At 32.3% G+C, this 72,089-nt stretch overlaps 4 protein-coding genes and 1 pseudogene across 5 annotated transcripts; 4 read left to right on the top strand and 1 right to left on the bottom strand.

Annotated features, from left to right (window-relative positions):
• The first annotated feature begins 6,922 nt into the window (after window positions 1-6,922).
• On the top strand, window positions 6,923-16,695 carry LOC114195047 (uncharacterized; annotated as a pseudogene).
• Window positions 16,696-24,888: 8,193 nt separating this feature from the next.
• LOC114195620 (glucose-6-phosphate isomerase 1, chloroplastic-like) lies at window positions 24,889-30,703 on the top strand. Its single transcript, XM_028086149.2, has 14 exons — window positions 24,889-25,618; window positions 25,716-25,838; window positions 26,298-26,396; window positions 26,492-26,575; window positions 27,115-27,258; window positions 27,339-27,404; window positions 28,395-28,463; window positions 28,569-28,676; window positions 29,015-29,067; window positions 29,146-29,284; window positions 29,415-29,571; window positions 29,758-29,836; window positions 30,281-30,347; window positions 30,447-30,703. The coding sequence occupies exons 1-14, from the start codon at window positions 25,112-25,114 to the stop codon at window positions 30,579-30,581; spliced, it is 1,830 nt and encodes a 609-aa protein (XP_027941950.1). The 5' UTR covers window positions 24,889-25,111; the 3' UTR covers window positions 30,582-30,703.
• Window positions 30,704-33,531: 2,828 nt separating this feature from the next.
• On the top strand, window positions 33,532-44,156 carry LOC114194307 (pesticidal crystal cry8Ba protein). Its single transcript, XM_028084437.2, has 22 exons — window positions 33,532-33,969; window positions 34,208-34,813; window positions 35,155-35,366; window positions 35,480-35,551; window positions 35,626-35,760; window positions 36,680-36,798; window positions 36,889-37,194; window positions 38,157-38,244; window positions 38,327-38,432; window positions 38,522-38,635; window positions 39,424-39,587; window positions 39,701-39,821; window positions 39,991-40,215; window positions 40,304-40,494; window positions 41,286-41,453; window positions 41,560-41,665; window positions 41,880-42,017; window positions 42,273-42,434; window positions 42,507-42,707; window positions 43,017-43,211; window positions 43,315-43,386; window positions 43,759-44,156. Exons 1-22 carry the CDS (start codon window positions 33,922-33,924, stop codon window positions 43,909-43,911), a joined length of 3,702 nt encoding a protein of 1,233 aa, XP_027940238.2. The 5' UTR covers window positions 33,532-33,921; the 3' UTR covers window positions 43,912-44,156.
• Window positions 44,157-45,113: 957 nt separating this feature from the next.
• Window positions 45,114-48,447, bottom strand: LOC114193178 (uncharacterized). 2 transcript variants are annotated; one of them, XM_028082892.2, is made up of 6 exons: window positions 48,016-48,443; window positions 47,114-47,204; window positions 46,873-47,033; window positions 46,111-46,138; window positions 45,783-45,891; window positions 45,114-45,496 (listed from the first exon to the last, which is right to left on the bottom strand). In XM_028082892.2, exons 1-6 carry the CDS (start codon window positions 48,217-48,219, stop codon window positions 45,415-45,417), a joined length of 675 nt encoding a protein of 224 aa, XP_027938693.1. In that variant the 5' UTR covers window positions 48,220-48,443; the 3' UTR covers window positions 45,114-45,414. The 2 variants fall into 2 exon arrangements, with proteins under 2 accessions (XP_027938693.1, XP_027938692.1); XM_028082891.2 differs by lacking the exon at window positions 45,783-45,891 and having other exon boundaries at window positions 48,016-48,447.
• Window positions 48,448-66,512: 18,065 nt separating this feature from the next.
• Window positions 66,513-68,364, top strand: LOC114193984 (aspartyl protease AED3-like). Its single transcript, XM_028083999.2, has 2 exons — window positions 66,513-67,160; window positions 67,425-68,364. Exons 1-2 carry the CDS (start codon window positions 66,593-66,595, stop codon window positions 68,201-68,203), a joined length of 1,347 nt encoding a protein of 448 aa, XP_027939800.2. The 5' UTR covers window positions 66,513-66,592; the 3' UTR covers window positions 68,204-68,364.
• The last annotated feature ends 3,725 nt before the right edge of the window (window positions 68,365-72,089 follow it).

The following is a 72,089-nucleotide window of genomic DNA, read 5'->3' on the forward strand; positions in this document are numbered from 1 at the left end:
CAAGAAAGTTAAGATCAATAACAAATATATAATTTTTAAAATATATAAAAAAATAAGATATGTAAAAAGAAAATTTAAATGATGATTTAAGACAAAAGAGATTTGTAGAAAAATGATTAAAAGTAAATTATTTATAAAATAATTAATTTTTAAAATAACTAAGGGTAAAACGGGTATTATGAAATGTGGACACAAAAAGAGGAATCCCCTTTATTGTTAGAAAAATGACTAAAAGTAAATTATTTATAAAATAATTAATTTTTAAAATAACTAAGGGTAAAACGGGTATTATGAAATGTGGACACAAAAAGAGGAATCTCCTAGAAAATTGATTAAAAGTAAATTATTTATAAAATAATTAATTTTTAAAATAACTAAGGGTAAAACGGGTATTATGAAATGTGGACACAAAAAGAGGAATCCCCTTTATTGTTATAGAACACATAGGCGCGACGTGTATTTGCATTTTTTAATTTTCAAGAAAGTTAAGATCAATAACAAATATATAATTTTTAAAATATATAAAAAAATAAGATATGTAAAAAGAAAATTTAAATGATGATTTAAGACAAAAGAGATTTGTAGAAAAATGATTAAAAGTAAATTATTTATAAAATAATTAATTTTTAAAATAACTAAGGGTAAAACGGGTATTATGAAATGTGGACACAAAAAGAGGAATCCCCTTTATTGTTAGAAAATTGATTAAAAGTAAATTATTTATAAAATAATTAATTTTTAAAATAACTAAGGGTAAAACGGGTATTATGAAATGTGGATACAAAAAGAGGAATCCCCTAGAAAAATGATTAAAAGTAAATTATTTATAAAATAATTAATTTTTAAAATAACTAAGAGTAAAACGGGTATTATGAAATGTGGACACAAAAAGAGGAATCCCCTAGAAAAATGATTAAAAGTAAATTATTTATAAAATAATTAATTTTTAAAATAACTAAGGGTAAAACGGATATTATGAAATGTGGACACAAAAAGAGGAATCCCCTTTATTGTTATAGATATAGATATAGATATAGATATAGATATAGATAGATTTTTTATTTTCAAGAAAGTTAAGATCAATAACAAATATATAATTTTTAAAATATATAAAAAAATAAGATATGTAAAAAGAAAATTTAAATGATGATTTAAGACAAAAGAGATTTGTAGAAAAATGATTAAAAGTAAATTATTTATAAAATAATTAATTTTTAAAATAACTAAGGGTAAAACGGGTATTATGAAATGTGGACACAAAAAGAGGAATCCCCTTTATTGTTAGAAAAATGATTAAAAGTAAATTATTTATAAAATAATTAATTTTTAAAATAACTAAGGGTAAAACGGGTATTATGAAATGTGGACACAAAAAGAGGAATCCCCTAGAAAAAATGATTAAAAGTAAATTATTTATAAAATAATTAATTTTTAAAATAACTAAGGGTAAAACGGGTATTATGAAATGTGGACACAAAAAGAGGAATCCCCTTTATTGTTATATATATATATATATTGTTATAGATATAGATAGATTTTTTATTTTCAAGAAAGTTAAGATCAATAACAAATATATAATTTTTAAAATATATAAAAAAATAAGATATGTAAAAAGAAAATTTAAATGATGATTTAAGACAAAAGAGATTTGTAGAAAAATGATTAAAAGTAAATTATTTATAAAATAATTAATTTTTAAAATAACTAAGGGTAAAACGGGTATTATGAAATGTGGACACAAAAAGAGGAATCCCCTTTATTGTTAGAAAAATGATTAAAAATAAATTATTTATAAAATAATTAATTTTTAAAATAACTAAGGGTAAAACGGGTATTATGAAATGTGGACACAAAAAGAGGAATCCCCTAGAAAAATGATTAAAAGTAAATTATTTATAAAATAATTAATTTTTAAAATAACTAAGGGTAAAACGGGTATTATGAAATGTGGACACGAAAAGAGGAATCCCCTAAAAAAATGATTAAAAGTAAATTATTTATAAAATAATTAATTTTTAAAATAACTAAGGATAAAACGGGTATTATGAAATGTGGACACAAAAAGAGGAATCCCCTTTATTGTTAATAGATTATTAATAATATTAATATATAATATATCAATATTTTTATTGATATGGGGAATAAAAAAAAATTATTGTTAGTATTATTAACTATAATATAGAAAAAATATTCTTATTTCATTATATTTTCATTAATATTATAATACTTATAATTATTATTATTCTTACTATTATTATTACTCATATTATTAACATTATTAATAATATATTACGTTTATAATTATTATTATATTATTATAGTGGTATTATTATTGTAGTATTATTATTGTATTATTTACATACATATTTTACTTTTATTTATTATAAAATTATATTCTAATTACTTACATTTTAATTTGTTTTGTTGTTGATTTATCTTTACATATAAGTAATTGATTGATTTCAAAAAATAGTTACTAAAATTAAAAAATAATTTTGTTTATTATAAATAATCATTTAAATTTAAAAAATAATAATTAGTATTAATCTATAACTCTATATAAAGAGGATTCCCTCTTTTGTGTCCACATTTCATAATTCCAATTTTACCCTTTACAATTTAATTATTTATTAAATTTTTAAAAATTAACGGTTACTTTTACTAGTTTTTATAAAACTATTTATTTATCTCCTTTTTCTTTTTTCTCATACTATTCATCAACAATTATTTTTTTCATATTTTCTCCATACATTTCACTTTAATTTTTATAAATACACTTTTATTTTGTTCATTAACTTAATAACATTACAATATCATCAATTATAAATATAATTCGAAAAATGCGTACACACAGGCGCTATCGCGCCTGTGTTTACACTAGTACAATTAATAACGATTCAATCGCTAACTACAACTAGTATAAACTATATATTATTAGTATATATAATAATGAAATAAAAATAATATAAAATGATAATGCCACGTAAATACTCCATAGTGCACCAAGAGCAGGATGTGAACAAAAAACAAACAAAACGGTTTCATTCTACTTCAAAAATCAAAAGTCACCTGGAAACTCTCTCTTATTGTTATTCTTCCTTCTATTGAGACGAATAATGCGTACGTGGACACGTCAAAAGCGGAGAAAGCGGCGTGGCTGATGAAGTGTCCTCCCCTCATCTCTCGCTGCCTCCGCGCCCCTCCCTCCGACCCCTCTCGCCTCGTTGCAAGGTCGTTGTCTCCATCGACCCTCTCAACTCCAACGACGACGTTTCTCCTACTAAAGTTCTTCTCCTTTCCTCTATCAACAGATAATGAATGTGTGGATGTCATGTTGTAATCCACATTGGGTGAGTGCAAATGGTGAGACCTGAAAATCAAGGACTCTGTTATGGTTGGATCAATTGGGTATTATATTCTTTTTTAGTTGTTTAGATTAACCAAAGTGAGTTGAGCTAGAACTGTTAGAATTAATTGACAAATTAATTCTATTAGTGACTCATTTGAAATATGATGATGACCCAATTGTGATTTAATAAAATATAAAGATTTATTGGTTATTATTATAGAAAGTGATAATAAAATAAAATAAAGATAAAGATAAAATAAAAACCAACTTGATGGACGTTGGTTTATAAAAGGAATTGGGATTTTGTATCTGGCCATAAGGTTCTTTTCACAGTAACCCATCAAGATCGTGTGAGAAGAGAAAGAAAGATAAAGAGATAGATTGGGAAACGGTGATTGAAGAGCACACAAGATTACAAATTTGAAGAACGCATATTCACAGGATTTTCATATCAATACTAATATTAATTATTATTTTTAAATTTAAATGATTATTTATAATAATAAAAATTAATTTTTAGTTTCATTGTTTTACTAATATTATTATTATATTTATTGTTTTACTAATAAAAAAAATTAGTAAAATAGTAAAATTTAAAAAATAATTATTATAAACAATCATTTAAATTTAAAAAATAATAATTAGTATTAGTATTGATATTAATAAAATAATAATAATTATTTTTTTCGTATTTTTGTTTTAAATAATATTATTATTATTAGTATTATTTATTAATTTTATTATTATACATATTATTAGAAGTATTGGTTATAGTAATAATAATATTATTATTATTATTAACATTATCATTATTACGATTATTATTAGTAGTACTATTCTTATCATAAATAATATTAATGTTATTACTATTGTTTTAATTTTGATATGAAGATAAAATAATGGGAGTATATTTTAGTTATTTGCATTTTTATTATTTGAATTGTAGTGTTTAGATATACATTTTACTTTCATATACTACATAATTATATTTAATTACTTGCATTTTTATTTGCTTTGTTGCTGATTTATGTTTAATTAGTTGAATTAAAAAAATAGATACTTAAATTAGTAAAATAATAAAACTAAAAAGTAATTTTTTTATTGTGAATAATCATTTAAATTTTAAAAAAATAATTAAGAAGATAAAATTATAAAAACAAAATAGGACACATGCATCTCTTTATATATGTAATTTATGTATTAATATTATTAATATTATTATTATCACTATATTTTTTATTTGTTTTATTGTTGATTTATATATGTAATTTATGTATTAATAATATTAATATTATTATTATCACTACACTTTTTATTTGTTTTATTGTTGATTTATCATTACATCTGAGTAAAAATAATATTACAATTATTATTATAATTAGATATTATTATTATAATAATAATAATTATTATTATTATATGTACTATTAGTGGTAAAAATATTAATGTTACTATTATTATTATTAAATTTATTAATATTAGTAGTAAAAGTATTAATAATATTATTATTAGAATGATTATTAAAATTAATGTATAATATATTAATATTTTTTTATTATTTATTTTTATTAATATTAAATTTATTAATATTATTAACAGTAATAACATTATTAGTACCAGTGAACACAGGCATTGTCGCGCCTGTGTATTCGCATTTTTTAATTTTCAAGAAAGTTAAGATCAATAACAAATATATAATTTTTAAAATATATAAAAAAATAAGATATGTAAAAAGAAAATTTAAATGATGATTTAAGACAAAAGAGATTTGTAGAAAAATGATTAAAAGTAAATTATTTATAAAATAATTAATTTTTAAAATAACTAAGGGTAAAACGGGTATTATGAAATGTGGACACAAAAAGAGGAATCCCCTTTATTGTTAGAAAAATGACTAAAAGTAAATTATTTATAAAATAATTAATTTTTAAAATAACTAAGGGTAAAACGGGTATTATGAAATGTGGACACAAAAAGAGGAATCTCCTAGAAAATTGATTAAAAGTAAATTATTTATAAAATAATTAATTTTTAAAATAACTAAGGGTAAAACGGGTATTATGAAATGTGGACACAAAAAGAGGAATCCCCTTTATTGTTATAGAACACATAGGCGCGACGTGTATTCGCATTTTTTAATTTTCAAGAAAGTTAAGATCAATAACAAATATATAATTTTTAAAATATATAAAAAAATAAGATATGTAAAAAGAAAATTTAAATGATGATTTAAGACAAAAGAGATTTGTAGAAAAATGATTAAAAGTAAATTATTTATAAAATAATTAATTTTTAAAATAACTAAGGGTAAAACGGGTATTATGAAATGTGGACACAAAAAGAGGAATCCCCTTTATTGTTAGAAAAATGATTAAAAATAAATTATTTATAAAATAATTAATTTTTAAAATAACTAAGGGTAAAACGGGTATTATGAAATGTGGACACAAAAAGAGGAATCCCCTAGAAAAATGATTAAAAGTAAATTATTTATAAAATAATTAATTTTTAAAATAACTAAGGGTAAAACGGGTATTATGAAATGTGGACACGAAAAGAGGAATCCCCTAAAAAAATGATTAAAAGTAAATTATTTATAAAATAATTAATTTTTAAAATAACTAAGGATAAAACGGGTATTATGAAATGTGGACACAAAAAGAGGAATCCCCTTTATTGTTAATAGATTATTAATAATATTAATATATAATATATCAATATTTTTATTGATATGGGGAATAAAAAAAAATTATTGTTAGTATTATTAACTATAATATAGAAAAAATATTCTTATTTCATTATATTTTCATTAATATTATAATACTTATAATTATTATTATTCTTACTATTATTATTACTCATATTATTAACATTATTAATAATATATTACGTTTATAATTATTATTATATTATTATAGTGGTATTATTATTGTAGTATTATTATTGTATTATTTACATACATATTTTACTTTTATTTATTATAAAATTATATTCTAATTACTTACATTTTAATTTGTTTTGTTGTTGATTTATCTTTACATATAAGTAATTGATTGATTTCAAAAAATAGTTACTAAAATTAAAAAATAATTTTGTTTATTATAAATAATCATTTAAATTTAAAAAATAATAATTAGTATTAATCTATAACTCTATATAAAGAGGATTCCCTCTTTTGTGTCCACATTTCATAATTCCAATTTTACCCTTTACAATTTAATTATTTATTAAATTTTTAAAAATTAACGGTTACTTTTACTAGTTTTTATAAAACTATTTATTTATCTCCTTTTTCTTTTTTCTCATACTATTCATCAACAATTATTTTTTTCATATTTTCTCCATACATTTCACTTTAATTTTTATAAATACACTTTTATTTTGTTCATTAACTTAATAACATTACAATATCATCAATTATAAATATAATTCGAAAAATGCGTACACACAGGCGCTATCGCGCCTGTGTTTATACTAGTACAATTAATAACGATTCAATCGCTAACTACAACTAGTATAAACTATATATTATTAGTATATATAATAATGAAATAAAAATAATATAAAATGATAATGCCACGTAAATACTCCATAGTGCACCAAGAGCAGGATGTGAACAAAAAACAAACAAAACGGTTTCATTCTACTTCAAAAATCAAAAGTCACCTGGAAACTCTCTCTTATTGTTATTCTTCCTTCTATTGAGACGAATAATGCGTACGTGGACACGTCAAAAGCGGAGAAAGCGGCGTGGCTGATGAAGTGTCCTCCCCTCATCTCTCGCTGCCTCCGCGCCCCTCCCTCCGACCCCTCTCGCCTCGTTGCAAGGTCGTTGTCTCCATCGACCCTCTCAACTCCAACGACGACGTTTCTCCTACTAAAGTTCTTCTCCTTTCCTCTATCAACAGATAATGAATGTGTGGATGTCATGTTGTAATCCACATTGGGTGAGTGCAAATGGTGAGACCTGAAAATCAAGGACTCTGTTATGGTTGGATCAATTGGGTATTATATTCTTTTTTAGTTGTTTAGATTAACCAAAGTGAGTTGAGCTAGAACTGTTAGAATTAATTGACAAATTAATTCTATTAGTGACTCATTTGAAATATGATGATGACCCAATTGTGATTTAATAAAATATAAAGATTTATTGGTTATTATTATAGAAAGTGATAATAAAATAAAATAAAGATAAAGATAAAATAAAAACCAACTTGATGGACGTTGGTTTATAAAAGGAATTGGGATTTTGTATCTGGCCATAAGGTTCTTTTCACAGTAACCTATCAAGATCGTGTGAGAAGAGAAAGAAAGATAAAGAGATAGATTGGGAAACGGTGATTGAAGAGCACACAAGATTACAAATTTGAAGAACGCATATTCACAGGATTTTCATGGATCAAGGTTAGTGCTCTATTATGTTTTATCGTGAGAATTATAAATCTTAAAGATTCTTAATTAGTTTTACATGTGATATCAGAGCATGTGTTCTAAGATTTATGATTCTCCAATTAAGTGGTTTTCATTATGATGTTTTTCGTTGCATGCATATATATATGTAAAGGTATAATTGCTTTTCATGATTATTTTTTGGTCTGCAAGCCGCGTGTTAAAAACCTTGTCCATGGCATGAATTAGTTTTTGTGAAATCTGTTCATGTGTGATTTGTTTCAAATTAGAAAGCCTCTGCAAAAAAGAATGTGTGCCTAATTGAATTCTTGTTTTCCACTATTACGTTTTCTGGATCAAGTGCATGCATGATGAAGGTCACATCCGTTTTATGTGAATGCATGAGCCTTTAAATTTGGAGTGAAAACCGTTACGTGAGTGAACGTGTGAAAATTGGAAGTTTTCCAATTTCATAACGTGTGAACCGTGTAATTACGTGGTTTGTTAAAATTAAAGTTTAATATTTTTATTGGGTTATGTTACCAATAAAATTAATATTAATTATTTTATTTATATAAATAATTAATAATTTTATTTTAATTTGTAATAATATTTATGTTTGTTATTGTTAAATTAAAATTAATGAGGATGCTATATAAAGTTTATAGCAATTAAATGTATATTTATTTATTTGAAATCAAGTATGATAAATTTTGTTAGTCACCAAAGTGATCAAAATTTTAAAGTTTTTGTGATTTCAAATTATTAATGTTTTATTTTAATTACCCATAGTATGGATGCTAAATTATGAATAATTAAATTTATGGGTTAATTAAAATTCATTAATTATAAGGCATTTAAGGATCGCCTAAAGGTTGATTAATTGTTCTCATAATTAATGAACATGATTGTAGATAATTTTGTATGCGTCACTAGTTTTATTTATATACCCAAAGGTAGTAGGTGATTCTAATTGATGCATATTTTAATTATCAATAATGTTATAATATGATTAGCATCATTATGTTTATGTTTGTATATTGTTGGATCTCCCAAAGGAGAACATTAGTATGCATAGAATGATTGTTTATATCTGAATATGTTTTTACGTTTAGTTTTATGACTCAAAGCATTAATGTTAGGCATGTGTTAATTGCAGTCTCTGTTCCGGTATCTTTACACTTGCATGCTTCGTTTGTTTTAGTCTTTAATGGGTTGAATTTCCCTTACTGGAGTGAGCAAGTCCAATTTCCCTTAGGTGTGTTGGATCTTGATCTAGCTTTTCAAGTTGAAAAGTCGGCTGCTATCACGGATGCTAGTAGCAATGAAGAGAAAGCCCATTACAAAGCTTGGGCAAGATCAAATAGACTTAGCTTAATGTTTATGAGAATGAGCATAGCAAGCAATATAAAGTCAGCTCTTCCTAAAACTAATGACGCAAAAGAATTTATGAAATTTGTGGAAGAGCGCTCCCAAACTGCTGATAAGTATCTCGCTGGGACACTGATGGGTACGTTGACCACCATGAAGTTTGATGGCTCACGTACCATGCATGAGCATGTGATCGAGATGACAAATATCGCAGCAAGACTTAAGTCTTTAAGAATGGTAGTGGATGAAAGTTTTCTCGTGTAGTTCATTCTGAACTCATTACCGTCTGAGTATGGTCCGCTCCAGATGAACTACAACACCATGAAAGACAAGTGGAATGTGCATGAATTGCACATTATGCTAGTTCAGGAGGAGACCCGACTAAAGAACTTAGGAAGCCACTCTATTCAATATGTGAAGAATCAAGGAGCTGTTGGAAAGAAAGTTGCTAAGAAACATGGAAAGGGTAAAGGACCACTAAAGATTGACGAGTCCTCAACCAAAATCCAGAAGAAAAATGACAAATGTCATTTCTGCGGGAAGTCTGGACATTTCCAGAAGGACTGCATAAAGCGTAGAGCTTGGTTCGAAAAGAAAGGTGAGCATAATGCTTACGTATGTTTTGAATCAAACTTAACTGAAGTTCCCCATAATACGTGGTGGATTGATTTTGGATGTACGACTCATGTTTCTAATGTGATGCAGAGATTTCTTACAACCCGAACCATAAACCCAAATGAGAAGTTTGTCTTCATGGGCAATAAAGAGAAAGTTCCAGTGGAAGCGGTCGGGACTTATCGTCTAATCCCCGACACTGGATATCACTTAGACCTTATGGATACTTTTTATGTACCTAGTATCACTAGGAATTTAATCTCTTTGTCTAAGCTTGATATTACTGGATATTCTTTTAAGTTTGGGAATGGTTGTTTCAGTTTGTTTAAGCATACTTTTATGATTGAAATTGATACACTTTATGATGATTTATATAAATTGAATTTGGATAATTTCTATGCTGAAACTCTTATGACTTTGCATCACAATGTTGGCACTAAACGTAGTTTAGTGGATGAACGATCTGCTTACTTGTGGCATAAACGTTTGGGACATATTTCCAAAGAAAGAATGCAAAGATTAGTAAAGAATGAAATCCTTCCGGATTTAGATTTTATTGATTTGAATGTGTGTGTGAATTGTATTAAAGACAAACAAACTAAACACACAAAGAAAGGAGCCACGAGAAGCACTCAGCTTCTTGAAATCATACACACCGATATATGTGGTCCGTTTGATGTAAATTCTTTCAATAAAGAGAAGTACTTCATCACCTTTATTGATGATTTTTCGCGTTATGGACATGTCTATTTACTACATGAGAAATCTTAGTCAGTAAATGCCTTGGAAGTTTATATAAATGAAATGGAAAGGCAATTAGACAAAAAGGTGAAAATCGTAAGGTTTGATAAAGGTGGTGAGTATTATGGAAGATATGATGAAAGTGGACAACACCCTGGTCCGTTCGCTAAGTTCCTTGAGAAATGTGGTATTTGTGCTCAATACATAATGTCAGGCACACCACAATAAAATGGTGTATCAGAAAAGCGTAATCGAACCTTAATGGATATGGTTAGGAGTATGTTAAGTAATTCATGTTTACCCATATCATTGTGGATGTATGCTTTAAAGACTGCCATGTATTTGTTGAACAGGGTTCCTAGTAAAGCTGTTCAAAAGACTCCTTTTGAGTTATGGACGAATAGGAAACCCAATTTGAGACACCTGCATGTTTGGGGTTGTCAATCAGAAGTAAGAATATACAATCCACAAGAAAATAAATTGGATGAAAGAACAATCGATGGATTTTTCATTGGTTATCCAGAAAAATCAAAAGGGTATATGTTTTACTGTCCTACCCATAGTACACGAATCATTGAAACTAGAAATGCTCGATTCATTGAGAATGGTGAAACCAGTGGGAGTGAAGCTTCACGAAATGTGGAGATTAAGGAAGTTAGAGTACAAGTTCCTATAGATAGTACTTCTTTATCAAGATTTGTTATTCCACATGTTGTAGAAACTCACAATAATCAAGAAGAATAACAAATTAATGATCCCGAGGTTAATAATGAACCGATAGTAGAACAACCACAAGAAATAGTATTAAGAAGATCTCACAGAGATAGAAAGTCTGCTATTTCGAATGACTATGTGGTTTATCTACAAGAGTCAGAAAATGACTTAAGTATTGATAATGATCCAATTTCTTTTTCAGAAGCCATTAATGGTGATAATTCTGATAAGTGGTTAGATGCCATGAAAGATGAGCTTAAATCAATGGCACATAATGACGTACGAGACCTTGTGGAATTGCCAGAAGGATGTAAGAGAGTTAGGTGTAAATGGGTCTTTAAGACTAAGCGTGACTCTCAAGGCAATATTGAACGTTACAAGGTTCGTCTTGTTGCCAAAGGTTTTACTCAGAAAGATGGCATTGACTATAAGGAAACATTTTCGCCTGTTTCTAAGAAAGATTCTTTTAGAATTATCATGGCATTAATAGCTCATTATGATCTTGAGTTGCATCAAATGGATGTTAAAACTGCTTTTCTGAATGGGGATTTAGAACAGGATGTCTATATGGACCAACCGGTGGGGTTCGCTGAAGAAGGAAAGGAGCACATGGTGTGTAAACTTAAGAGATCAATATATGGACTTAAGCAAGCTTCTCGGCAATGGTATCTTAAGTTCAATGATACTATTGTGGCTTTTGGATTTAAAGAAAACATCGTTGATCGGTGTATATATCTGAAGGTCAGTGGGAGTAAGTTTATATTTTTGATTCTATATGTTGATGATATCTTGCTTGCGACTAATGATCTTGGTCTATTAAGTGAGACTAAAAGGTTTCTCTCTAATAACTTTGAAATGAAAGATATAGGTGAGGCATACTATGTGATAGGAATAGAAATATTTCGTGACAAATCACAAGGACTGTTAGGTTTGTCTCATAATGCATATATTAATAAAGTTTTAGAGAGATTCAGAATGGATAAATGTTCAGCATCTCCCGTTCCAATACAGAAAGGAGACAAGTTTAGTCTCATGCAATGTCCAAAGAATGATTTGGAATGGAAACAGATGGAAAATATCCCTTATGCATCTGTTGCTGGGAGTTTGATGTATGCTCAAACATGTACGAGGCCAGATATTAGCTTTGGAGTTGGTATGCTTGGTAGATACCAAAGTAATCCAGGTCTGAAGCATTGGAAAGCTGCAAAGAAAGTTTTAAGATACCTACAAGGAACAAAGAATCACATGCTTACTTATAGAAAATCTGATCACCTTGAGGTGATAGGTTATACAGATTCAGACTTTGTCGGCTGTATGGATACAAGAAAGTCTACATTTAGTTATGTGTAGCTTTTAGCCGAATGAGCGATTTCATGGAAAAGTGCGAAGCAGTTTGTCATTGCTGCATCCACCATGGAAGCTGAATTTGTGGCATGCTTTGAGGCCATAGTTCAGGCTAATTGGTTGCGAAACTTTATTTCAGGACTTGGAGTAGTCGACAGTATTTCCAAGCCGCTGAAAATTTATTGTGATAATTCCGCAGCAGTCTTCTTTTCTAAAAACGACAAGTATTCTAAAGGTGCTAAGCATATGGAGGTGAAATACTTTGCCGTTAAAGTAGAAGTTCAAAAACGTAAAATGTCAATAGAACATATTAGCACAGATCTTATGATTGCTGACCCTTTAACAAAAGGGTTACCGCCCAAATTGTATGCTGGTCATGTACAGAATATGGACATTATGTCTACTAGTGAATGTTAAATGTTGAATGTTAATGTTTTTTAATGTTTATGTGACACTCTGAGCTCCCTAATGTATAAATTTCTGAAATCTGTGTTTTCTTCTTTATGTTTATGCATGCAAATTATGATGAATAAAATAAATTATGTTATGTTATTGCTTTGTAAAATGACATTATGTTTAAACCCATTATGAACTTCTCGTTTTTAAGGTCATATTAAGGAGAAATGGATGATATAGTAGTACATGGAAGGGATCATGTCGACCAAATGATGTGTGACCGCCATGACTCTTATTATTTCTGTATCTTTAATTATGAATAATGATGGAACCAATTTATGCAAGGTCTTTTAATGCGCATTATATTTATGTATTAAATCACATAATGTTATGACATCATATGAGTCAAGTGGGAGAATGTTAGAATTAATTGACGAATTAATTCTATTAGTGACTCATTTGAAATATTATGATGGGCTCAATTGTGATTTAATAAAATATAAAGACTTATTGGTTATTATTATGGGAAGTGATAATAAAATAAAATAAAGATAAAGATAAAATAAAAACCAACTTGATGGACGTTGGTTTATAAAAGGAATTGGGGTTCTGTCTCTGGCCATAAGGTTCTTTTTCATAGTAACCCATCAAGAACGTGTGAGAAGAGAAAGAAAGGTAAAGAGATAGATTGGGAAATAGTGATTGAAGATCACACAAGATTACAAATTTGAAGAACGCATATTCACAGGATCTCTCATGGATCAAGGTTAGTGCTCTATTATGTTTTATCGTGAGAATTATAAATCTTAAAGATCCTTAATTAGTTTTACAAGAACTTCTTCCAAGTTTTGTCCAATATCTTTTTGTTTAGGAAAATGATATGTATATTATACAGTTACTTTGTATCATATGAAAATAGTTACTTTTACTATAGTTATTAGTGACACTTTTTCTTGTTATTTTTGTCCTTTTAAATTGATTGTTTAGTTAAAATACTCAGTTTACAATGGAGTTGGCTGGAACTGAAGTTGGACATATACCCAAATGTTATGTTATGGATATGTTTAAAGACTTCATTCCCATGTATGTGTTTTTAGACACACCGCAAGGTAAATAATTTTCATCTTTCGGTGACTATTTACATTGAAAGTTACTTTGTTGGATAGTTAAGCTCACTGTTATTGATATCTTGGTTTGACATGAAGTAGTTGTGATTGTTTCAACATGCTGAGATGTATATTACTTTAATATTATCACATGGTAAATGATCACCTGTATAATGGTGCTTATTATTGAAATGAGGGTGTTCCTTCATAAAAGAAAGAAATGTAGCCATTCATTATTTTTAACACTATAGGTTGAAACAAGTAGACCTCATATGTATAAGCTTTGAATCATATGTTTGAAATAATCAGAGGAGTTTATGATGCATGCACATTCTTTTCTAAATTAGTTACAAGTTTGACCTTCCAAAATTTTAGTTAATCTGTTATAACGAATCTTTTATTTGGACAATTGCACTTCATTAGAGTAACTATTCTTACGAAACCAAAATAATACCTTGCAAAGACTTCAAAGCACTCTATGTGTCCTATTCCGAGGTGTACTCGTCCTCTTTCAAGTACTCATTCTTCCTTAATCGGATGGGGTTGTGCCTGCAGAAGACCCTCCAACACTCAAGTCAACAAGATGTTTTAGTAAGCGGTCAAAGCTAAGATTTAGTGATTAATGAAAAATGTACCTAATTACCTAAAGTCACATGGTATTTATAATTATTTTTAAGAACTTTACTTGGCACGTTATGTGGAGCATTACTTGGAATCTTATCTAGCCATGGGCTTATAATGGGGGCCCACTTATCTATATAGGTTTCTTTTTAGATGCCCACCTATTCTGATGGAGCTGGTAAGTACCCGTCGTAGGCTGGGGACTAACCGACCTTGATTAATACAGTAACCGTTGTAAGGCATATTGTAGAAAACATGTTACTATCTTAATGTTTTTGATTTGTGTTTCTCTGGTGTTGTTTTTAACAACTAACAACCATTTAAAATATTTAGTTGTTGGATATTATTGGATTGAAATTCCCTATAAAGAGTATTATGTTTATGTTATTATCTATGCTTTTGGTTGTAAAAATTCCAAGAATGTTTTTCTTCAATTATCTCTTATTACGAGGTTAAGAGGTCTCCTTGCTAATGCTTAGCAAGTGGTTATTCTAGGGTGGTTCTTTGTTGAATATGTCAAAGAGACTGACAAGTTTATTTAGTTAATATGCTGGCCTTCTATATCTTAGTCTACAACCAACACTACATGATATTTTATTCTTTGTTCTTTTACTTTTTTCTTTCTCTTTTCCCTAAAGTTTTTTTTTTCTTGACATGATTTGGTTTGGTATCTAAAGCATCATTAATATCCTCTATCAAAGTTAATTTAGAAAATGTAAATCTAGCTGTTAAAATTTTTGTTGTGTTGTAGGAAAGATCTCTGTGGAAGGAAAAATACTGAATAGGTTTGACATGAGGCCCCATAATCAAAATCTTGAACTCTATGGGAAACTTTGTCGGGAAAGGACAAACAAGTATATGGTAAAAAGTAGACAGATTCAGGTTTTCTTTTGGCTCTGGTTCTCCTTATCATGAGTTAGGCAAACTGTTTCATTATCTTTGACTTCGACATTCTATTTTCAGGTTATTGACAATGATAGTGGGGCACACATGAGGCCAATGCTAGGGATGATCAGTTTTTCAACTTCTGGCCCCCTGTAATGGCTTATTCTCCTTCTTGTTACCAATCGTAGTTCTTAATGAATTCATGCTAAGAGATCCCTTGTTTTGGCACAATGTCAGCTCATCATTAGTTTATAACTTACTGATCAAATCACATCTAGCCCTCCCCTTGCCTCTTCTCCCCTCTTTTTCAATTGATAATGAGATAAATGAGATATATAGTGTTGAAAAGGTGGTGTCAATGACTATTTCTACAAGCTTGCTATGTAGTTCAATATTTTTAATTAATTTATACTTTAGTTGTAATAGATGTTTGTGTTGGATTAGGAAAAGAAGAAAACTCCTACTAAAGCAAGTGATACAAAGAGAACAAGAAGAGATCGTGGGGAGATGGAAGAGATTGTGTTTAAACTATTTGAATGACAGTCTAATTGGAGTTTACGAAACCTCATACAAGAAACTGACCAACCTGAAGTATGTGCTTTGAGTAGTTTTACTCTTAAAATTTGGCTTTCTTAAATACTTGCACTTTTATAAACTTAAATCTTAAATATCTATGCAAAATGAACTGCAACCATAAAAGTTTGTTGCTTATAATGGATATGAATATGTAGAAAATGTTCAAATTTGTCTGATATAATAATTTGTGCAATTGAACTAATCTATACAAGATAGGTTGATAAGTTAATTTGAGTTGTATACCTCATTTTCAAAGAATTTTTGAGAGATTAAGATTGTATGTTTGTATCATTTATGTTATTTTTATGAGAAATGATGAAGATAACGATGTATGTTGTACTTTTACTGCTTAATAGGTATGTCTCTACAAGCCCACACACCATTATGAAACAATATACTTTCAAATTGACATTTATTTGTTTGTGATTATTAATATAGTAGAGCCTGTTTTAACTAATGTGGTGGATATTCACATTTTTACAACAATTTCTAAAAGATATACTAAAAGACCTTTGTGTCTACAACAACAAAGGAACTAATCAAGGCACGTATGAACTGAAGCCTGAATACAGAAAATTTAGAGATTAAGCAACCTTTAAACAAGTTTTATTTGTGCTCATCCATTTGTTAACCTTGTTCAAATAATATGTAGCTTACTCATTTCAGTTTCTTCACTATGTTCACATTGCAAATAAAGCAAAATGCATCTTGTTACAGCCTTTTCTAATTCTTCTGTATGTTTTATTTTGCAGATTTTGTTACATCACAATTTATATGTGTTCCTTGGTTGGAAAGCATAACTAGATTAATTTTTGAACAATTTATGGTGTTATTGCAAAATTAACAAAAAATACTATGTGAAATTGCTCTGAAACTAGCAAATGGCATGAGAGGTTGAATTATGTTGTGTTTAATTTCCTATATTCTTTCTTAAACATAAATAAGTTTATTCAACTTTGGATACTTGTAAGCCATTGGATGCATTTCTACTACTTCAAAGGTTGTTGATGTTTATAGTCATTAAGTTTACGCAACTTTGGATACATGTAAGTCATTGGATGCATTTCTACGGTTGCAAAGCTGGTAGATGTTTTTAGTCATTATATTGCTTTGTAGCGCTCATTTTTTGTGTAGTTCACTGTTTTCTTCTATTTTGCTTAAAGTTAAACGACTCTAACTCAGTTGATTATCATGTCCTTTTTTTATAAGAAAGTGTTCTTTCCCACTAATCTTGTTAGCTTCCCCATAATTTTCTCTTTTTATTTTGTTGTGCAACATGTTTCCTCTCTTCTTCCTCTAGAGTAGCGGTGCAATAATGGCAGCCGCAGCGTGATGTTGTGTAATCTGAGTCTTTTCTTGTTATTGTAAGAGTGCATCCCCATATATTTTAGAACTAGAATCTTTGTAAAAACAACTTATTGCTTGAGACTAAATGATGTGTTGTTGTTGAAACATCTCTTAAAAGACTTTTTTTTCTTCCTCTTTGTTGGTCACTTTTTTCTCACTTATTTCTTCTTTTCTGTTTTCTTCTGTATCTTTTGTCTTGAATCTTTTTTTCTCTCAACTCCTCCTCTTCATTTTCCCTTACTAAAATCCTCCTCTTTATTTTTTCTCTCTCAAGTCCTCCTCTTTTACTTCTTTTTCTTCACTAATTTTTTTTCCTTCGCATCTCTTCCTTTCATCATAGCATGAACATGTCTTTACCAATATTCATCAAACATTTTCTCTTTATCTTTATACCTTAGCTCTTTCTTTTCTTTCCTTTTTCTCTCCCTCCTCAAAACTTTTTTCAATTTCCTCTCTATGTGTGAAACAAACTCATCAACAAATAATTTGTGATAGTCATTGAGTTGAAAAACACTTTTTCAGCTGTGAATTAGCTCATAAGATCAAATTTGAAATTTGCTTATGAGAACTCCACAAGGTTCTCACAAAAGAGAAAACTCAAAAGACCGATCAAGATCATATTAGCCACATGTCTCCATAGAATTACTTTACTCTTTTATCTATTTAATTTATTTTTTTTAAACTGATTAAAAATTGCAATATATTTCAACTCTATTTTTTAATGTCTAATAAATTACTATTTTTGATCAGACGTACATTGATTAAACGAGTCTAGTAACACATATTAGACAAATAAAGCAAAAAAAAAAAAAGACAAGTCTATTAATATACATTTTAGGTGAGTTTGTACATACATTGATTAAACGAGTATAACAAAAATTATTAGACGAGTCTACCAATACACAATAAACGAGTATGTCCATACATTAGTTAGATGAGTATAACAAAAGACATTGGACGTCATCTCATACATTGATTAAACGAGTCTAATAATACACTAATTAGACGAGTATAACAAAAAATATTAAACGAATTTGTCGATACACTGATTAAAAATGTTTAGCAATACACATTATATGAGTTTGTTCATACAATCACTAGACAACTATAGCAAAAAAAAATGGTCAAATCATTCCACACATTGATTAGACTAGTCTAGGAGTACCAATTAGATGAGTCTATCCATACATTAATTAGACAAGTCTAGCAACAAACACTAGATAAGTATGTCCATACCCTGATAAGACAAGACTAGCAATATACATTGCACAATTATGTCCATACACAAATTATATGAGTTTATTAATACACAATAGACGAGTGTGTCCATTGATTGATTAAACAAGTCTTGTAATACACATTAAATGTTTATACTCATGCATTGATTAGACGACTATGTCCATACACTAATTAAAGGAGTATAACAACAGACACTAGACAAGTATGTTTATACACTAACTAGACAAGTATAACAATATACATTAGACTATACACATATTAAATGAGTTTATTAATACACATTAAATGAGTTTGTCCACTCACTTACACGAGTCTTGCAATATTGCTTACACAAGTTTTGCAATACACATTGCAAAAGTATGAATATACACTTACATGCGTGTTTTCATACATTGATTAGGCGAGTCTAGCAATACACATCAGACAAGTCTTTTCATACACTAATTAGAAAAATATGACAAAACAATTACATGAGTCTAAAACATACACATTATACGAGATTCTCCATACATTAATTAGATTAGTATAAAAAATATTAGATAAGTCATTTCATACGTTGATTAAATGAGTATAACAAAAATTATTACACAAGTACATGAATATATTAATTAGATGAGTAAAGCAAAAAGACATATGACAAGTTTTTCAATGTATTGATTAGACGAGTCACAATACACATTAGATGAGTCATTCATATATCAATTAGACGACTCTAACAATATACATAAGATAAGTGTCCATACCTAAACTAGACGAGTCAATTAATACACATTAGAGGATTGTGTTCATTCATTGATTATATGAATTTTGCAATACACATCAGACAAATCTGTTCATACACTGATAATATGAGTATAACAAAAAAATTACACAAATCTAGCAATGCACATTAGATGAGTTTGTCCACTCATTAATTAGACGAATATTACAAAAAAACATTACACGAGTCTAGCAATGCACATTAGACGAGACTGCCCATAGACTAATTAGACAAAAAATATTAGACGAGGTTAGAAATTCATTGATTACATGAATAAAAAAAACATTAAATGGATTTGTTGATGCATTGATTCGACTAGCATAGCAGTGCACATTAGATGAGGCATTCATATATTGATTAGATGAGTCTAACAATACACATTAGACGAGTTTGTCCGTAAACTCATTAGACAAGTACGCAAAAAAAATGTTATATGAGTTATCCCATACAATAGTTAGACGAGTCTAAGAATACACAATAGACAAGTCTGTTCATACACTAATTAGACGAGTCTTGTAATACACATAAAACAAATTTATCTATAACTAATTAGATTAGTCTAGCAATATACACTATACGAGTCTGCTCATACCCATGTTAGACGAGTATACTGATACACATTAGAGGACTATGTCCATATATTAATTACATGAGTCTAGCAATTTACATTAGACAACTATATCCATATATTGAGTAGATGAGTTTAACAACACATATTAGACGAGTATGTCAAAGCACTAACTAGACGAGTCTAACAATACACATTAGACCAATATGTCCATTCAATTGCTTTGTATTTTTAGTGAGTCCATTCTACATATTTCTGCATAGTTTATCCTTTATATTTTCAGAGAGTCTACCTTATAGTTTTTCTTATGTTTTTATCCTTTGTATTCTTATAAAGTATACTCTTTACATTTTTACACACATTGACTTTTTAAACTTATAAATCATTTGTTACGTTCATTCTATTCAAAACTTAAGTATAAACTTCAAAATATATATTATTTCCCTTTTCAACTTCTAAGTCTATTTTAATAAACACATAAACAAACACCAATTAGTGCGTATGCACGAGTTTAAAACTAGTTTGGCTATAAAGAAGTAACTAATGTAATAAAAAATTATTATCTCACTGAAATATAATTTGTTTGTTTTATTTTTAAGTTTATGAATAAAGCACTCATTATTTTTAAGTTAGGAATATGTTCGATGCTAGTAAGGACAAAATAATTTACCTAGTTAGAAATTTATTAAAATAACTTTTTTCTTTGTTTAAGGATCTAGAAAAGGAAGTAAAGAGTATTAGATATAGTTTATTATAAGGTCAAATATGTTTTTAGTCCTTAAACTTTAATGCAAAATTAGAATTCGTCCCTATGCAAAACTTTGATGCAACTTGGTTCTCAAACTTTAAAAATTAATACTAACCCAATTGCATTAAATGTTTTTTATGTGTCAAGTGGCGTTTTAGATCGACGTTTGGGTTGCTTACACCGTCTGACACATTCTAGCTTAAATGTCAGTCTCGAAGGCTGTTTAACACGTAAAAAAAGGTTAACACATTTTGGTTAAGAGGACTATATCCATTTATTTTGAAAGTTGAGAGCCAAAATGTATCAAAGTTTTGAACAATGATAAATTCCAATTTTGTGTCCAAGTTTCAGAACTAAAAACATATCTAACCCTTTTTTAGAAGACACATACTCCATTATTTTATTATTAAAAAGTTGAACTATACATAATTTTTTAATAATAAATTACACATCTAATTGACAATCAGGAACCACCAGTGGGATCACAACATAGAACGTTACATATATGTTCGATCAAAATTGAAAATAATGTAAATTCACTTTTGTTTTATTTTTAGAGGCATTTTAGCATTTTGATGTATATCTGGTTGTAAGGACCATGCATGTACCTCAAATAAGCTCAAAATGGGTATATGTTTAGTTGTGATCTTAGTGATATGCTTAGTTCTTTGATATGATACTTGTGTAGATAGTTAGAGTATCTTCTATAATATAGAGTTTTAGAAGCATTTCTATGAAAAAAAATATGTTCTACAGCAGGGAAAGCTAGATTTGAATATAAATATATTGCAGTGTGATGAGATGTGAATTGCATGGTAATGTCTTGTGATAAATTGTTGTGTTAAATTTGATTTGAAATGATGTCTCTATATGAGTGAAATATTGATTTTAGTGTTTAATATATGATACGAGCTTTCTATACTGATGGTTTGGTTGTGACCTGGCTAGACTTGTGTAAGGCTATGGAAAGCCTAATAGGTTGGTTAGTAACATAACCAAATCAGAATTAGATATGTAGAATTATGTAGATTCGTTAGTGAGCAAATGACTTGCTAAGTGAGAATGCAAAATTTGACTCACTAGGCGAGTTATTCCTCACTAGGCGAGCTTGTCAAAAGTGATGTTAGGAGGTACATTGGCCGAGCAAGTAAAATCATGATTGAGCAAGTACAAAAATGTTAAAAACCTAAGAGCAAGGTGTGTGCTTGACTCATTGGATGAGAGAGTCTCGCTGGACGATTTTTTAAGAAAGTTAGTTCTAGTATTCTCTCGTAGGGCGAGCCTACATGTCGCTAAGTGAGAAGGTTGTATGCTTAATTAGAGAGCCTACATCTCATTAAACGCGTCTCTTCCTTGGGGACACTCGTTGAGCGAGACATTTATTTGTGGAGCGAGAATATAGTAACATGAAATAGTGAAGTTAGATTAAATTTTGCAAATTGTATTATGATTGTTATGAATTACATGCAATGAAAATGTAGGGATTCCTATGGTAGCAATACTACTATGCGTGGTGACATGTGAAGTGTATTGACGTCAAAGTTGAAATGAGATTTTTTTTACTCTACTAGTATGAGACTCATATAGAGAAAGATACCTAATTGTTAAAGTCAAATGAGGTTTTTAGGTGTAGATTTGGTAAGAGATCGAATCTACTAGATAAGGATTTACCTTGTCATATTCTTGGGGGTGTTGTCTAACCATTATATAGCTATAACTCCTAAGAGATAGGGGTGAATTATGACAAGTGCAAGTCTTAGAGTCTACTTAATACACTAGTCTTCCGGAGGTCAAGTCAAAGGTATATTTGTTTGTGAAAGAGCCATGAGGGCCTTGCATGGATGATATTCTTTAATCACTGGTTATTGAGTGTGAGGTGTGACTAGGGATGTCAAAAATATCCGTACCCGTGGGTATCCGCAGATAAAACCCGTAATGGGTAGGAAACAGATATTAAAAATGGATACCCGCTACCCCCGGGTACGAGTATTTTTTATACCCGCATGTTAACGCGGCGGGCACGGGTATCATAGTATCCGTACCCGTTGATACCCGTGCCCGCTAAACTTTAATTCACAAAAATACCCTTATAATATATATACATACACACACACACACACACACACACACACACACACATATATATATATATTAGTAAAAAACATTTTGACCTAATTTTTTCTAAGCTGCATATCTTGTCTTGTCTTTTGTCTTTATTCTTCCAACTTCAAGTATTGGTATGTTGTCTTCTTCTAAGTACACCCCTTGACATTCTTCTCTTTCCCTTCTTTGAAATTGGGCATATACATCAAACCCTATATAAACAGTGACGTTTATGGTATGCTTGTTATCAAATGATGGAATCAAAATAAGAATACTTGGCATGTGACATCGGTTTATTATTTGATTATTTTTCAGGAATCAATCGGAGAAATTTGACTTGTTGATCAAAAAACTAATTAAAGAATTTTCACTATGTTGAATGTCATTTTATATTTATTTTTATAATTATTTTTATGTCAGTGATGTATTTTATTTTATTTTATTTGAATTTATGATTAAATATTTATTTTTTAAATAATTTTGTAAATACCCACGGGTACCCGTGAATATCCGCGGATATGAAAAAAATAGACGGGTACCCGTATAACGGATACCCGACGGATATGGGTACGGGTATGAGGCATATGTTTATATAGTAGGTAGGGTACGAGGGAGCTACTACGCGTACCCTACCTGCTCCATTGACATCTCTAAGTGTGACTTGGGAAAATGTGCATGTATATTAAGAAATTATTGTTTAAAATTTATAGTTGCTCCATTCTAAAATAAACTAGGACTGAATTGAATCAAAATAACAAATACAATGACTGAATTGAATATAAAATACATGAAACTGACATTGAAACGATTGAAACGTTGTACTATACATCATCACATGGTACGACGTATACCTAACGCGTAGACATTTTTCAAATAAAAAAAATCACAAACCGATACGTGACATATCTTTAACGCAATTGGTATAATACTAATGAAAAAAACTTAATTAAATAAAATCTTAAAAATTAAAATCTAATTGAGATTAAAAAAATTGGAGCAATCGAAATATTTTGAAAAAATTGAGACAAATGAATATATAAACCAAAGAATTCTTAACATTTGATTTCATATATTTTTATGTTTTTATTCAGTTTGATAAAATTAAAATCACAAATATTTTAGAATTTATATCTTAATAAAAATTATTTAAATTAATTTTTTAAAATATGAAATTTATTTGTATTAATATTTATTAAGTAATTTGATATGAATAATATTTACAAATTAATTCCTTTTATGTATATTCGTGAAAACGTGTGGGTTCACTTTTTTTTTTTAATTTTAAAAATAAATATAAATAGTTTTGTAAATTTTATTATAAATATTTTTTATTTATTTTGTAGATAATATTTTTTATTAAAGATAATGGAAGAGTTAAATCTAACAAAATGATTATTTAAAAGGTCAAATAATTATTGAATTTAAAAAACCACGACTTTAATAATAGACTAGCAGAAATATAGAAATGTAACCACCAGATATTCCTTTATATATAGACTAGCAGAAATATGGGTGTTGTCACACCTGTATCTGCATTTTTTAAGATTTAAGAAAGAAAAAAAAAGATTGAAAGTAATAATAAGAAATATATGAATATTAAAGTAGAAACTACAAATGTAACAAAGAAAAAAAAAAAGAAAACGAAATTCATGTTAACTTTTTAAAAAAAATATATTAATATATCAGTTATTTTTTAAAAAATTAAAATTATAAAATGTGTACACAAAAATAATCCTCATTATATAACGTATGAAGTATAGAAAACCCACAAATGTTTGTTTACTATAGTCAACAAACAAATGAGACAAATATATGTGACCCATCTCGATGCAACACTATTTGTAAAAAATTGTAATGAAACAACATGGTCATGAAACAACGTCACTGAGAACAAAGGAAGTGAGGGAGGAATATACTAGGGGGTAGAAAGGTAATAGTGGTTGGAGTTGAACCCTATTTTTGTAACACACGAGAGATAGTTTATTCCCACCAACCAATAAAAACCATCCACTCCCTTCATTATCCCAGTCAGCACACAAGTCACCAACAATCACACAAAGCTACTCCTTCTTCTTCCTCCTCTCTGCTTCTCTCCTCCAACAACACATTCATTCATTCTACTTCAATTTCAGTTGTACAAACACTTCACAAACCAAAATCCTGGGAAAACAAAAATGACCAAACCCCAACTAACTAACTAACTAACTAACTACCAAACAAATCCTTCATTTCATTTCCCATGGCCTCAATCTCAGGCATTTGCTCATCCTCTCCAACTCTCAACCACCAAAACCACTCCACTCCAAAACGACGCCGCACCCCTCTTCCTTCATTCCCTTCCCGCTCCAAACCCTTTCCCCCTCGCTCCCTCGCGCGTGAGGCTCCCGCGCAACTCTCATCGATAACAAAACCGCACCACGCGGGACTTGAGAAGGACTCACGCGCCCTATGGCTGCGCTACGTGGAGTGGCTTTACCAGCACAAGGAGCTCGGCCTCTACCTGGACGTCAGCCGGGTCGGCTTCACCGAAGAGTTCGTCCGCGAAATGGAGCCCCGCTTTCAGGCGGCGCTTCGCGCCATGGAAGACCTTGAGAAGGGCGCCATCGCGAACCCCGATGAGGGGCGCATGGTTGGCCACTACTGGCTCAGGGACTCCTCGCGGGCGCCCACTGCGTTCCTCAAAAAGCAGATTGATAACACGCTCGACGCCATTTGCAGCTTCGCTAACGACGTCGTCAGCGGTAAGGTTAGTTCGATGTCGCGGTTTGTGGTTAGCTGCGTTTCGAATTTATTGCGTGTGGTGTGGTTGGTTATAGATTGCGGTGTGGTTTGCGTTTTGGCAGATTAAGCCGCCGTCGTCGCCGGAGGGGAGGTTTACGCAGATACTCTCGGTTGGGATCGGAGGCTCCGCACTTGGACCGCAGTTTGTGGCGGAGGCGCTGGCTCCGGATAATCCTCCACTCAAGGTAATACAATCCGAGCAGTTAAATGAATGATTCATAGTTCGAAACTTCCCCTGTAATTGGAGTTTTAAGAGGTTGACAATAAAAATGTACTGGCTTGGAAACTTCAATTTTGTTTGCAAAATGTACCCCCAATTTTCAAAAGTTTATATATGAAATGGTAAAAGAGTAAATAGTGTTTGCCGTGACGATATAAAGAGTTTTACCATTGTCATCTAGTAATAGCCTGGCTGGCATGTTCGATAAGTTTGTTAAGTTTTACTTTTTTTTCTACTACAATGATGAATTTCCAGTGGTTGACAGTGCATATAAATTAAAGTTAAGTATGTTTCCACTTATAGAAAATGGAAAACATTCTATCAAATCAAACAATCTCTTAAGCTTTGTTCTTTGAGGAATATGAATGAGGCATTCTCAAACACATAGTTATGGGGTAAAATTGATGTTTTGGACTTTTGACAGATAAGATTTATTGACAACACGGATCCTGCTGGAATTGATCATCAAATCGCACAACTTGGGCCTGAGCTAGCTTCGACACTTGTACTAGTAATTTCAAAGGTGTGCATGGAGATTATACTCTTTTTGTTTGAATATGGTGTTAGTGGGATTTATTATTGTATGTCGCTGAATTATGAATTTTGATTTATCTTCAGAGTGGTGGTACCCCAGAGACTAGAAATGGCTTGTTAGAAGTGCAGAAAGCTTTTCGTGAAGCTGGATTGAATTTCCCAAAACAGGTTTAATCTCAGGTTTTAATTTTCTTTAGAAATTTCTTCTAAATTATTTTTGAATGACAATGTGTTAAATATTAAGATATTATTTTAGGTCATTTCTATGGCTTCTATTTTCACAGATTTTCTTGCCTTGTGTACATATAACTGAGCCTCTTCAATTATTTAAGGGTTTTTTTCCACTCTCTGATGAAAGAGTGAGGTTAATAGTGTATTTGGATATCAGTAGACACATGTTCCAATCCAACAAGTGCAAATGGAAAGGCTTGTCTCTAGGTGGATTGAAGTGAACAGATGTTAACGTATGTGCAAACGTAATTCCAACATGCACAAAGTCTTCGAATTATGAAAAATCTCTTTCTGTATTAACTTAATATAATATTTATTTTGAGTATTTATCTGTCACAATTTTAGTTATTAGCAATGTGTTCTTTTGTTGGCATTACTATGAATTTCTCAATGACATTGGCCCTACTTTTGTACATCTGTTGTCAGTTTGTCACCTAAACAAATCTTCATCTGTTGTTGCATGGTGTATAATGCAGGGTGTTGCTATAACACAAGAAAATTCTTTGTTGGATAACACTGCAAGAATTGAGGGCTGGTTAGCTAGATTTCCCATGTTTGACTGGGTGGGAGGTAGAACATCAGAGATGTCTGCGGTTGGCCTGCTTCCAGCAGCCCTTCAGGTAATTGGCCCTAAACAATAACAACTAATTGCTATTTTACTTTGACGTTTTATATTAAACTATAACGCATCTTGATTCAGACCATTGACATCAGAGAAATGCTTGCTGGTGCTGCATTAATGGATGAGGCAAATAGAAGTACTGTGGTATGATAATGTTTCTGGACATTCTATCCAATGTTTTAACATTTTAAGATTCCTTAGTGTCGTGCTTCTTTAGATGAACGTTTTTCCTGTATAACAATGCAACACCTAGAGGAACAAGTGAACAACTTTTACTTAATGACTTACCGTATCTATGTTGGTTGGTTATAAATGCAACTATTGCTGTTGCATGAGTTTTTTAGTTTTTGATGTACATTGTAATTCTTTCTTTTTCTGCATACATTCTTTTTGAACCTATGTCCTTGGGTTCCCTATTCTTCTAGTTCTTCAAGTATTTCCTAGAACTGGTTAGTTTTACAATGTGGTTAGTTTTCCTAGATAAAAAAACCACGAATTTGAAAATTGCCAATAGAACCAGTAATAAAATGAAACAATAGCTTGGTAAAATTTGCAGCGCTAAACAGTAATCATCTATTGGGGTACATTTAGTGTCAAAATCCATGCTAAAGCTAAAATACTGAGATGATTTGAGTTTGGATCTTCTAGCTTATAATTACTTGACACAGATGTGTTGTGTGAATGTTTGTCAAAGTAATGCTCTTTTTTATCATTATGGTGAAAACTCAATACTATCAGCTTGTTTTAGAATAAGCATGTTTAATTTCATCCTATAACATGCTTTTGTGGCCATGCAAACTATCGTTTTCTCCTCTTGGTGGTAGAATGTCCAACAATATGTGAAGGAAGAAAAATTGAGAACATTCATGTTGGTATGTGGGAATAGAAAACTTTTTTAGTGAAAAATTAGAATTAAGATAAGCTGGTTATATCTCTAGAAAACAATTTCTTGAATACCCTTGCCTTCTTTTAAGCATAGCGTGATTAAGTGTGGTAACTGGTGTGGCATTTGTTATGTAGTGTTCTTGTACAATTCAGTTTCCACCTTTCTTTCTACTTTACCATTCTGTTCGTTCAATTTTTGACTCTCTCCTCAATCATAAGGAACTCTTACTATTTGACGCTTCTATGCAGATAAGGAATAATCCTGCAGCTTTGCTGGCTTTATGTTGGTATTGGGCTACAGATGGTGTAGGATCAAAAGTATGGATCAGATAGTTTTGGTTTGTGAATGATTAGCCACTGTCTTCTCTTCTGTTTCGTGTCACTATTGCTTATAATGATTCTATCCTCCTTATTATTACTCAGGATATGGTTATCCTTCCATATAAGGACAGTATGTTATTATTTAGTAGATACTTGCAACAGCTGGTCATGGAATCTCTTGGCAAGGAGTTTGACTTGGATGGTAATCGGGTATGTGAATGTGATGTGTCTAAAAATTCTTACTGCCATTATTTTGATACTCTTGTCTTGCGTTTTTTGGGGAAAATGATAGATTTTTCTTTATTCAGTTTGCAGCTGCCAATATCTAGTAAGAGCTAAACAGTATCTTAATATCTGTAGTTTTGTAAATTGTAATCACGTAGGAAGCACACATTTCACACTTATAGATGGAGTTCTCTTGCTTTTATCATACCTGGGATATATCAGCTTGGTTAACGTGCTGCTGATAAACTCAGTTTCCGACGATGCTTAATCTTAAAAAACTTAAAATCTTCATGAATTAATGCCATCAGAATTTGATTCCACAGGTTAACCAAGGAATTAGTGTCTATGGAAATAAAGGAAGCACGGATCAGCATGCGTGAGTTTTTATTCTAGTTTAAAGTTCGTTGGGCATAATTTTTGGTTTAAATTGTTTAATAAATTTTACCCGAAACAGCTACATTCAGCAACTGAGGGAAGGTGTGCACAATTTTTTTGTGACATTCATTGAGGTGCTACGTGATAGACCACCTGGCCATGATTGGGAGCTTGAACCAGGTGTCACATGTGGTGACTACCTGTTTGGTATGCTACAGGTCTGACCAATTAATCAATCATATTTTCTGATTGCATTTGGTGGTGATTCTATTTGGTGGTGATTCTATTTAAATATTGATTTGGTTAGTTGTTATGTGTGCATAGTGCTAAAATATGAAGTTTCTTCAGGGAACAAGGTCAGCCCTGTATGCCAATAACCGTGAATCTCTCACAGTCACGGTGCAAGAAGTGAACCCCAGATCAGTTGGCGCCCTAATAGCCCTTTATGAGCGGGCTGTTGGAATATATGCCTCGATTGTTAACATAAATGCGTATCACCAACCTGGTAAGCTGTACACATTTGATATCTAGTTTAGGATTTTCTGGATCTCAGTGAAGTATTGAAAATCATCCTTGCGTTCTCACTTGATCCTGGTTGATTTGGAAGTTTGATTGATGCAAATTAAATTGTTTTATTCCTTTAGAGACTCAATTAGGTCATCATTCTCATTTAACTGCCGCTGATAATTAGGTGTGGAAGCTGGTAAGAAAGCCGCAGGAGAAGTATTAGCACTTCAGAAGCGGGTATTGGCAGTGCTAAATGAAGCTAGGTACGTTGTAGTATGCTTGTAAATAGCAAGCAAGAAATATTCAAAAATATATGATATATGCATGTCCCGATCCTCTGAATGTATGAGTTCAGAAGAACTTATAAGCTATAGGTGGGTATTTTTAAATCGAGTGTAGCTGTGGAACTATAATGTATCCTGGTGCTCAGCATTGGTTCCTATCATTTTGTTTACTTATCATGCAGTTGACTTGTTGCAAGAACGTAGAAGCTTTGAATTTGAATCTCTTGGTATAATAATCTTTTTGAATTTTTGTTGTTAACCCAATGTTGTGCATGCTGTATATACGCACACCATGAAAGATAATAGAAGAGGATCGATATTTGGATTTCATACTAAGCTTTGTACATAGCATCCATATTCTTTACCAATCAAATGCCCAGCTAAATCCATCATTGATTGCTGTTTATCTATTTTTGCCTTCAGCTGCAACGAGCCTGTCGAACCATTAACACTTGAAGAAGTCGCTGACCGTTGCCATGCCCCAGAAGATGTATATACTGCTGCCCCACCGCTTCCGTATATTAATTTTCTTAAACTTTCATTAAGAACCGCGAGTCTGATAAATTTACTAACATTTTACTTTTTGCAGATTGAAATGATTTACAAGATCATTGCTCATATGGCTGCCAACGACAGAGCACTAATTGCAGAAGGTAACTGCGGTTCTCCACGGAGCATTAAGGTTTTTCTTGGGGAGTGTAATCTCGATGAACTGTACGCATGAGTTAAACTAACGAAATCCTCATTCATAACGTTATAGATGTGTGTGAATACCCATCAAAAAGCAATAAATTGTTTTGGTTGTTGGATCTCTCCATCTACAATGAAGATAATCTTTTTCTTTCATTTTATTTAGACGAACTTTTGGGAGGCTGGTTGAGTTTAGGTGATCTATTTGAGTCATATTTAATTTAGCAGTTGAATGTATCATAGAAAGAAATGGAGGATCTAGATATTAATTTACAATTAAGCAAACTGGTCCTTATAGAACTAGTGTGACCTTTTACCAGAATTTCTCCATAAAAGCATCGTGACGAGCCTTTCTAGATACAATGTTATATAGTAGAATAAGCATTACATAAAAAAGCACCACGTCAGTAAGGTAATGCAATACATCGTAATGTGTGATGCTACCTTAAATCCCTTCCTTTACATGTGTTGCTGACTTAGTCACAACTGTTTGCTTCCGAGTGCAGATCCTGACAAATGAATTCCCACGACTAACTTTAAAATACTTCTTTAACACAATTAAATACAACTTAAAAAATTGGTTAAGATCAGACCATTTATTTTAACAATCAATATTACATAATAATGTTTACGTTTGAGAAGGTACGCACCATGAGCCATACATTTACAAGTTTGATAGATATTGTACCTAACAAAACCAATGAAGGGGACAATTGAACGTAAAATGTTTCTATCAGACAATAAACATAAGAATTAGGTCGAATCAGGCCTTTTTCAACCAAGTTGTCTGATTATTTGGTCCCTCATTTTTTTATTCTCTCAGACTAACCTTTCACACGCAGCTGTCAGTAGAATTTGAAACACTCCTGTTGCTTGGCTGTCCAAACGCGTTCACATTGATTCAGTTTAACGTAAAACGTCTCTCTTCTCTTGCACCTTTGTGCCGAATGGATTCTCAGGTGTGTTCCACACCGCACCATGCCTATAACATGACCCATCTTTCTCTTACACAATAACTTCCTCCATTATTACCCAAATATCATAACGCTTTTATTTAATTTAATTCTCTCTATTGTTTTTATATTCTCGTAACACGTCAGAAGATCATCGTAACGTGTATTATATATATATATATTAATTGAGTTTAGTTGAAGTGTCACTGAAATTAAAAAAGTTTGGTGCATGTATGCATCTATAATTCATTTACTTGCACACTATGCAGCAGAAGGTAAAAACCAAAACCAAGTAGCAGTGGGACTCCCATGTCAAAATGATAGTGCAATGATTGAATATTTGAAATGGAAAATGTCAAATATCATAAAAAGTTTATCGTTATATTGACATTCGAAAATTTTCAAATTAAAGTCAGGGCTAACACTCTTCATGATTCTAGCCGTCAACTTGAAGCATATTCCATGTGGCTGTCGCAACAAATTTCTGAAAACCATATAACCAGATTTCTCTTCAATACCACTCACCTTCTTTCACCCTCCTAACCAACCAACTTGAACCAGTGGCTGGTTTGTGAGGAACTTAGTAGCCAACATCATATGTAAACATAAACAAAGAAATAGATTAGGCCAAATGTGGGGCCACCACCATGTGCTTTGTGGGTCCCTTTTGCTCTTTTGCTCATTTTTCCTTCACACAACCAAGAATTTTATTGTTAAAGACAAAAGACCATAAAGTGTCCCCACTCCAACGTTCGATTTTTTTGATTTCATCCAACCTTTAATGTTTGTTTGAATTAAATATTTATAAAAAAGCCTTTAAACACTAATTAATTCCACCATTCCTTCCACTCCTCATCGGTCAAGTCTCTTATTACCAAACTACTGTCCTTTATATTCTCAACCGTCAGCAATTTTTTTTCCCTTTTTAGTCGGTCATAAAATAATAAAAGACGTTTGGCACCACGCAAACGGCGCCAAATCACCGTCATGTTCACAATACACTATAGAATCACATACCCTATTTCTTATTACATCAATAAAAATTAAAAAATTTAAAATATTTGTAGAAACATATATTTTTTTTAATTTCATCTTTTAAATAATTTTATTTTTAATATATAAAAATCATTTTTTATTTAATAAAAATAAGTAATTAAATCATGTCACTTTACTTACAAATAATTATCAAATATATTTTTTAACCATACAAAATTATATACATTTTAAATTGAATTAATTTTATACTTTTTAATATTGTTTTTAAAATTATTAGTGTCACATGTGTTCACTTTTTTAGCAATAATAAAAAATGACATAATTTTAATTAAAAAAACTAAATGCAAACTTTTTTTTTTAAATTTTCTTGTAGATAGTTTTTGTTTTTGCAGGTAATATTTTTATTATAAATAGTTATTTTAGTTTAAAAAGGTTAAATTTTAAAAAGATGACTTAAATGGTAAAATTATAAATTGTTACTTATGAAAGTGTAAAACTGGAAAAAATGTATAAAAATATGTTATATATAATATAATATAGATACATGTTTAAAATTATATTATTTTATTATAATAAAAGTGTAAATATAGATACACAATAATATGTTTTTATCGGTTCACAATAATAAAAAAACTATAGAAAGGGAGTAAAGAATTTTATTAACTTTTTTTAGCGCTGTAATCTTCTAGAGAAAACGACAAATTTTATTTAAAATGTTTAGTTGTAAACTTACCTTCTCAACTTTAAATATGGCATTGATTTCATTTTAAGATTTCTAATTACAAGAAATGACATTTTTCCTATACAAATCATAGATTTTTAATTTAGTAACATTTTCCTACAAGATAAATAAAATGTTGTATGAATGTTATAGATCCAGAATATCTTTTTAAAATATATCATATATTTTCTTTAATAATAAAACGGTCATAATTGGGTGTTATGGAGATCATTGAAGAATAGCAATAGTGCAGTGCAGAGGCACCAAAAGAAAGAGACAAGCCGCAGAGTATTTGAGTTTTGTGGGTCTTTTCTTCTTTTCACTCTCTGAGTTTGTGAGTGAGAGAGAAACCAAACCAAAGGAAGCTTTTTGATTAAGCAAACCCTTTCCTTTTTTTTTTCTCCCTCAAATCTCGCACCCATTACGTTTATAGTTCTATTTCTACTCTCTCTCTCTCAACTGATTCCAGTCTCTCATTGAGGCTTTATTTATTTCCTTTTGTCCGTTGGTACCCTCTTTTCTCCACTCAAACCCTTCTAATCTGTGTGCTCTTGCATATCAGAATGCTGTAGTATCTGGATGATTTTGTTGTAGCACCCGTTGTTTTTGTTTAATCAGAAGCTTATTGTTTTGTGTTAGGCCATTCATTTGGAAGTGCATTCCCTTCCAGGGATTTCTATTTTAGATTTGGCGGTTAGGTCAAGATGTTCACTGAAGGTCTTGACAGAAATGCACTTCGATGGGTCCGAGAGGTAACCATCACTCGACCCTTTTGACTGTTAGTTTTTAAGAGTTTTATTATTTGAGGGTATAACCCACTTGTGGTTTTCTTAACTTGGGTAGTGTATGTAAAGTTGTGGTTTTTGTTTTGTTTTGTTTTTTTTTTTGTTTAATTTTTGTGTTGGTGTTCTGGAACACTTTTCCCACTACATTAGTGTATGTGAAAAATCTGATTTTTTTTTTTTTGTTTTTTGTTTGGTTGGTGTTTAGAAGGAAGTTCCAATCTCAAACACTGGATTGAGATCACGCAATGATCCCATCAGTGGGATGAAGAGTGGTGCTGGTAGAGGGTTTGGGCTACCACCCCCAGCAAAATTCAGGAGTGGGCATCTTCCTGCTAATGCAATTCCTGTATCTACAGTTGTGCCGGGTGAGACTGGAGATAGTGCTTCAAATTCTGATAACGATGACAGCATTGAATCGGAGGAAGAAGTTTATGGTGGCAGGTACTCATTGGATTCATCACCACAAGATCGAAGAATTCCCAATGGTGCTGCTAGGAGACTTGGAAACTTCAATCAGAGAGGACCCCGCTATGGGAGTGATTATACATACTCAGAGGTCAGTTCTTCCAGGGAAACACTGGTTGGTAGACCTGGCACTGTGAGGGATCCGGTGATGAGGGGGGTTGCTAATGTGCGGCAGAGTGGCTTCACAGAGGATGATTCATCGGATTCCGCTGCTAGCTCTGAATTCTCTACCACGCAGGTAGGAGGAAGTATCAATGGAGCTCTGCCAAGAAGTAGAACTTATTTGTCTGAAGGGTATGCTTCTAGTGTGCCTTCAAGGATGAATGTGAAAAGTGCTGCAGAGAAGGTATGGAATGGTGGATATGGTATAAACTATTGAAGTGAATGGCTGTAATGTGGCCTACAGTATTCAGTAATACTGAAATTTTTCTTGGTATAATTGCTAATATGATTTTTTTTTTTATGAAACTTTGGATGGTGACAAAAAGCTTTATTTATAGAACAACAGGCTTTTTATACTGTTATTTAAGATTTGTATTCGATAAGGCAGATGCTGCATCAATCACTGTTGTTGTATTGGCAATGTGCCTCTTCTTGGTCTCTATTATTTCCTTATATATTTTCTCATCTTTGAAATGTATTGCTGAAATTAGTCTAACTTCTTGAATTGTGTTACGAAATTCCCAGCATGGAAGAATATCTGATGATGAAGATGATGACATTCCCAGTGCACCCCCATTTTCTGGTTCTACTCAAGATATCAGACAAACACACAAGGAAATCCCCACTTCCAGAGCTCATATTTCTCCAAACAAAGCTGAATCAAGTACTTTGAAATCTGTGTCAGGGGATAAGATAGAAAACCATGTTGAAAGTGGGAGCCCTGATCAATTTGTTAGGTTAGCAAGACATTTGAGTTTTTAACCTTTTCAAAAGTACATGACATCTTAGCTGAACAGTTTATGTGAATGTGTAGCTAACCAATATTATTTGATCTGTTCTATATTTACAGAACTGCTACCGGTTCAGAGGCTGCTACATCTTCAAATTCACACCCACCCCGCCTTCCAACATTTCATGCAAGGTATTTCATCCTCTTTGATTGTGCTCAATACTTTCTCCTTGGGTGTGGCTAATTTCTGTGTAAATTCATTTCAGTGCTCTTGGGCCATGGCATGGAGTGATTGCATATGATGCTTGTGTGCGCCTTTGCCTTCATGCTTGGGCAATGCAGTGTATGGAAGCTCCTATGTTTTTGGAAAATGAATGTGCTCTACTTAGGGATTCATTTGGGTAAGTTAAGATTCTTCCTCCACTTCTCTTTTTCCCTCTTCTGCACTCTTCTGCCCTCTCCTTCCTCTAGTCTTGCTGTATTTAGTTCTGGTAAAGATACTCTGGCTATTTCCTGTTGTGTATGAGTATACACAAATGGTTGTGGGGAATCTAACGAAGGTGTTTATTTTGTCATGCTGACTCTGGCCAAAACATTGAAAAAAAAAAACATTATTTTGCTGCAACCATGAAATAAGTAAACATTTTACTTGCATGATTCCATTCAGATGGTGGTTCAGGAATAAGTAGGGATACAACGGGAGACAGTGTCTTTCTTTTCATTAAATAAAACTTTATTTTATGAACCAAGGTCAATGAAAATCATGTGAACACCTTTCTTTTCCAAAGTTTTCTACCACTTCTCTTGGCACTTGGTCTTATTCTTTTTATAAGTCTATAAAAACCATAAATAAGGCTTTTTCTATTGTGTATTTTCCATGAATATACACAAATGGTGCTAAGTCTACATATTACAGTGTATAGTGTCTTGTGGAGAATCTAACACAGGTGTTTATTATGTCATGCTGACTCTGGCCAAAACATTGAATAAAAACGTTATTTTTCTGCAACCATGAAATAAGTAAACATTTTACTTGCATGATTCTCAGGAATAAGTAGGGAGACAACAGGGGACAGTGTCTGTCTTGTCAATAAATATAACTTTATTTTATGAACAAAGGTTGATGAAAATCACGTGAACACCTTTCTTTTCCAAAGCTTTCTACTACTTCTCTTGGCACTTGGTCTCCTATGAAGTGAGTGTGATATATATTTAACCATTCACATGCCTATATTTAACAGTTTTTTTTTTTAATGATTGATCCTTGACTATTATTTTGGTTCCTCTGCTCTCATTGGATTCCTTTTTTGGTATATGTAGATTACGGCAGATACTATTACAATCAGAAGATGAGCTAATGGTGAAGAGCAATGCAGAGCCTTCCAGTGAGGGTATTGCTCCAAAACCCAAAAAACTTATTGGCAAGATGAAGGTGCAAGGTACATTCTCATGTTACCTTTTACTAATAAAATTATTTAACTTATCATCCCAAGAAGAGCATCCTTGTTTAGACATTCTTCACTTTGCAGTTCGTAAAGTCAAAATGGGCTTGGACCCTCCTACTGGCTGTAGCATGTCATCGATAATGACAAAAAAAGTTAAAATGGACTCTGTGCGATACCATTTCTCCAATTTGCAATCGTCACTATCTGCTGGATGGCAAGCTCTCAGAAGAATTCGATTTGTTCCACGTGTGCCTGCAAATGGTTCCTTGGCTCGACAAAGCTTGGCATATGTGCATGCTAGTACCCGCTACATACAGCAAGTATCTGGACTCCTGAAGGTTGGCGTAACAACTCTAAGGAATAATTCATCATCATATGAAGTTGTGCAAGGTATGTTAACATGCATTATAATTATTCATTATCTCTATGCATTATGGAAAAAACTGTCTGAAAAAAAATTCGTTCTCAATATTTCTATTGTGACCGAAATATCAGACTTGTTTAACTCTAGGAAGAAATTTGGTCTAATTGAGTTTTGGCTTTCTGTGAAACTAACAGATTTGGCCCCTAGTGTTGTTGTGTGTACTCCTTAGTCCTTGGAATTTTGTAATAGTTGTGTGTACTCCTTATGGTGTCTTTATGTGCATGGTTTTTTTTTTTCTATGCAATTCTTTAAATGAGATAGCACTTAAAACATTTGCAATGTTACTGTATGTAATTTGCCTTGATTAATATTTTATTATAGTTGTGATGATTTTTATGAAAGCATTGCATTTAGTCATTTGGTTGTAGTTTAACAAACTCATTGTCATGTGTTACATTTCAATCGTTAGTAGCTTGACACGGTTAAAATTCCATTGTAGCTATAGTGGTTGACATAAAGGTCGGAATAGGATTGAATGGAGTCTACATAAAAGTTGACCAATTCCTACTGCGGTTTGTGAGGTCTCATTGACACTTGTGTTTCTCCCTAAATCTATAACTAGGAAGCCTCCCCCCTCTCTATCTTATATTATTATTACCTGGGAAAAAATTATTGTGCTGTAGTCTAGCTATCAGGTATACTCCCTGGCTTGAACTAACCTTCTCAGTAGTTCTAAGATAGTACTTTGATCGTACTCCTGTTACAGCTGAGTCAAAAAAAGTATTTCATTTTGTTTTAATATAATCAGTTTTTTCGGAATTTATGGATCTTTGTTGAACTTTTATACTTCCTTGCATGCTTTATTACTTTTGTCTGTGTTTCATGATACTTCAGTTCTAATTGTACCTACTCGATTCTCATTTCACTAATTTGGATTTCACTGGGCTTGTTTAATGTTATTTATTTTTCTACCTATGCATGTGATCAGAGACATACTCATGTTTCTTAAGGCTGAAAAGCATAGTCGAAGATGATGCAGTAAGGTTGCAGCCGGGATCTAGTGAAGTCCATATGTTGTAAGTTTTTCTTGTTTGTCTTTTTGTCTTTTCAATTTTTATGATTGTTACCTCTTGAATAGTTTTCTGAATACTTGTACAGTTTTCCAGATAGCCTTGGAGATGATTTACTTGTTGAAGTTCAAGATTCCAAGGGAAAGCATTTTGGTCGTGTTCTTGTCCAAGTGGCTACTATAGCTGATGATCCGGTAATATTGTACGGTGTTTGTCTCTGAGTGTTATTATTGCCTGTCTTGAGTGATGATCATATGATGGAATTTATGTTCAACTGAAACAGGCTGACAAATTACGCTGGTGGCCTATTTATCGCGAACCTGACCATGAGCTTGTGGGCAAGTTACAACTTTATATAAATTACTCAACAAGTGCAGATGATAATAGTCATCTTAAGGTTAGTTACTGTGAACAACGAGCAGTTGTTTTTGGACATAAAGCTGTAACAGAGCTTCAAATCCTGTAATCTGTACTTTCTTAAATCATAGTCAAGCTATCATGGCAGCATAAAAGAGCCAGGATTCTTGGAACTGAAAAATGATTTGGAATAGAAAACATAATCATACCTCGTGGTAATTCCCAGGGCTTACCACACAGATGTTTGAAGTTACTTTCACATCCATGATATGATGTCTAGGACTGAATTTGTTTTTTGGTTGCCAAAATACAGTACAATTTGATTATGTATTTTTTTTTTCATGTTAAACTGTATTTACATTCATTTGTCTGACATATCATTTGCATGATTTTGGTCAGATGCAGATTAAAGGCCTGTTTAGCTCAAGAAACTTTTATTGTTTTCCAATTATAAGTATGCCACATTATTTGTATGTATGCCATGATATGTAGCTATTAGACATACTTTTGTTTTTTGTTTTGAATGAACTGTATACGAATGCTGGTCCCTGAAAACAATGAAAACTGCAAACATTTCTCAAACAATGCGGGGGGCCAATATTTCAAGTCACAGGAAGGTGCCCCCCCTCAGCCAACCCCCTTTATTTTGTTGTGTGTGCAGAAAATTGGAAAGAAACTAAGATATAATTATTCCGACAGAAGGGAATAAAAATTGTGTGCTTTATGTTGGAGTAGTCACATGTTTAATTATTTGTTCTTATATTTTCTTGAGTATTCTAATATAATGTGCCTCGCGTGTTCACATTTTATTATTTTTTGTGATACCAGTATGGTTCTGTAGCAGAGACAGTTGCCTATGACTTAGTTATGGAAGTTGCAATGAAAATTCAGGGCTTTCAGCAGAGGAACCTAATGTTGCATGGTCCATGGAAATGGCTTTTGACTGAGTTTGCATCCTATTATGGAGTATCTGAGATATATACCAAGTTGAGGTAATGTAAAGTTGATCTGCAATTGCTATAAATGATTTGATTTCTTTAATATGTAGTTTCGCACTTTTTTCATTTTATTATAATAAGGTGTTCACAAAATTCTTTTTAAATAGATATCTATCTTATGTCATGGATGTGGCGACACCTACAGCAGACTGCCTCAACTTGGTGTGTAATCTACTAGCACCTGTTATCATGAAGGGCAATGGCAAGACTTCTTTGAGTCACCAGGAGGTATCTTTGACATTTAATTATTATGCTTGTCATATAACTTCAACTAGCCACTTCAATGTTTTAGATGTAGTCAATATACCTGAACTGATTGTTTTGTTAGCATTTGTTTACTATCAAATTCATTGATTTTTTGTCTGTCTAACATATTGTTATTATTGTTGATCTCCAGAACCGAATACTAGGAGAGACCAAGGATCAAATTGAACATATACTAACTCTTGTTTTTGAGAACTACAAATCACTGGATGAATCTTCTTTCTCGGGCATCATAGAGGTTTTCAAATCAGCAACTGGCCATGCAGCGCCTGCATTGGAACCTGCTGTTAAACTTTACAAGCTTCTTCATGATATCTTATCTCCTGAGGCTCAAACTGCATTTTGTCACTATTTCCAGGTTAGATATAATTTATATTTTATGACAACAATCGCTAATTGTATACTCATGACATTGCAATTTAATTGACAAATTGGTATCTTGCTAGGTTGCCGCAAAGAAGAGGTCCAAGAGGCACCTGAGTGAAACAGATGAATATATTGCACAAAATAATGAAAGCAGTTTGATGGATGGCATAGCTATGTCTACTGCTTACCAGAAGATGAAAACCCTATGTATAAATCTTAGAAATGAGATTTATACGGATATCCAGATTCATAATCAAAATATTCTTCCTAGGTATTATTTGTTTGAAGGACTCCATTTTTTTTTTCTAGAACTTTGATGTAGGTTATGTGTATCATATCTCATCTTTAATTTTGCTTACATGCAAATAAATATGTGCTGTGTTATGTGCATCTCTTCTAATCTTGAAACGCTACTGAATGTAGATGGACTTTCTGTTCATCTATTTAATTGATGGTTACACAGTGGGATGTCTACTTTTTCAGGGCTACCTTAATGGAAATTTATAATGAAATTGCTATTAACTAGTGTTATTAGCTTATAGAATGATAATATATCAGTATTGGGTACCATATAGCAGTATATTATTACTCCTTACCAAGTCCAATGAGTTGTACAAAAGTCCTCAGCAAAACTATTGAAGGGACTAACTGATTTTATTGTTCCCATTTTTAACCATGATATTTTTTCTTCATCCTTATCAGGACTAAATGCTGTACATTTTAAGTTCCAAAAAATTAGACCTGGTGTTAAAGCTTATAGTAAATGAATAAGTTACAGCCAAACTATGAAACGAACATGTAATTTACATATTGTAAACAAAAATGTTGCGTTTTGTCTTTAACTGCAACTGTTATCTTGAGTCTGTATTCACATGTGACAACATCCCTTTCTTCTACAATGATTACTTTTGTTTTGAGCTTGACTCAGACATTAAATTCAATCACATTATTAGATCCATTTCAAATTTCATCTTCCTTAGTTTTAAAGTATTATTGTGTTAGTTTATCAGATTGCTATTGTATGTTAAAGGTTCTAATGTAGCTGGTTCAATATTTTCACAGCTTTGTGGACCTGCCAAATCTTTCTGCTTCCATATACAGCACAGAGCTTTGCAATAGATTGCGTGCATTCCTCATATCTTGTCCACCATCAGGGCCATCATCACCTGTAGCAGAACTTGTTATTGCAACATCAGATTTTCAGAGAGACCTTGTAAGCTGGGGTATTGGGTAAGTGTTGTTATGCTTTAGTTGGAGACACTAAGTATGCCCTGACTTTTTAGTCAAAGAATGAATCCCTTCTACTACACAGATCTAACTTGTTTTATTTCCTTAGTTCCATCAAAGGTGGGGTAGACGCAAAAGAGCTATTCCATTTGTATATTCTTGTTTGGATACAAGATAAACGTCTATCTCTGCTGGAGTCATGCAAATTAGACAAGGTACTTACATTTAAGATATAGTATTAATATTGTCATATTTCATTGTCTTCAGGAAGATATTCCCTTTAGGTTAACTAGGTCTCAAGTAATCTTTTGATTGTCTTCAGGACTTGATTATAAACCCTAAAATTAATTTTACCTTAACCACTACATTTCTTCTGCAGTAAATTGTTGTGACAACAGGGTTTATAATCTAAATGCATTGCTGTTGCAGGTGAAATGGTCTGGAGTTAGAACACAGCATTCTACTACTCCCTTTGTTGATGACATGTATGAGCGGCTGAAGGAGACATTGACAGACTATGAGGTCATCATTTGCCGATGGCCAGAATATACCTTGGTTCTAGAGAATGTATGTATGCCAATTCTTGTTATTTCTTTCCCCTTTTTACCCATAAACTTTTGATACTATCCATTTCCCTTTTCATCTCTTCCACAAACAAATACCTATCCTTGAGATTTTTCTTTCTTTCAATTATTTCCTATATTAAAAAGGCCATTTTAGAACAGGAGTTTTTATTCCTTGGCTCTAAGTCTGTTATTGTATTTGATGGCCAAAATTTTGAAGACAGTTTGATTAATTTTTTGAAAAAAAATTTGGCAACAGGCCATAGCTGATATTGAGAAGGCCATTGTGGAAGCTTTAGACAAACAATATGCAGATGTATTATCTCCTCTCAAAGAAAGCATGGCTCCTAAGAAATTCGGGCTTAAATATGTCCAAAAGCTTGCCAAACGAAATACATGTGCCTATGTGGTTCCTGATGAGGTGAGTTTAATTTCTGAAAAACTTTTTTTGGTGTCTTTGATACTTTATTTAAAATTTCTTTACTTTTTCCAGCTCGGAGTTCTTTTGAATTCCTTGAAGAGAATGCTCGACATCCTGCGTCCCAGGGTTGAATCCCAGTTCAAGACATGGGGTTCTTGCTTGCCAAATGTTGGAAATACAACACCTGGTGAGAGACTTAGTGAGGTGACAGTGATGCTGAGAGCAAAGTTCAGGAACTACGTGCAAGCTATTGTGGAGAAACTAGCTGAAAATGTTAGTAGTCTTTTGAAAGAAAATTTATGGTTCTTGTTAACATAATACTTGACTTGTGTAGGTAGAGCATTACTGCAGTCACGATATTTAAGCACATATCAATAAATTTCAAATTGTCTAAATCTCATTTTTTCGGCTTTATAATGGAGTAAATACTGAGCAGATATTTATAAATGGAAAAATTGATTAACTTGCCTGTGAAGTTATTTTTTTCTTCATATTAGTATCAATTTCTTGTTCACATTTCAGAATAGTGTTAATAATCAAGTATTCAAGTATATCCTAATAGCTTTTTCCTTGTCGTTTCAGACAAAATTACAGAATACCACAAAATTAAAAAAGATTCTTCAAGAATCGAAAGAAACTGTGGTGGAGTCTGATCTAAGAAGTAGAATGCAACCATTGAAAGATCAGTTGGCTAGTACCATAAGTCACCTTCACAGTGTCTTTGAGACTCATGTTTTCATTGCCATCTGTAGAGGTTTTTGGGATCGTATGGGACAGGTCAGTTCACTTTCATCTGGAATCTGTTACCTTGTCTTTGAGCATCTTAGATTTGAGAAAAATATTAATTGCATCATATCTCGGTATATTTCTGATTTAACAGGAAATTTTAAGTTTCTTGGAGAACAGAAAAGAGAATAGATCGTGGTACAAAGGCTCAAGGGTCGCTGTATCTGTGAGTAACTACTTAACAGCTTAACAGTCTGTCTCTGTTGTATAGTTATAAAGGTCTCAAAGAATATTGCTCTAGATTGATTGCTTTATAGTGAAGGAAAACGGTCGATTGACACCATTTGACACTTATGTAGAGTTTGACACTTATGTAGAGATTAAAGGGTCATAAAAAAAAAAACTTTTGGATTTGTTAAGAATAAGAGAAAGTTAAAAGTAGTAAAGGGTAGTAGTGTCAAATGGGGCTAAAAAAAATTTGACTGTCAAAATACCATTGTCTATAGTGAAAATGCCAGAAAGGCATTCATTCCTTGTATTGTTTCTTTATGCTGTGTACTTTAGGTTATGATTTGTGACCTGAAGTAATATTGTGCAGATTCTGGATGATACGTTTGCTTCACACATACAGCAGCTTCTAGGAAATGCATTGCATGAGAAAGACCTGGAGCCACCTAGATCCATCATGGAAGTTCGTTCCATGCTATGCAAGGATGCTCCCAATCACAAGGACAACACATTTTACTATTAGGCCAATTCTACATGTAAATATGAAGAGAGGCATACATGGGGGTCACCAATTTTGTAGTAGGAGCAAGCAACTCAACTGCTCCCAGAAAGATCAATGTGCTTTTCAATGAGGAATAGTGATTTTTTCTATACATGGTATATATACAGTAAATTACTCATTGTAATACTTGGTAGCAGTAGTAGGAATAATATATAAATTTATTAGTTTTTTACATTCTATTAATCAGACCTTGGTCTCTTGATTAACTAGCACTGACATCATTAGTATTCTGTTTATTTATAACTAAATATATGCACTAACAGATTAAAAGTTCTTCCACTGTTAATTGATTATGATAAAAGTGTTGATTTTTATAATATTTTTTAGAACATATGGGATAATTTTTTATTGATTAGCAGTGTAAAATTTTACACATTAACAGTGTATACCTTTTAAAACTGAATCATTGTTTTGGTAGTTTCGATATTCCTGGCTTTATAAAAGGTAACTTGATTACTAGGTCTGATTAGTTTCGAGCTCGTTCAAATGAGCAGATTCTGGTAACTGATTATCACCTTTGGTTATTAGATGCTTTTTTAAATTAATCACATGGCTTAGCTCCTGCTCATTGATAACTCTGGAATTCCAAGCAATGTAGTAGAAATTTTTTAAGCTGACATGTTACTGTGACAGGAACCTTGACATTTGATGTCACCATTTGTTTTTACCTGATGTCATTTTCTAGGGGGTTTGCTTGGATATCGTAATTTGTACTTTTTTTTTGGTAATTTGATCTCTTAAATTTGATTCAAGGCCTTTATTTACGTATTCTCTCTATGGAACAGCCTCGGGTGTGCATTAATTTTCATATCCTTTTTCTGGTCTTTTAATTTTTTTAGTCAGTTTTTATTGTCCAGACATTTTAAATGATTGTATGATGAGTATAGGTGAAAGTCAGAGCTGGCTTGGTGGGGTTCAATTTGCAAGAAGTCTTCTTAGTTAAATAGATCAGTCATAGGTATTTAATTTCTCTATCATTAACGTAATTTTGATTCTTGTTTCTGGAAATGGTATTGATATTGTTAATATTAATATTGTTTCCACAGAAACACCCTCTAATATCTTAGGCGATCTCATTTGATTTTATTTTCATTATATGTTCTTGTTAAACATCATTTAAATTTAATCAACCATACCTAAATTTTAATTGTCAACATATCATATCAAATTAAAAAATGAACGACTTTATTATTTCAATCAAACTTGAATTATGGCCGGAATCTGAGTTAGGTACAGCTGGAGAAAGCAAGGATATGTTTCATGTGTTCAGGGCCAAGTTGTGAATAAGAATTTGAATAGCACTCGGGACATTTGAATAAAGATATTTACATGATCAAACTACATTAAGATCAATTGAACTTCGGTGCAGAGGGAGTGTACCAAACCAAGCTTAATTGCAGCACAAGCAAATACACAACAGTCAATTTACTACAGTTCAACTTTTCTTCAAGCTGCATCGGCAGATCACAGTAGCTTTGATATAACTTGGCAAGAAGTCCAAAATGCTTTAGTGGCAATCCTTGCAACAACAGGATTTTGATATATCCTGTCAAGAGAAAAAGTGAAAGATATCAATAAAAATTAAACCATGATCTCAGAAGAGGGTAAAAGAGTCACACTAATTTTTCTGCACTTTACTAAATATAAAAACAAATTGACAACAGTTTAAACCCAGAATCAGTGTCCCACATAAGTTATCAATGAAGTTATACTAACAGGAAGTAACCAACTGCATAGATAAACATGTTACATGGTACATCAACTAGGTTGGACATTAATGAGTTCCTTAACATTTACTGAGAAGAGCAGGGTGTTTGGTAATAAGCCATTACCCAATGGCTGTAGCTCCCCATGATGCAACATTATAAACAACTTTGCTCCCATCCCATGCCTTTCGAAGCTTTCCCTTTTTCTTTTGCACGGAAAATGTCTTGCTAAGAGCTATAAAAACACGTCAAAAAAGTCATAAATGATAAATTCTTTCCCATTCCTTTATCTAGGTAATACTTGGCTAAAGTAGAGTACAAAACTTTATCTAGAATGAGTAAGGTAGCCAAGGAGATGCTTCTACTTTCTTCCCCATTTTCCACTCAAGCGTATGGAGTTGTGGACAAAACAAGAAATAAGACCATATATTATGGAGGAAGCAACCAAACTCACCATCCTGGAGTTGATTTGGGGTTAAATCCTGCAAAAGGCAAAATACTCAATCAGAGATAATTGAAGTGCTCAAATTGCAATTTAAATTATGAATCACCGAACTAAATATTTGAACTGTAAATCGTAAATCCGACCAAATTTAAAATACGGGGACAAAAAGAAATAGGTTGAACTTTATCATACTATAGTGCTCAATGTAATAGTTTTGAAAGAAAAAATTTCCATGAAAACAGATATTGAACATCAAAGCCAGAGACAAAAGGAAAACAATATATTTGGAGGTAGTTATTAATGCAATACTCATTTGCAAACTATTTTCTGATATTCAAACTTCGCCAGATATAAATTGGACATCTTCCTATAGAAAATAAGCTTTAGAAACTTAAACTTCACTATAAACCATGGAAGGAAAAACATTTTAATGCACCAAATAGTCATGTTCGCTTAAACAGCATTGCAGTAAACATACAAGACAACTTTACAAATGGTTGAGGAACAATCCCCACAACCTTTCAGGTAACATACAAGTCCTTTTTTCTGTTTCTGGAATTTGCATCCTAACTGAGAAGCATATGCAGTGTCTGTTACATAGGCATATACAAGAACTCAGAAGGTGCTTTTAAGTCAACAGATTTAGACTTTCAGATTTTTCAGATTATAGCAGTTAAGAGTGACACAATTAAGAGTAACTTATACCTAGGCCCTAAATTGATGGGTACGGTAGAGAGTCTGAGATAACAAAAGACTACACTGATAACAAACCTTGGTTTGCTTGAGGGACAACAAATATGCAGCCATGAAGCATGCTATTCCTTCCACTATATCTTCTTGTTTAACAAGGACATAATCTTCTTGGTCTGAGTTCGCCTCTTCACCTTCCCAAAGATCATTTTCGTTAACAAAATCCCAAGAACCACCTTCTTCTGTCAAAACCAAGCTTTTTTCATTAGCATTCTAAAAGTAAAGACCCAAACAAAAAAAGAACATTTGCACGAGTCGGTACCAACTACACTGAGAGAAACTGATGCTTGTGCATGCTCCAACTTTTCAAGGAAGTCAGGACATTCAACTCTAGATTTGATTAGGTCACACAACTGCATGGAGCACACAACATTCCAAGCTATCAAGTTAAATCTCAAACAAAATATCAAATATCCTTCTTAACAAATCGTCAATGCATAATACACATAGCATCAACTACAATATACAAGCACAGCACTAACAATAATTACATCTAGAAGAAGTACTTGTTCCACATAAAAAGGCTACCGTCAAACAGACACAAAAACACCTTTGTTGTAAATGGTTGTTTGCATTAGCACAACAAAATAGGACAGTTGTGTGTTTGGAAACAGTTGACACCAACTTAAACCCCACATTAGCTTCGATCCAACACTTATCTTGCCAATCCTTTTTGCGCTTTGGAAAATACCAACGAACATTTTTTTTTTTGCCTTTAAAACGGTAATCAAAACACGCTATTAGACAGTCGTTTTACACTGTTCTTCAACCAGAATTGGAATTTCGTTTATTGACCAATGTCGACCTTCAATGCAAACTTTTATTACGCTGATTATTAGGGTAAATCTTCAATCTTGATACGAAACGGCATAAAAGGTATCTAAAAAGTGCATCTAAGTTTTACAAAGAAAAAAAAAAGAAAAAGAAGCTTTATCACTTCAAAAATTCAAAGTAATCGTTTATCAAAGAAGCCCTCATTTTTTCTCTAACACGGGACTGAGAAGCCTTTTGTTATTCATCACATAAATCATACATAAAAAGGCAAGTTTTCCTCGCTCGAAACGCACAATGCGAACAAATAACATAGAAAATCCCAAAAACGCTTACCCTAACGGATAGAAATTTCAAGTATCTAAGTTGGAAGAGAAAAAAGAGAGTAATTGCCTGATCGGTTTCTGGATCGGGGGGCGTGGAAGGATGCGATTCGTCAGAGTCTTCTTCTTCTTCCTCCTCTTCTTGTTCTTGCTGTTGTCCATCGGAAGCATTGATGAGTTCAAGGGCTCTCTGACACTGTTCCAGCATGGCCTCAAGGGTTTTCCGCTTCACCCGAACCGGGTTCGGGTTCGGATCGGAGACCCCAACCTCCATTCCGGTTCGGAAAGGGGAACGGGTTGGTGTTTGTGCGTTGACGACGGTGGCGAGAGGAGAGAGAAGAGAGTTATTGGTGGCGGCGTGGAAGACACGTGACTTTTTGTTTTCTTAATTTTAGCAATTTTGAATTTCAATGTTAATTTTGCGGACGAGGTTGTCGGTTGTGTTTTCGAGGACGAAGGAAAGAAGAACAGAAACAAACAAAGCAGCGTCAGGATTGTGCTGCTCCCAATGCAATTCATAGGCTTTCTTTCTGTTTTTTTTTTCTTTTGCAAAATTTGCAGGGTCCTCTTTTTTTCTCCAATGAAATTCATTTTAGAAGCATAATTAAAAAAACAACTAATTTTTTTTAGGAGAATTATGAACAAAATATTTACTAAATAAATTGAGATTATATCTGAAATATTATTTATTTTTGAAAAGAATGTCTAGTGTATCAAAATGAATTATTGAAAATTATAAAACTTTCTAATTCTTACATATGAGGTCTACTAGCTAGACATGGAACGAATATCCAGAAGATTATATGACATTAAAGTTGATGAAGAAAATATATGAATGACATTAATTATGTAAAGAACAAGTACGAGGTATAATAAATTATATCTGAACATCGAACAAAGATTATATATGAATGAGATTACAATTAGATTATTATATAAGTTTCAATAAAGAACAATAAAAGGATTGAGATATTGATATATTGGTGAAATTATTATAATTGATTTATTTAAATATAATAATAAAAGTATCAATTGATATTTCGTAGATATTTAATAGTAGTAGTACGTAGTTACATAAGTTCATAATCTAAAAATTCAAATAACTTTTAGTAAACTGACACTATGAGCAATTTGATTGTGTTATTTATTTATTTTTTATAATGTAAGATTTTGAGCACATAAAGAGCAAAACACGTTTACTTTAATTTGGACCTTATTATTAGTGAAGACATTTGTAAATTTATATCATAAAAGTTTGACTTGTTGTTCCACAATTTGAAACAACCAAAACAAATGGGCGAAGTTGGTTTTCCATCCCAATCTCCGTAATTATTGCAACCAAGAAGAAATATTATTCATGACAAGACCAATTGACTAGCATGGTGAAGAAAATTTTGGACTATTTCTCCCATAACTTACAGCCACAAGGGAAGAAAATATTATTTTTTGACCTTGCTTAAAGCTTAACATGCAAGTCAGACCTTATTTAAATAGATACAACCTCAGCTTTACTTGTTTAATGTATAATTTTTAATGTTTAAGAACTGCTAATTAATTATATGAATTATATATATAATATCTATTAAGGTGACTACTTCTTTTGCATGTGCTACAAAAAGGGTTCTAATGAGTTAATTTGTGAAATTCGTATCATTCTTTATCCTTAGAGTTTTGTATGAATAGTTACATAGATATACTAAGTTATACAATTCAGAAAAAGGTTTTAAAGATATAGAGGACAAAAGGTGATGAATGACTTGACAATTAGTTCAGCATGTTAGATCTTACAATTCATTTCACTTGATTTTATGAAGTTGTTTGATGAATACATTATTACGAAATAATGTATTTTGTATGAATAGTTACATAGATATACTGAGTTGTGATCTAGTTAACATAAGTGAAATTATTTCATTTTATTTTATGAAATTGTTTAATAATGAATACATTATTATGAGATTGTTTTGTGGATGCTTTATTACTCCAAAACTATAACATTTGAATATAAAAATTTTCTCTAAGGAAATGTGGAAAGCGAGTTTATTGTGGGTCTGGAGTGCATTGTCCAGAAAAGTCTAATGGTGTGTTTGGATATAGTATTTTAATGAAGCAATTCATTTTTTTTTTTTGAAGAATTTAGATTTCTTTGTAATGAAATGTTTTGTTTGGACAAAGAAATTAAAAAACATTTAAAATGCAAGCATTTTTTTGAAGTATTTCAATTAGTTAAATTAGTAGAAATTCAAATACCCTCAAAATAGGTAGAATTTGAAATTCTTCTCACTCAACTTCATACTCTGAACTCTTTGGTAGAGTTCTTAATTTGACCTAGTCTGTAGGCAGACTCGATGAGCCAAACGAGCCAGGTGGGCCTGACAACCCAAACGGATCGAGCTAGCCCAATCACACAAACAAGTTGGGCGAGCTTGACGACCCAAACAACTCGGGTAGGCCTAACGATGCACACGGGCCAAGCAGGCCTAACAACACAAACGAGTCGGGTTGGCCCGACGAACCAAGCAGGAACGACGACCCAAACAGGTCAGACGGGTCCGACTAGCCTGACGATCCAGATGGACCCTATTGGCCCAACAACCTAACCAGGTCGGACTGACCCATCAACACAAATTGGTCGAACGAGTCCATTGCACAAACGGACCCAACGACCTAGATGGGCCGGGTGGGCCCAATGACCTAGAGGGACCAAGCGGGCCAATGACCTAGACGGGTTGGGCTGGTCAGACTTGTCAAGATCATCGGGTCAGTCCAACATCTAGGTTTCTCGACTGGTCCGGCCCGTATAGGTTATCAGATTAGACCAGCCTGACTGGGTAGTCGGGTCGTCGAGTTCGTTTCCAAATTTATCCTGAACTCAAAACATAATTAAGTCTAAAATAAATATTGTTAAAATGAAATTTTATTTTACAAGACATTCAAATGTTTTATCCAAACAAGAAATTGAAATGTAAGGTATTTTAATTTCTTTATCCAAACAATTTATTTTGAAAATGAAGGGAATTTAATTACAGACAATTCAAACAGTGGCGAAACTTGACCAAAAATTTTAGGGGGGGCCAAATTATATTTATTATATATAAATTATTATTTTTTAATTAAAAAATTAATTTCTTTTAATTAAAAAAAATAATTAATTTACATCATTCTTTTATTCAAAATAAGCACTCATGAAAGAGTAACATAAAGTTTATCATCAACAATAATATATTAAAAAAAAACAAAAGTTACCTTTATTTAGAGTGCTCCTTTACGCTTTTTCAATGACTTAAAATCTTCAATAATTGAATCAGAGCTGAAGTTAGTTGCAATATCCCTTTCAATATAGATTATCACAGTGCTTGCTAAAAATTTAGCCTCCATCTTATTTCTCAACTTGTTCTTGATTATTTTCATTGCAGAAAAAGATCTTTCAGTTGTAGCCAAACATGTACATAACTCTTGCATTGTTGATAAATTCTTCAAATTTGAATCTTGACGAGCATCAATAATGAAATGTTGAAGTTGAAAATTCAAATTAATCTTCTCTTGCTCATTGAAATCCATGGGATAATATTTTTCCACAAGAGTGCAAATTTTATCAATATTAAAAGCTTTATAAGCATCCTTAGGATCCAAAGCGGAGCTTAGAATTAATAACTCCATTGCTTGGTCATTAAATCTACAATTAAAGAGTTAAGGAACATTTTGGACCGAACAATTTCATTTTTTGAGTAAGTTCATCTTACTCAAAAGAAGAAATTGTTTGGTCTAAAATGTTCCTTAACTCTTCAATTTTGCCGTAGTGCAATTTGATTTTGAAAATAATAAAAATTGATGGTGAAAATTGAAATGAAAATAAAACGGAAGAAAAAGATGGATGCACGAAAGAAAGAAACCAAATAAAAAAGTATAAGAAATTATAATAGAGAAAAAAACGTGATTTTTAAATTTTAAAAAAGATTTTTCAAACTAAATTAATATAAATAAGGTAATAATATATAAATAAAGTAATAATATATAATAAATAAAGTAATAATATATAAATAAAGTAGTAATATATAAATATTTTTTTTAAATATATAGAAAATAAAATAAAAAAAATAAATTAATATAAATAAAATAATAATTTATAAATATTATTTTTTAAATATATAGAAAATAAAATATAAAAAAATCAATTAATATAAATAAAATAATAATTTATAAATATTATTTTTTAAATATATAGAAAATAAAATATTCTTCCGCCAATGAATTCAAATATAATGAATTTCAATTTCTCAACATTGTTAAAATGCTTCATCCAAATACAAGGTAAAATGTAAATGTTTTGTTGTATTTTTTCTTTCTATCGATTGTGTGTGTTTTAGATGTTGAGTTTCTTTCATGTAATTTGGTTTACAATATATCATATGTGCGAATATAAGATTTGGTATGTGAGTATTATTTGAGAAAGAGTTGTACATGTCAGGTTTTACAGAGGGGGTTTCACTAGGGAGAACAACACCAATGAGATCTGAGCCTAACCACATAAGACACTGACACCACTCTCAACCCAAAACCTTAAGGCAATGGGTTTATGGGTCTTGATTCTTATATAGTGCTCTACTTTCTCATTTCTGGTCAATGTGGGACTTAGACTCACACTTGTATTCCTAACAATCTTCCCCTCAAGGGTGAGTCCCTTTAACCACATTGGTACGCCCCCCTCCAGCGGAAGCTGCCCAACCACGAGTACTCCTTTTCTGCCCTTTTCTGTACCGCCGTTATTCTTAACGGGACACGCTTTACCTGAAACCCTTATCTGGGACTCTTGCCAGGAAGACTTTCGATACTAGGACCATACTGGTACTGCACTCGTCTGAGTCGGTATTAACCATCGGCTCTGATACCACTTGTCAGGTTTTTACAGAGGGGGTTTCACTGGGGAGAACAACACCAATGAGATCTGAGCCTAACCACATAAGACACTGACACCACTCTCAACCCAAAACCTTAAGGCAATGGGTTTATGGGTCTTGATTCTTATATAGTGCTCTACTTTCTAATTTCTGGTCAATGTGGGACTTAGACTCACACTTGGATTCCTAACAATCTCCCCGTCAAGGGTGAGTCCCTTCAACCACATTGGTACACTCCCCCTCCAGCGGAAGCATTCCCAACCACGAGTACCCCTTCTCGTACCGCCGTTCATCTTAACGGGCACGCTTACCTGGAACCCTTAACTGGGACTCTTGCCAGGAAGACTTTCGATATAGGGACTTGCACTCGTCTGAGCTGGTTTTTAACCATCGGCTCTGATACCACTTGTTAGGTTTACAGAGGGGGTTTCATTGGGGAGAACAACACCAATGAGATCTGAGCCTAACCACATAAGATACTGATGGTCCTCTGTTTATGAGATAGGCTGCTGTGCTTGAAGAAGTATGGTCTGGAAATGAGGTAAACCTTTCACATCTGAAAGTTTTTGGTTGTGCTTCATATATTTTGTTGAACTCTAATAGTAGAGATAAATTGGACCCCAAGGCAAAGCGATGCTATTTCATTGGCTATGGATCTGACATGTATGGCTACAGGTTTTGGGATGACCAAAACAAGAAAATTATCAGAAGTAGAAATGTTACTTTTAATGAAAACATGTTCTATAAGGACAGGACTGCAGAATTTGCAAATGCAAATAAAAAGTCAGAGCAGGTATCATTAGAAGAAGTTTCAGAAAGTGATGTAGCCAACAGAAGGCAGAATACAGAAGTAGAGCCTGAGTCAGAGCCCGAGTCAGAGTTTGGGTCAGAACCTGAACAGATAGTAGAGTCAGTAACTCCTGAATTACCGACTAGAAGGTCTAGCAGAACCATTGTAGCACCACAAAGGTACTCCCCTTCATTGCATTACTTGTTGTTGACTGATGCTGGTGAGCCAGAGCATTTTGCTAAGGCTATGCAGGGAGGTGAATCTATTAAGTGGGAGCTAGCAATGGAAGATGAGATAAAGTCTCTTCAAAAGAATAAGACATGGTCTTTAACCAAGCTTCCAGAAGGAAAGAAGGTTTTGCAAAACAGGTGGGTCTATCGGTTAAAAGAAGAACCAGATGGCAGCAAACGATATAAGGCCAGACTCGTAGTGAAAGGGTTCCAATAGAGACAAGGAATTGACTTCACAGAAATTTTCTCTCATGTTGTCAAGATGACTACCATCAGAGTTATCTTGAGTATAGTAGCTGCAGAAAATCTTCATCTGGAGCAGTTAGATGTGAAAACTGCATTCCTACATGGAGATCTTGAGGAAGAAATCTTTATGGCACAACCAAAAGGTTTTGAAGTACAAGGCAAAGAGAATATTGTATGCAAGCTTCATAAAAGTTTGTATGGGTTGAAACAAGCACCGCGACAATGGTATAAGAAGTTTAATGAGTTTATGAGAAACTCAGGATTTCACAGATGTGAAGAAGATCATTGTTGTTATGTGAAGAAATATATTGATAGTTATATCATTCTTGCCTTGTATGTTGATGACATGTTGATTGCTGGTGCTAATATGGCAGAAATTGACAGGTTGAAGAAACAATTGTCAGAAAATTTTGAAATGAAGGATCTTGGTCCAGCCAAGCAAATTCTTGGTATGAGAATTTCCAGGGATAGATCTAAAGGTATTCTAAATTTATCTCAGGAAAAATATATAGAAAAGTTGCTTAGCAGGTTCAATGTTGGAAATGCTAAAACCAGGAATACACCTTTGGGAACTCACTTAAAGTTCTAAAAAAGGCAATCTTCTCAGACAGAGGAAGAAGAAAATCACATGTCTAAAGTGCCATATGCATCTGCAGTAGGGAGCTTGATGTATGCTATGGTTTGCACCAGACCTGATATAGCACATGCAGTGGGAGTTGTGAGCAGGTTTCTATCCAATCCCGGAAAGGAGCATTGGGAAGGAGTGAAGTGGATATTGAGATATTTGAAGGGCACTTCAAAGATGCATTTGTCCTTTAAAAGAAGTAATCTCACTTTACAGGGGTTTTCTGATGCAGATTTGGGAGGTGATTTGGATGGTAGAAAGAGCACAACAGGTTATATTTTTACGTTGGGTGGCACAGCTATCAGTTGGAAGTCCAAACTTCAAGGAAGAGTCTCCCTTTCAACCACTGAAGCTGAATATATAGCTATCTCAGAAACAGCAAAAGAGATGATATGGTTGAAGAATCTTCTAAAAGAATTAGGAAAAGGGCAAGATGAACCTTCATTGTTCAGTGACAGTCAAAGTGCCATTTGTCTTGCTAAAAATCCAATTCTTCACTCTAGATGCAAACACATTGAATTGAAGTATCATTTTATCAGAAACTTGATAAATGATGGAGATTTGATTTTATTGAAGATTCCAGGTGCAGAGAATCCAGCTGATATGTTGACCAAGACTGTCACAACAACTAAGTTGAGGCTTTGCATTGCCTCAACTGGCCTTCGAGAAGATTGATGATGAAAGCACTACACTAGGTGGTAATGTAAATCAAACCCCAAGTGGGAGAATTGTTAGAATTATGGTGCTTGATTTAGTCCCACATCGCTTAGAATAGTGAGTTGTGGTTCTCTATTTTACTATATAAGAGACTCTATGTAAAGCTTTAAGATACACCAAAAATACAAATACTTTCTAGTGTAGTCGTGGACGTAGGCATACACATTGTAGCCGAACCACGTTAAATTCTCTGTGTCTATTTTTCTCTCCTTTATTCTTTCCTTTATTGCCTTGTTCCTAACAGTACATTCAATTTTAGATTTCTAAGCTCAATAACAAAGGACATGTGTCAAAGTTAAATGCTAGGAAGATATGAAATTTTATGAATTGTGAGTAAATTTTACTGAGAAGTTATATATTTATTTATTTGAATCAGTGAAGATAGAATAATAATGTGGAAATTTCATTTTCAAATACGAAAATTTTTAAAATTTTTATTTGTTGGAGAAATGTAACATCCTGAAAAATTATGATAATTAGGAAAATAAATAAATGGAATTAAATACATATTTCAAGTATAAGATAAAATGGTTTAGTAATTAATTAATTAAAAAAATATTAGATATCATATATATTTTTATATATTGTCATATATTAATAAGTAATAATTAATTATTTTAAAAATATTTATTAAAAAATTATTATAAGAGATATAATGATTTATTATTATTTATTTTGATTATTTTTCATAAAATTATCAAGGAGTATATTGAGAATATATTTATTGTGTAAATTGTTATTATAAGAAAGATTTAGTTATTAAAGAAAGATTACGTCGGAAATAAGGTGAATATCAAAATGTATAAGCCAAATATTTTTGTATATTTCTTAAGAGATAAAATATTTGATAATATGAGAATAATTTTAAAAGATTATAGAATGTATGAAAATTATTTAAGTTAGTTTTCGTTATTTTATCTCCAAGGATATTACAAGATCTTTAAAGTCTCATATTTTATTTGAAAGATCTAATGAGATTTTTTCTAAAGAAACAAAACAGAAAAGTAAGAAAAAGATATATTTGACATTTTATAGTTATTACATGGATCATGTAAAATCTCTTAAAAGTATATATAAAGTTGTAGTTTCAAATATTCCAATTCAATTCAAGAAACAACTCTATTTCAAGAACTTAAATGGTTCCATTGTAAATGATCTTTTGATGGACATTTTCCCTTCGCTTTACTTTTTTTTGATTACTTTCTTAATGATATAGAATGTGTCCCTGTGCGATGTTTTCTTCAGTCAAAATCGCCTTTCATTGTTCAAGAACATGACCTTTCATCCATTGACTTAAGCTAGAAGATTGGATCATACTGATTCCAAGTTATCCAATAATAATATTCCCTCCATGTATCACAAATCATCTAACTTACATTTAATGAAACTATAATAGATACTCTTAATTTTCTTTCAAAGATACATTATGTCATTTCACCAAATAAAACAATAATGTATACAAAGTAACATGAATGACAGAATAAATAGAAACCTCTATAATACAAATCATAAGTGTCAAACAATATAAGCATTACAACCATAATGTGTATATATACACCAAACTACATTGTAACAAGGACTTATCTATTATACCCATTCTTTCAACTTGGCTGATGAATGTGTTGGGTGGTAAACTTTTAGTTAATGGATCCGCTATCATTAAGTTTGTACCAATATGCTCAATTGATATATGTTATTTTTGTACTTCCTCTTTAACTGATAAATACTTCAAATCCACGTGTCTTGCTCCTTTCAAGTATTTATCATTCTTTGAAAAGAAAAAAACTACAAAATTATCACAATAATCCTTATTGGTCTTGCTATATTACCAATAGTACCAAACCTCAAAGTAAATTTCTGGAACCCTAATGCTTGAACTGTGGCCTTAAGGCATGGCACTAATTTAGCCTCCATGGTAGAAGTGACAATCACATATTGTTTTGCACTTTTCTATGATACCACTCCTCCAATCGAAAGAAAGATGTATCCAAATGTGGGTTTTCTTGAGTCCACACATCTAACAAAATCCGAATCTGAATAGCCAATCACCAAGGTGATATGACTTTTTATATGTAAGCATGTAATCCTTTATGCCTTGTAAATACCTAAGAACATTCTTTGTAGGTTTTTAGTGTTCTATTCCATGATTGCTTTGATGTCGACTCAACATTCATACAACAAAGCTAATGTTTGGTTGAGTACATGTTTGGGCATGTATCAAACTCCACTTATTCACCAGAAATCGACTATGCATCCAGTAAATTTATGAAAGTCGACTTCAAGAGAAAGTTTTCGCACAACTATGGAAGTCCAACACAACTACAGAAGTCACCTTACCTTACGAAAGTCGACTTGCTGTCTTAATGACTTACGGATGTGATTCTTTTAGCTTGTCCACGGAAGTTTACTTCCGGAATTTATCCCTATTTGCCACTTCTGGAAACACTCCACTTATGGAAGTCGCCACTTCCGGACACTTTTCTTTTTTCTTACGAAAGTTGTTAATTCCGAACAACATCGCACTCCGCACACTTTTCTCCCATGGAAGTTGTCACTTTCGGAAATGAAAATAATATTTTACAAATTGTTACAGTTTAATTAACGTATAAATAAGTACGCTGATTTTATTTGTGAAGTGATTATATTAATATTGAGCTGGATTAATCAATTTGGACCTAAATTAATAAGAATGTGAACTTTTGTCATGAAATTAAACTAATAAGAATATGAACTTTTGAATTATTAAATGAGATTTAAAATAGAAATTAATTGAGTTAGAAGATAGTTAAAAACTTAAATAAAGTAATATGCTACTTTAGTTTTGAACTATAAAACTGAGTAATCAACACGAGTTTCATTGTAAATTATTTTGGATTGATTTTAAGCATTGCAAAACTTATTTGTATTTTGTAAAATATTTTTAATACAAGTATTTTTTTTTGACTATACTTATTGGTTTAATTATCCCTTTAGTCCCCATTTTGGAGGCAAAATCTCGAAATGGTACCCAAATTTTTAAAAGTCTCAAAATGGTCCCTTTTTTTTGTTAAAACGTCTCACGTTTGCCCTTTTCGTTAAGTCAAGGTTGACGCCGTTAGAGAGAGTGTCACGTGTCAGTTCCTCGATTTTTTGAATTTTTTTTTTATGAGTTAAAATGTTCTTACTTGCAAGACTAAGAAGATTTTATCTGACTAAAGATAAATTTAATGAACTAAAGTTACTTAGTTTTTATTAAAATTTTAAAGATCCTTTAAAAACAATTTGAAGGCACGGAAACGTAAATATTAAATATCATAAAATCGCTTAAAATTAACTTCAATACAAAAGTTATAACTCAACATAATTCAGATGACAAGAATAATAAAGTTGAGTCAAACTCAATCAAATGCAAATGACTAGACACATCAAAATTTTATATTTATTTATCATCATCGGTAATTAGGTTTACTTAACATTTGATGTGTTTTTTATAAATTTATAATGAGATTAATTTTTTGGATATGAAATAATTATTTGGAGGATATAGATTAAACTTGTGTTTCAGTTAAGTGTCAAAGTTTGACGCTCCTTGTTTCAGGTAGAAAATGTATATCCAACACAAAATGTTTGTGTAGTTTGTTTGTAATTTTGACATTAAATTTACATAAATCCTAAGTAAGTGGGAATGAATAATCTCATATTCTACGATTTTGATGGATCCATTATTTATACCTAGAGAATAGTTCATTTGAATGACTAACAATGATAAATTATAACATAGATCGAACTATTTAGTAATTAAAATCTTATCTTCGAAGTAAAATTTGTAAAAGCTATTTATAAATGAGATAGTATAATAAGACTATTTGAAGTAGAATAAGATAAATAAAAAAACGTATTTTACATTCTAGATGCTACATGATAGAGATAACACAAGATATCATTTAGATTTTCTATTAGACCTTTTTTTTTTATTTTCTGTTAGTTTGTTGTGAGTTTTTGTTAGCATGTAACCTTTACCATTTATATATTTACGGTTTTCTACTTTATTCTAAGTGTAATAAGCCTGTATACTACATGTCTATGTTTAAGATGCCAACTTGTGTGGGTGAAGAGATTAAGAAAATACAATGGAAATTATTTTGGGGATTGGGAACAAAGGATAGAAAAATAGCTTGGGTCCAATGGGAAAAAATGTGTCAAAAAAAAGAAAAGGGTGGTCTTGGGATTAAGGATATCAAATCATTTAACATGGCTTTACTAGGGAAATGCAAGTGGAGACTAGGAACAGAAAAAACAGGGTTATGGAAGGACATAATAGACTCTATGTATAGATCATGGAGAAACCTAAATGATGCACAATGCCCTAGAGGTAAATCTTTCTGGTGGAGAGATTTAAGGAGTACTTGTGGAGGTTCAAAAGAAAGTTGGTTTGACAAAAATATAAAATGGAAAATTGGTTCAGGAACAAGGATAAAATTCTAGGAAGATAAATGGCTTGATGAAACAACACTAATGGAAACATATCCTAGATTATATGCTAATTCAAATATGAAACAAGTAATTTTGGGAGAGTTAGGCCAATGGATTGAAAACAAGTGGGAATGAAACATGAGTGGGAGGCGACAATGGTTTGAATGAGAAAAACCACAAGTGTGTACACTAATGTCACAACTATCTATAATTCAATTAACAAAGGAAAGGGATGACACTTGAGTATGGAATGGTGAAGATGATGAGGTTTACACTACTAAAGATGCCTATATGAAGTTGCATGACAACTCTAGCCATGAAGATAAACACTCTTTACAACATTATGGGCACTTAGGGTATTACCATTGGCCCAATACTTTGGTTGGAAGGTTATACTAAATAGAATAATACCAAGGTACACTTAAGGCATAGGGGATGCAGCTTGGACACCATTTTATGTGGCATGTGTGGGGAGACTGAGGAAACAACAAATCATTTGTTCTTCAAGTGTAAGATAGCAGCTAGAGTGTGGAATATGTGTGACTTTTGGGTAGGAGTTAGTAATGTACACCATAACTAGCCAAGGATACATTTGAAACAGTTCTACCTAGTGGAGTTAAACCAAAAAGGAAATGTGATATGGAAGGCAATGTGGATAGCAATTATATAGTGTATATGGAATCAAAGAAATGGAATTATATTTAGAAAAAAGCAAGCCTGATGTAGAGGAAATTTTATGTATGGACAATTGAGAATGTGGACATGGATAAGGAGCAAAAATGACAAGGAAAGTTTCTCGTATTCTAATTGGTATGTTTGCCCTATGCATTGTATTAGAACATGATTGTGATAGACTCTAAAATAACATAGCTAGAACATTGGGTGCACTTTTAAGCTAGAAAACAAACAAGCCAACAAAACAAACCATCTCAATGGAATAAATTGCTTCAAATAAAGGGCAAAACATAATACATCAAGTATGATAATAACCACACGAGATGGGCTAACTATGAAACAAAAGAATGGGGTTGATGCAAATATGAAAAGATACAATGCAATAACCACACTCAGGCAATTCAACCTAGAGGTTTGCTTTTGTAGAAATTATTATACAGGTGCAAGGACATACATCGAAAAATGTGCTACGTGTAGAGTGTATTATCAATGCCACATCAAAGATGCACACTATCACAAAGTGAAGGATCAACATTGATACTCAACAATACCAAATCTGGAGGATGAAACGAAATGCATAATGAGAAATGACAATATGCTTAAGTGTCAATCCATTTTAAATCGGGGTCACATGAATCTGAATAACGGATACAAAAAATTTATTTCGAATGTTATGCGATGCACCACTACAAGTTGTATAATTATGGGCAACACCGGAAATGACTCATTAATCTTACAAGAATTTCACATTCAAGAGTTGCACCAAATATTAATCTTCAATTGAAAAGGTATGAGTTGCACTGATATATAGAATAAATGCAATCTTTATTATTGAACTAAGAATGGTCAATGCAAGGCAAATCTTAATATGTGAAAACAAAGGATATTTATCATTGTTAGGGCTAGAAATGTGGGAATTTGCTGGAATTAAATGTAACATCCCTATTAAGAACAACAAATATTTTTTGTAAGGGTTGAGACACCCCTAGTGTTTCATATATATACATATATATATATATATGTATATATATATATATATATATACATATATGTATATGTATATATATATGTATATATACATATATATGTATATATATATATATGTACATGTATATTTGTATATATATATATATAAATTATACTTTGCTGAGAAAAAAAAATCATAAGCTTCTCTAAATAAAATGTTCTCTTTGCAACCACTAGTGATATTTTGTGTGCGTGCTCCTTATCCTTTATCTGTGCATCACACTTTTCATATGGTATCAGAGTTACGTTTGATTTTTGTCAAGAGCATGTAATTCAGCATCCATGGCCTTGTTTTGACAGTCATGTTGAGAAGCTTATTTAAAGGATGATGGCTTGGGCAAAAATATTGAGACAATAAACGATGTGGTCAGTGAAACAATCATCATAAGAAGGAAATAAATGCATGGGATAAGGAGTAGAGAAATGAGCAATGGAAGCAAAAACCACAATAGTATTGATCCAAGTATCAAGGCCTAATTTTATTCCTAAGAAAAATCATGTTAATAGTAGAATGGTTAAATCAGAATTAGTATCATCATCAAGAATCATGACAATTGAAACAAGCAAAGGGAGAAAATAAAAAAAATAAAAATTAATATTAGAATCATCATTAGAAACAATAGGATCAGATGACAAAAGAATAAGGAAAAACAATCTCATAAAAAACAACATTTCATGAAACAAAAATAGATTTTGAATGAAGATCATATAGAGCATATAACCTTTTGGTCCTGATTTGTAGCCAAGAAAAGCACATTTCAAACTTCTGAAATCAATTTTATTTCTTCCTCAATATTAGTATTAGCATAGGACAGGCAACCAAAAACCTTGAGATTTAGCAGGATAAATTAGTTCATAAAGGATTTATTAAGGAGAAATGGATTGGGTTTATAATGTGAACAACAAGTTTAAGAGAAAAAAGATAAAAAAATATTTGGAATCCTTTGCTTGCAAAGAAGAACATTGATAGACTTTTAAATCGTCTCAAGTTTATACAAAATTGATTTCTCCATTTGTGTAGTATAATGAAAAACTAAAGATCAATTATAGGAAGACAAAATGGACTTTGAATGATTTTTTTGAGTGTTTTGTGTAGATGGAGGAAACAGTTTTTAATTTTCTAAAATAAAAAAAAAATCGATTTATGTTTTAAAAGTTTGAGATCATAGATAATTGAAATACTCACTCGTGAGGTGCATACACTTCCTTCTATAGCGATTTGTGGTCATCAACGTATGGATTCAAATTGTGAAATGGTGTTTAGAATGTGTTTAATAAATTTTGTTGAAACTGACTGTGAATAAAGTTATTTGGTTATTAGAATTAATTTTAAAACAATGTGACTTAGATTTATATATTTTTATAATAAAAAATTAAAGATAAAGTTTGTTATGTTTTTTTTATTTAACTAAAAAATAAACTAAAACTACTTAACTTTTAATCAATATCAATATTAATAACGAAAATTTCCAACGCTAAACTAAACATGTAAACTTTTATTTTAAATGGGATTAACTTATTTTTCAACCGGATTAGAAAGAATACAAGTAGTAGAAGCCAAACAAACACTTTATATTTTTTATCCATAGTTGTTAATATGATAGCTTTTGTTAGCTTTCGATCTAGTCACTTCTTTCTCCCTCTCTTCCATTTTTACTACTAAAGTCAATATTATTATCTTCAGAAAAGAAAAAGAAAAAAAAAAAAAAAAACAGGCATGATGATATTGTCTTGTAAATTTAGGGCACCCCTTGTGGGGAATATGAAGAGAAATTTGTGGAAAGTGGGAAAAGAACAGTCCTTGGATTCCTAGCTTTTAACTTCACTTATTTTCTATAACTTCGGCTGTGTCTACGCTTCACTGTATGCGGAAGCAACAGAATTGCCCGTTATAATGGGATAACACATAACACTAACTTCTAAAAAAATATAATTTTTTTTATGTAAATTGTGGTACATAGTATTAAAAATGGAGTGGGAATTTAAGTTTCACGTTTCTTGGAGATAACAAAGGAACTCATAAAAATAATATTCATAAATTTATTATTTTAAAATTTTTGGATTAAAGTTGATGACGATTTATTATATAAATTTAACTTGTATTTTATAATTAGTATTCTATCATTTCCTGAAATCGTACACTGATCACATCGTTGATATTATGACTACACGGATTTTTGCCGTTGCCATGTAAAATAATATACATTCTACAATCATAGGTCAAGTAGTACATAACACGTTCTTTTTGTTCCTTCAACAGTTTTCCCTTGGAACTTAAAATAGACCATTGAAATAGAACACTTTTGTTTGTATTTTGATACAAAAGGTGAAGTAGAACATGAATATAAAAAAATAAGAAGAGTCAAATATAAGTTTGAAGTGTCTTTGACTTGGAGCAAAGAACATCATAGACTTAGAACCTATTATATAGTCACTAATACTAACTCATTGGTTATCCTAGGCGATGTGGAATTTTTTAAGACATGTTATTTTTATCAATCCAACACACATCTCTCTCTATTATATATATATATATATATATATATATATATATATATATATATATATATATATATATATATATATATAACTTTATTATATCTTAGTTATTAATTTTAAATGAATAAAATAATATTTTGAAACTAAATGTATTTTTAATGTCTAGTGTTCATGAAAAATTATTAGATATCATTCTTCTCCACATGTTAATTGCAAAGTAATGTGAAGGTGTTTCTTTTCCCCACATACCTATTGTATCACCATTACTTTGAATGTAAACAAAAAATATGAAAAATTGTATCGAGTTGATGATTGAAATCAATTAGAGATAGGACAAATTTAAAGTATATAAGTTGATGAAAACCTTATAACTCATTTTATAAGATTAAGTTATATATAAAATTCACTTCTTAAAATATATATGAAAGTCATCCAAATTTATTAGACCTATCGTGTCATACGCTAGTGAGTTGCTATCGAACTATCTATTAATATATCTAATCTCATACTTGAGATATATATGCCTCAACGTAAGAGTTATTATGAAAATCACATTAACTAAAGATAAAGTATAAAGTGCATCTACAAAATATAAGTGGACGTAAATCTCACTATAAAATTAATTTTGTAGAGTTAAGCTAGGCTCAAATTCCAATGATATCAAAACCATTTAAAACATATTCTTAGAAATTTGTTGTTTGTTATATGGAGATGATTAGGTAATTACACTCAAATGCATGTTGATTTAATGAGGGGTCCATACTGTTAGAATTAATTGACGAATTAATTCTATTATCTGACTCATTTAAAATATTATTATGGGTCTAAATGTGATTTAATAAAATATAAAAGTTTATTGGTTATTGTGGGAAGTCATAATAAAATAAAATAAAGATAAAATAAAACCCAACCTAACTTGATGGACGTTGGTTTATAAACATGATTAAGGTTATGTCTCTAGTCTTAAGGTTCTCTTACAAGAAAGAGAGTGTTAGAGGAGAAATGAAGACAAAGAGATAGATTAAGAAAAGAAAGTTGAAAAACAAAAATTGAAAAACACATTCTGATTGGATTTCTCATGAATAAGGTTAATATCCTATTATGTTGTTTTATGTACGTGAATGTGTGAGAATCATGAATTTTAAGATCCTAAAATAATTTTCTATAATAAATAATTATTGCATGAAAAATGTAGAATAATTTACACATACATGCATGGATTTTAAGCAAATATGGATGGAAGTCTTGAATCCATGCCCGTTCTGAGTTCTGAGTTCTGTAGGTTTCACATCTTAAGAAAAAATATGGATTATTAATCTCTCCCCAAAAGGACCATGTTCTGAGTTCTATAGGTTTCACCTTTGTCTAATTCTCAACCATCAATTCATATGTTTGACAATATACCTTTAAAGTTTTAGTTTATTTCAGCCATATCAACGACACTGTAAAGTTTCTCCAATTACCAGTTCCAAAGACCTACTTTGCTGCGTTCACTGTACTAAAATCCAAAAAGTGTCTGAAACCGGAGTTTGTCTAGCTACACCCGTCAATCATCAATACGCCCTTTCTATCACATTTATTTTCTTTTGCAAACGTCCCAATCAAACAGCTCACAAATTTAACTTCATTATAATCAAAATTAAATCACACATACTATTTAATTCTAAAAATTTAATTCCATGCGGATATAATCCTCTTCTCTTACTCATTTTCAAAACTACAACAACCAAATTCTAATACATTTAGTAACTCGAAAGTTATTTATATCAACATCTACTCCGATATCATTATAACATATTAATTTTTCATCATTATACCAAAGCATTTTACTATTAATATGCTAAAGAATAAAAATGTATTAAGTTACAATTAAGTTTTTGAATAAATGAACGTGTATGTAGCATTTTTAAAACATAAAATATGGTTTTGGTGACGGTTGAAAATATGTTTTGTATACCAAAGTTTAATTTGAGAACTTAATATATAGCACAGAAATATTAGTTGACACAATAATAATTTATGTTTCTTAATTAATTAATTAATGATATCAGTCCAGATTCTCTACTGGATTTTGTAGTATTGTCCTCTGCTGAATATTAAAACTACACTGTACTGATATTTTAAATATCTTTTTAAAATATTTTAAAATGTTAAAATGAATGATAATCAATGTATTATAAAGGAACAATACAAAAAAACCAACAAAGAATCCAAATTCAACGTGTACACTCACGATTAACTTCTTCAGTATTATAGTTTCTTTCTCTTTTTCTATTTTTTCAAATATTATCAAATAAGATGCGTTATCAAAAACATTTTAGAAAATACCATTTTTTTTTCGTTCAAAACAAGAAATAGTGTGTGCAGTAATTTGGTCTTGTGCATGTATTAAAGGAGTGGCGCCTCCATGCATGCACACTACCATTTAAACTAAACAACAACAACTACTACTATACCTTCTTTTCCTCCTCCATCAACACACACCAATTATGGGTATTAACACCACCATCACCACCACCCTAATTCTTTTCACTGCAACACTGCTACTCTACTTCTCCACCGTAGCCATTGCCACCGACTCATGCGCCTCTCAAAGTGACGACTCCGGAATCATCGTCATTCCCATCTACGGCAACTGCTCCCCTTTCAAGAATCTCTCCGACTCCTGGGACACCACCATCATCGACATGGCCTCCAAGGATCCTCTCAGGGTAGAGTACCTGTTCGGCCTCGACGCGTCGCTCAGGAAAAAGCGCGTTTCCGCCGCCCCAATAGCTTCGGGGCAGGCCTTCGACATTGGTAACTACGTCGTCCGAGTCAAACTCGGCACGCCGGCTCAACTCTTTTTTATGGTCCTGGATACCAGCACCGACGAGGCTTGGGTCCCGTGTTCCGGCTGCACCGGTTGCTCTTCCTCCACCACCTACTCGCCGCAAGCCTCTACCAGTTATGGCGGCGCCGTGGCTTGCTACGCCCCGCGTTGCGCCCAGGCTCGTGGCGCCCTCCCTTGCCCCTACACCGGTTCCAAAGCTTGCATCTTCAACCAATCCTATGCAGGTATAGGAATGACTCTTTCAGGAAGATTGTTTATGATTGAAGAGAGTGGAATTGGCATCCATAGATAGAATGAGAATTAAGCTTGAATCCTTGAACACCTACATTGGTACAACTTGTAATATTACCAACATTGTTCATTGTTTGGATTAACTTAATTTTATAAAATGTTTCAAGCTTCCTTAAATAATAATCTGATAGAAATCTGAAATCTGGGATTATAAGAAGATGGAAATTTGTTTACTTACACATTTTTGCGTAATGCAGGCTCCACATTCTCCGCCACGCTCGTGCAAGATTCTCTCAGGTTGGCCGAAGACACTCTCCCTAGCTACGCTTTCGGGTGCGTCAACTCCGTCTCCGGAGGCACAATCCCGGCCCAAGGCCTTCTGGGCTTGGGCCGCGGGCCCTTGTCCCTAGTTACCCAATCTTGGTCACTCTACTCCGGCGTCTTCTCCTACTGTCTTCCCAGTTTCAAATCCTTTTACTTTTCCGGGTCCCTCGTACTCGGGCGCACGGGTCAGCCCAGAAGAATCCGCTCCACCCCACTTCTCCGAAACCCGCGGCGGCCATCACTCTACTACGTGAACCTGACGGGAGTGACAGTGGGCCGGGTTCAGGTCCCATTACCCACCGAGTATCTCGCGTTTGACCCGAACAGAGGATCCGGAACCATCATAGATTCGGGCACGGTCATAACCCGATTCGTGCAACCGGTTTACAACGCAATCAGGGATGAGTTCAGAAACCAGGTGAAGGGACCGTTCGTTAGCATAGGGTCATTCGACACGTGCTTTGTGAAGACCTACGAGACGCTGGCACCGTTGATCAAGTTTCGGTTCACGGGATTGGATCTCACTCTACCCTACGAGAACACCCTCATACATAGTTCCTACGGTGCGGTGGCGTGCCTGGCCATGGCGGCGGTGCCCAACAACGTGAACTCGGTGCTCAACGTTATCGCCAACTACCAACAACAGAACCTTAGGATTATGTTCGACACAGTTAATAATAGGGTTGGCATAGCGCGTGAGCTTTGTAACTAGCTATATCGTGGTTTTTTGTTACTATCTTGGTACAACGTTTGTTTGTGTTCGTAGGTTGCTTTTCTTTTTTTTACTTTGTTCAAATGGGTGTGGTGAATAAGCCGTGTAGGTATTGCTTGGTTTTGGAGTATTTTTTTTCAAAATAAAGATATGTTGTGGTAGCTCGTGTTTGTGTCGTTTTGTATTATGTATGTATTTAAGGTTAACGACAATCTCGATGTCTGAAGCTAAGAAAGAACACAAGGAACATATTTTGAAGAGTAAATATATTTAGGAAAATTATTTTTTAAAAAGTTTTGTTAACAACTATATTTAATCACCTAAAGAAATCTTTATAACTCTTCTCCAATATTTTATGTCATTAAGTCACATAACATCATCTAATTTAGTTTGCAAAGTTATCTTGAATTTGAGCTATATTTTCATATCTCACTTAAGGAGTTTATATTTGTAAACAACTTATATTTGTTGTAAAACAACTATAGAGACTTGGTAAATAAAGAATATTTGGATAATCATTATTAGAAGTTAGGTGAGACCAATAAAGATCTAAATTGAAAAATGATATGCCTTGATATTTGTTCTGCCTATCCAAGACTTAGATAAGGAATGGGCAGATCTTCACTTGGTAGAACCATGACAAGGCATTATTTGTTGGCTTAATTACTGTTTTAGTCCTCTTATTTGTTAGCAAATTTCAAAATGGTCCTTCTATTATTCAGAGTCTCAATTTAGTTCTCAAGTTTTCAAAAGTGACTCAATTTAGTCCTCAAAGTTAACAGCGTCAAAAATCAATAACGGAACAGTGACATGGCTGTTTTACTCTGGCTGACTTAGAATTACGTGGCCCGTTAGAATTATGTGGAAGGTGAATTGGGGGAAATGAAATTAGGGTTAGTATATTGGAATTGGGATCAAAGGTGAAATAATCTGTCGCTTCTTTGCGTTGGTCTGAGGAATTGGGAGCAGCAGAAATTGCGTTCTTGGGTTTATCATCTGTAATCGCCATCGTGGAGCATATTCCAGGTGAGTTGTTCTTCGAAATTTCGTTCTTGCATTTTAGGGCTTTGTGTATTTTGGGTATAGGGTTTTCAGTTGGTGGGTTTGGGTATAGGGTTTTGATTTGCACACTTGATTGTCGGTTTTTAGTGAACCTTTGTTTAATTTTTTCGATGTTTCGGTGTTGTCCCACCACTTTGACATTAATGTGTAGTTTGTGGTCCCCCTTTAACAGGGTTTATGTATCCTGTCGGTTTGTCGGTGGTATATGTTGTAATAAATGTATATTGGTATGGGTATCTGGTAATTTCACAAGTTTATGATGGAAGATGACAAGTTTAAAGTGGTTATTCACCATTGAGGATATTTCGTGAATGAGAGTGGAATCAAGTACGTCAATGACCATAGAAGCGAATTATGGTGTGATGAAGACAGGTGGTCTTACTTCGAGGTGCTTTCCATATTGAGAGAAATGAGTTATTGTACCGTCCAGGGAATGGCCGACCTCAATATGCTCATCAGGATTCTGACTTGATAAATATTTATCATAAAACAACGAGTTTTAGTCATAGGCCGAGGTGACAAGCATTTGGGTCGAGGTGGCCGAGGTGACGAGCATTTGGGTCGAGGTGGCCGAGGTAACGACACTTGGGCCGAGGTAGCCGAGGTAACGAGCACTTGGGCCGAGATGGCCGAGGTGACGAGCAAATATCACTGGATTTTAGGAATAACCACCCACATACGAGATTTCAGGAGAGAATAGTGGAGAAGTGGGTAGGTTGGTTAGCTAAAGATCTGGCATTAAAATATAAGTTTAAAAACTGAAGGACTCTATATATACATAAGGGATTAAGAAAAAAAGGGGGTGAACTCAGGAGTGAGAGAGAGAATTATTGTTCTGGTTTGGCCATCATTCCTAGACCGGAACAGTTATATTAATGTCAAGGATCTGTGTTATTCAGTAGGAGGTTGTCCAGTGTTGGAGGAAAGGTTGCGTCAATTTGTTGATGATGTTGGTGCACTACATATGGTCTAAATGGCGAAGCAGCGTGGTGAAGTCCATATGTATGTCATTCACTCAGTATGTGTAGCAGAGGTTTTGTATGCGCCACCTATATGAGAATTTCAGGAAGAAATTTCCAAGGAAAATGCTCAAACGCTTAATGTGGAGGGTTGCTTACTGCACATATCCACAAGCATGGGAAAAGGTTATGTTAGAGCTTAAAGAAGTTAACGAGGATGCATTCAAACATTTAATAGCTATTCCTCCAAGGCAAGTTCCTCCACTAATTACTTAACTTTTTATATACCACAATATGTTGACATGCTGCAAATTTACTAACTTTGAAATTTGGACAACCCTAGAATTTCTTCCCAGCATTCCTACTTGTTCTGGCAGTTCTCATTACAGCAACCTCTCCACATTGACAAATGGGAGACACACCCAACCCCTTCCACCCACCACCAAGAGAAGACACACCACAAATTTCATTGTGTGAACATGAGCAAGACTTACTAGAGTTGGCTTCGGACATCTCTGTTAACAACAAAATCTGGGGCGAAATTAATTACAACAATGTTCTACAGCACCGTAGCGGAGGAGATGAACGAATGCACCGTGGCTGGTAAAAATTTAGGGTTTCATGATTCCCATTTCTAATCAAAGTTAATCATCTTCAACATATGCCACGTCAATTACTTTTGCCTTTTAAAAATGTTGACACGTATTAGTACAATTGTGCCACCTCACTACTGTTTGAACAGCGCTTGTTTAAATTAAACGGTGAGGACTAAATTGAGTCACTTTTGAAAACTTGAGGACTAAATTGAGACTCTGAATAATAGAAGGACCATTTTGAAATTTGCTAACAAATAAGAGGACTAAAACAGTAATTAAGCCATATTTTTTATTAGAAACAAAAGTTAAATAAATATAACAAGATATTTAGAATGTTATAACCCTATTACAAGATTACATAAACACTACATAGGTGTAACTCCATAGCAGTCCAAAAAACTAAAAACATGACAAGGCATGATTTTGTGAGTCACTCCTTTCTCTGTTGGATGGGAAATGAAATAAGAAGGAATGGGCTAATGATTGGAGAAGAAGCAAGAGTTGTCTTTCATTTTTCTAGTGAGTTGGCAGGTGATGATGGGATCCGCATGCAAAGAGAGTTGGAGTGACAAAAAAATAATTAAATCATTAACACTAATCATTTTCCAAATTGTAGCAATATCAATTTAGGCGAAGGGATCACATTGAACTTTTTAAATAAAATAAAGACGGAATAGATGGCAAAAAGAAATTTTAAGGGATGACACTTAATTAACCTACAAATATTGAAGTCAAAATGCTAAATAAGTTTTAGATTCATCACAATGAATGATTTCATTAAATATGTAGTGTATATAATACATTTTACTAGGATAATAAAGTTGTCAAAATGAGTTAAAATTTGTGAGTCAAACCGACTTATTACGGATTTGAACTGGTTGGATTAAAAATAATTTGCAAATCTTCAATCTAGACCAAAAATGGATTTGATTCACTAAGAACCTAACTCACTCGAGTTGAATCCATGGTAATTTAGGTTCGCTCACTAACCCAGACATATAAAAAAAAACCTTTTTAATAGTCCAATCCAAAAGACAAACACCTTTTTTTTTTTTTTTTTTTTTACATTTTGGGGGCAATTGCCCATGCCCATAATAATTCATCCACTCTCTACCTTTGTCTCTTGTTAGTAATTTTTTCCTAAGATGATAAGGTATAATTTATAAATATGATTTAATTTTTGGGATGAATGATTTAATTATTGTCTAAAATGAGAAAAAACAAATTTTTAAACTAGGTTTGAATGTTTTGGATTTTGGTTACATATTT

The sequence above is a fragment of the Vigna unguiculata genome, chromosome 8 (assembly GCF_037176805.1).
Source record: "Vigna unguiculata cultivar grain cowpea cultivar isolate G323 ecotype 2 chromosome 8, ASM3717680v1, whole genome shotgun sequence".
NCBI classification, from domain to species: domain Eukaryota; kingdom Viridiplantae; phylum Streptophyta; class Magnoliopsida; order Fabales; family Fabaceae; genus Vigna; species Vigna unguiculata.

What these genes read in the sequence shown, in the direction of transcription:
- LOC114195620 (XM_028086149.2), top strand. Translation starts at nt 25,112, where the DNA reads ATGGCCTCAATCTCAGGCATTTGCTCATCCTCTCCAACTCTCAACCAC. An exon ending in ACGACGTCGTCAGCGGTAAG is followed by an intron (nt 25,619 to 25,715) that starts GTTAGTTCGATG and finishes GCGTTTTGGCAG; the next exon opens with ATTAAGCCGCCGTCGTCGCC. An exon ending in AGGCAAATAGAAGTACTGTG is followed by an intron (nt 27,405 to 28,394) that starts GTATGATAATGT and finishes GCTTCTATGCAG; the next exon opens with ATAAGGAATAATCCTGCAGC.
- LOC114193984 (XM_028083999.2), top strand. Translation starts at nt 66,593, where the DNA reads ATGGGTATTAACACCACCATCACCACCACCCTAATTCTTTTCACTGCA. An exon ending in CTTCAACCAATCCTATGCAG is followed by an intron (nt 67,161 to 67,424) that starts GTATAGGAATGA and finishes TGCGTAATGCAG; the next exon opens with GCTCCACATTCTCCGCCACG.
- LOC114193178 (XM_028082891.2), bottom strand. Translation starts at nt 48,219, where the DNA reads ATGGAGGTTGGGGTCTCCGATCCGAACCCGAACCCGGTTCGGGTGAAG. An exon ending in AGTTTCTCTCAGTGTAGTTG is followed by an intron (nt 47,034 to 47,113) that starts GTACCGACTCGT and finishes TGGTTTTGACAG; the next exon opens with AAGAAGGTGGTTCTTGGGAT. An exon ending in TGTCCCTCAAGCAAACCAAG is followed by an intron (nt 46,139 to 46,872) that starts GTTTGTTATCAG and finishes TGCCTTTTGCAG; the next exon opens with GATTTAACCCCAAATCAACT.
- LOC114194307 (XM_028084437.2), top strand. Translation starts at nt 33,922, where the DNA reads ATGTTCACTGAAGGTCTTGACAGAAATGCACTTCGATGGGTCCGAGAG. An exon ending in CTACTTAGGGATTCATTTGG is followed by an intron (nt 35,761 to 36,679) that starts GTAAGTTAAGAT and finishes TGGTATATGTAG; the next exon opens with ATTACGGCAGATACTATTAC. An exon ending in CTACTATAGCTGATGATCCG is followed by an intron (nt 38,433 to 38,521) that starts GTAATATTGTAC and finishes CAACTGAAACAG; the next exon opens with GCTGACAAATTACGCTGGTG.